Here is a 72089-nt window from a genome sequence, read left to right as displayed (position 1 = left end):
AAGAATTGATTTTTGATTTTATGCCGGACAGTTACACTTTAAAGATCATAATAATGGTCAAGATACAGTGGGAATCCAATGGTGGAAGTGTGTCTTATAAGTTATAGGGTCGAGTATTTCCTACCAGGTGTGAACCGCCTAAGCGTAAAGTTCTAAAAGGTGTCAGTGGGAGGAGATCCAGTTTTTAGAGGAGGTGATGTACTCTAGCGAGTATATTTCTTTTATTTTAAGAATTAAAATATCTCTAGGAGGTGGAAGGTTCTTCTAGGATTTGGCTAGTAAAGATAAAGCTACGTTACAGATCTGGGCTATGAAAGCATTTATATTTTTAGAGAATCTAGGTATAGGTTTGGGAAAGAGGGCAACCCACGGGTCTGCCTGGATCTCATTGCCCAAGACTTCAGAAATGAGTTGGAAACACATGAGCCAATATGAAGAAACAATGGGGTATTCCTCCCACCAGCAGTGTAGTTGATCGGCTCTTTGGCCGCACCCTCTATAGCACAAGTCTGAAGAGGTCCGACCCCATTGGAACAATTTAGATGGAGTGCAATACCAATCGTATAATATCTTATACGAGTGCTCCCTAAGGATGACATTGATAGAGGACTTGGCCATAACGCTAAAGATGGAGACCCATATCTTAACGTCAAAGGTGCATTGCAATCTATCTTGCCATTTAATCATTGCTGGGGTGATGTCATCTAAAGTCTGATACCATATCAATGATGGAGGAAGGGAGTATTTGTTAGAGAGATCGCCCCACGATAATATTTGGCCCTCTGTCATTATGTCTTTAATGCATGTAATTCCCCTTTCTATCCACTTCAACCAGGAATGAGGATCTAAGCCTGGGGTAAAGTCTAGGTTGCCAAATATTGAGACCAGTTGGGAGTTATACTTATTTAGACCTAGAGATTTAGACATATTTTTCCAAAGGGTCATAGTGGTTTGGATAATAAGATAATTGTGTAATGGGGGGGATGGCCGGCTTATCTGTCCATATAAGGCTAAAAATAGGGAAAGGCCGGATCAGAGAAGCTTCAAGATCAACCCACCCAGTTCTGCCTGTAGGTGTTGCCCATTGGATAGTCTGTGCCAGTCTAGAGGCTCTGAAGTATTGTATTAATTTCGGGGCCCCAAAACCACCCTGTAATTTACTCCTGGCCAAATATTGGTACTTGATCCTTGGCAGTCTGTTTCCCCATATGAACTTAGTTATGTGGGATTGGAGTTTCCGGATATCCCGAGTGACTAGTGACTACCCCTATCGGGAGGGCCCTAAATAAGTAGAGCAGCTTGGGCAAAAGAGTCATTTTGTGTCTCAGTTGAGTCTGTAGGCGACAGCAAAGCTCTGCAAGAAGGTGAGGTTCAAAAGGTTTAGCAAATCAGCTGGTCGTATGACTATAAAGTTGGACGATCGAATGCTCAAGTTTCTAGAAATTTTGGCTGTAGAACAGACATAAAACGTTGACAAGATCTGGTAAAACTGCTACTCCCAAGCCACCACCTCCAACAACCACCATCAAAAGGTCCTTCTATGGTATGTGTAAGCTGTACATTTTTTCTACATGAAGAAAAAAGGGGATCTCTAGACAAAATGTCCAGAAAAGACATTTGTGGTTATTTCATTATAAATGTTATGTTATATTTGTCTGACTTACAAGTGCCTCTTTGATTTAATTGTAAACAAGATGACTGAAATGATCAAAATAAATTTCAAACTGGCCAAAACATTCAATTTCAGTGGGGGTTGAATAATTTTGAACACAACTGTACATTATCTCTGAAAACAAAAGCCCCAAGCCTTTTTCCATCCGGACAAAAATCTAGCCAAATTAAGCAAAATGTTAAGGCAGAGTTCTAACCACACATTGTGCGTATGCTATGTAAAGGGGAACCTGTCATTACAGCAAGAAGTGGTATTCTAATTATTTAACTTAAATTAAACCTGTAAGAAAAAAAAAGTTAAAAAAAAACAAAACAAAAAAAAACAGATACTTACCTAAGTAGTGGAAAGCCTCTGGATCAGGGGTAGGGAACCTATGGCTCGGGAGCCAGATGTGGCTGTTTTGATGGCTACATCTGGCTCACAGACAAATCAGTATGGGTTGATTCACTAAGTTATACTGCTCAAGCAGCGCAGCTTAGTGTGGCAGCGCAAGTAATATTTTCAAAGTGGGCACGCTACTGCTGTAGCATGCACTACTAACTTACTTGTGCTACCCCAAAACTGCTGCTCCAATTGTCCCACTCTGGCCACGGTCAGGTCTAGTGACTTTGTAGGACGAGATCCCCAGCACTTTGGCCCAATAGGCTGCTTGTCAAGTAACAGGCAGCCTATTGGGCCAATCAAAGTGCGGGGATCTTGTACTACAAAGTGAATCAACCTCCAAGTCAGCTAGCTAATTGTACAAGCTGTTAGTCTGTATTTCTCCTGTCTGGCTCTCTGGGAAATTGCTGATGTTGCTGAAACCCAAGAGAAGCTGAAGACTTGTCTGACACTTCTGCTGCCTGGCGGATCAACTGTATACACATCACCATGGCAACAGGGACGTGAGCCCTACTGTCCCAGTTTGAAACATATTGTATGGCTCTCACGGAATTACATTTTCAAATATGTGGCATTTATGGCTCTCTCAGACAAAAAGGTTCCTGACCCCTGCTCTGGATGGTCCAGAGAATTCCCAGATAATCCTCGACTCCACCGCAGCTGCTCGGGACCTTCTTCCTCCTCATGGTCCCGCCTTCATACCAGTGGTCAAGCATATGTACATTTGAAAGAGCCGCACGGCGCACGCTAATTTAGGCACGGCGTAAACCAAAATAAAAACTCGGTTTAAGAGCTCTGGAAGTAGCCTCCGTAGAATACTGGTAAATTTACCGATATTCTTCTACTTAATTGATACAGTGAGTAATTGGTAATATTTGCTGATATTTCACTATGAACTAAGCCCCTACTCACACAGAACCCTTCCATGGTGGTGTCTAACCCTAAGACCTCCCTGGTGGTGCCTAACCCCCTCCGGTGGTGCCTAACCTTAACCCCCCAGTGGCCTAATCATAACCTCTCCCCTGGTGGTGCCTAACCTCAATCTCTCCCCTGTGGTGGTGCCTATCCTTAACCTCTCCCCTGGTGGTGCCTATCCTTAACCTCTCCCCTGGTGGTGCCTAACCTTAATCTCTCCCCTGTTGGTGCCTAACCTTAACCTCCACCTGGTGGTGCCTAACCTTAACCTCTCCACTGGTGGTGCCCAACCTTAACCTCCTCCCAACCCGGTGGTGCCTAACCTTAAACCCTCCCACTGAGGGCTACTAGCCTGAACCCCCGTGGGAACCTAACCTTAACTTTCCCAGTGGGCAACTAACCTTAACCCCTCTAACCTTAACCTCCTCCCCCGACCCTAAACCCCACAACTAGTTTGGGCCACCACTTAGAGGGTGCCCATATTTATGCGCTTCATTTACAGGGGGATGCAAAAGTTTGGGCAACCTTGTTAATCGTCATGATTTTTCTGTATAAATCGTTGGTTGTTACAATAAAAAATGTCAGTTAAAAATATATCATATAGGAGACACACACAGTGATATTTGAGAAGTGAAATTAAGTTTATTGGATTTACAGAAAGTGTCCAATAATTGTTTAAATAAAATTAGGCAGGTGCATAAACTTGGGCACCACAAAAAAAAAATGAAATCAATATTTAATAGATCCTCCTTTTGCAGAATTTACAGCCTCTAAACGCTTCCTGTAGGTTCCAATGAGAGTCTGGATTTGGGTTGAGGGTATTTTGAATTTGTACAAAGAAAACACTGAACCCATCTGCAAGCCAAAGCACTCAATGAGTCATGTATATAGAAAAATGAAAAAACATTTATTGATTACATTAAAACTCCCTCAGATGGGATGAATAGATCAGCATAAATACATTACTCAGCATAACATAAAATGTTTAGGAAAAAGTACAACGGTCTGAAAGCCCACCCAGCATTCCATATGAGGGCCACCTGGATGTAATAGAGTCCCCTCTGTACAATAGAAGGCACCTGGTGGCCTGTGTAGGCGTTACGGGCGTTGTGTCATATAAAAGATATGATCTCTCATAGGTGGTGATAGGATATATCCATTTACTCATAGATTTGGTGGTAGATTGCGTGTTGCATAATATAAGATGCCAGATGTATTGCCTCTAGTGCAGATCAGCATAGATTTCGCTGGTTAATTATCAGCTGTAAAGCTTGTAGATGTCCAATCGCAACATCCATATAAGTTTTCATCAAGCAGTAAAAGTTCCAACTCTATGACCAGTTATCAACTGTAAAACTGGTAGATGTCCAATCGCAACATCCATGTAAATAATCATGAGGCAAAGAAAGTTCCAACTTAATGCAATAACTGTGTTAATAGCTACCACTCCTGGAGAGATCTCATGTGTCACACGTCCAACCCGGTGGTGCCTAACCTTAAACCCTCCCACTGAGGGCTACTAGCCTGAACCCCCGTGGGAACCTAACCTTAACTTTCCCAGTGGGCAACTAACCTTAAAGGGAAGGTTCAGGGAGGGTGGGTAAAAAATAAAAATCAATTTCCACTTACCTGGGGCTTCCTCCAGCCCGTGGCAGGCAGGAGGTGCCCTCGCCGCCGCTCCGCAGGCTCCCGGTGGCCGACCCGACCTGGCCAGGCCGGCTGCCAGGTCGGGCTCTTCTGCGCTCCAAGGCCCGGAACTTCTGCGTCCCACGGCGGCGCGCTGACATCATCGGACGTCCTCCGGGCTCTACTACTTATTCCAAAATGAAGCTGGCCTATCCAAATTTGCTTTAGCGTACCTCAATCAGCTCGATTGGTGCTGTGGGCGTAGAAAAGGCTTCCTCTGCATCACTCTCGCATACAGCATCTCCTTGTGTAAAGTGCGCCGAAGCAAGATGATGTTGTAGGTCTTTGGTGCTGGTTTGTGGGTTGACTCTGACTGACTGTTCTCACCATTCGTCACTTCTGTTTATCTGAGATTTTTCTTAGTCTGCCACTTCGAGCTTTAACTTGAACTGAGCCTGTGGTCTTCCATTTCCTCAATGTTTCTAACTGTGGAAACAGATAGCTGAAATCTCTGAGACAGCTTTCTGTATCCTTCCCCTAAACCATGATGGTGAGCAATCTTTGTCTTCGGGTCATTTGAGAGTTGTTTTGAGACCCCCATTTTGCTACTCTTCAGAGAAAATTAAAAGAGGAGGGGAACTTACAATTTATCCCCTTAAATACTCTTTCTCATAATTGGATTCACCTATATATAGGTGTATTTAGGTCAGGAGTCACTGAGCTTACCAAGCCAATTTGAGTTCCAATAATTCGTTCTAAAGGTTTTGGAATTAATAAAATGATAACAGGGCCCAAATTTATGCACCTGCCTAATTTAATTTAAAGAATTATTGCACACTTTCTGTAAATCCACTAAACTTCATTTCACTTCTCAAATATCACTATGTGTGTCTCCTATCTATATATATAAAATCGGATGTATGTATGTATGTATGTATGTGTGTATGTGCCGCGATCACGCGAAAAACGGCTTGACCGATTTGAACGAAACTTGGTATACAGATCCCTTACTACCTGGGATGATAGGTTCTGGGGGTCTCGGGTCCCCCCTGCACACGTGGGCGGAGCTACAAACAGCGAATCAGATTTCACTCATTCAAGTCAATGGAAAAAATGTAAAAGGCTGCCATTCTGCCAGTAATCAAGCCAGAGTCCCCACACTTGGCACAGTTGGTCACTTGGTGACCGAGGTTACAAATATAGGAAAAGTGGGCGGAGCATAAAACAGCCAATCAAATTTCAGCCGTTCATTTTCAATGGGAAAATGTAAACTTCAACCATTCTTAACCCGTTAATCGCAGGGTTCTCAAACTTGCCACACTTGGTCACTGGGTGAATGCGATTAAGATTCAAGAAAGTGGGTGGAGCCTAAAAAAGCCAATTAAAATTCACCTATTGATTTTCAAGGGGAATATTTAAACTGCTGTCATTCTTACACTGTTAATGGCAGAGGCTTCATACTTCCTACAGTGTGTCTTTGGGTAACTGGGGTCCAAATTCACTAAAGGGGCGGGGCCACAAACAGCCAATCAGATTTCCTTGGTGGATAAACTGCTTCCATTCACACATTTTTGATGCCAGGAACCTGAAAGCTCACAAACTTGGTCATTAAGTGACTGTGTGTCCAGGTGACTGTGACTGTGTGTCCATTGAGTGACTGTGCATCCACAAAAAGTGGGCGGAGCCAAAAACAAATTTGACTAGGAAAATATAAACTGTAGGCATTCTTACACCGTTAATGGCAGGGTTCTCAAACTTTGCACAGTTGGTCACTGGGTGAATGAGATTAAGAATTTGGAAGGTAGGTGGAGCCTACAACAGCCATTAGAAATTCACCTTTCGATTTTCAAAGGGAATATTTAAGCTGCTACCATTCTTATACTGTTAATAGCAGATGCCTCAAACCTGGTACAGTCACTGGGTGATTAGGGTTCAAATTCAGAAAGGGGGCGGAGCCACAAACAGCCAATCAGATTTGTTTATTTTTCAATGGGAATATACAAAGTATTGATACCAAGGACCCCAAAGCTGATAAACTTGATAGAGTGACTGTTTGTCAAGGTTAGAAAAATTGTGCGGCGCCAACAACTTAATTTTTTACATGGCAGGGTTCCCAAACTTGACACAATTGGCCCCTGGGTGACTGGGATTAATATTCAGAAATGTGGGTGGAGCCTAAACACAGCCAATCAAAATGTACCTATTGATTTTCAAGGGGGAACATTTACATTACATTTTACTCCGTCTAATCTGGGTTGCGTGTGTGTTCCAATACACCAAGCGTCACATGCTAATCATGTGACGCTTGGTGTAATGGAGCGCACACGCAGCCCAGATTAGACAGAGAGGACAGCGTGCTTCTGAGCCGAAAGCTATGCGCCGGCCAGAAGTGAAGAGGGAAGAAATATGTTCAGGTCAAGGGTCAAGCAAGTCGCTAGGACACCGGCATGAATAGTGCACGAACAGCGGCAGACGGAGGGGGCAGGAGGAGGTCACAGTATGTACTTTTGACCCCCCACACACTGGAGTTATCTGTTTATTCAGCTGTAGTATCCTTTAATGCCAGAGGTCTCAAACCTGATACAGTCAGTTATTGGGTGACTGGGGTCCAAATTCACTAAAGTGGGTGGAGTCACAAACAGCCAATCAAATTTTTTAAATTGATTTCAGCCATTCTGTTATTGGCAGGGTTCTCAAACTTGACACCGTTTGCCACTGGGTGACTGGGACTAATATTCAGGAAAGTGGGTGTAGCCTACAACAGCCAATCAAAATTCACCTTTTGATTTTCAAGGGGAATAATTACATTGCTGCTATTCATACACTCTTAATGGCAGAGGCCTCAAATCTGGTACAATCAGTCACTGGGAGACCTTCTGAAAAGGGAGTGGGCCAAAAACAGCCAATCAGATTTGTTTAATTTCAATGGTAACATGCAACTTGTTGATGCCAAAGACCACACAGCTCATAAACTTGGTCAGTGAGTGACTGTATGTCAAGGTTAGTGGGCAGAGCCAAAAAAAACTTTTTACATGGGAAAATATAAATTGCAGCTATTCTTACACTGTTAATGGCAGGGATATCAAACTTGACACAGTTGGTCACTGGGGGACTAGGATTAATATACGGAAAAGTAGGTGGAGCCTACAAGAGCCAATCAAAATGCACCTATTGATTTTCAAGGGGAATATTGAAACTGCTGTCATTCTTACACTGTTAATGGCAGAGGCCTCAAACCTGCTACAGTCGATCATCAAGTGACTGTGGTTCAATTCACTAAAGGGGTGGAGCCACAAAAATCCAATCAGATTTGCTTTTTTTGGATAAACTGCTTCCATTCACACAATTTTGATGCCTGGAACCCAAAAGCTCACAAACTTGGTCGACTGTGTGTCAAGGTTACAAAAAGTAGGTGGAGTCAAAAACAGATTTTCTGGGAAATTGTAAACTGCAGCCTTTCTTCGCTGTTAATGGCAGGGTTCTCAACCTTTGCACAATTGGTTACTGGGTGACTGGGATTAAGATTCATAAAAGTGGGTGGAGCCTAAAAAAGCCAATCAAAATCACCTGTTGATTTTCAAGGGCAATATTAAAATTTCTGCCATTCTTGCACTGTTAATGGCACAAGCCTCAAACCTGGTACAGTTAGTCATTGGGGTTCAAATTCAGAAAAGGGGACAGAGCCACAAACAGTTTCATTTCTTGGAAATTATTGATGCCAAGGACCCCAAAGCTCATAAACTTGGTCATTGAGTGACTGTATATCCAGATGACAAAAAGAAGGCAGAGCCAAAACCAAATTTCACTGGGAAAATGTAGACTGCAGGCCTTCTTACACTGTTAATGGCAGGGTTCCCAAGCTTTGCCCAGATGGTCACTGGGTGACTGAGATTAATATTCAGGGAAGTGGGTGGAGCATATAATAGCCAATCAAAATTCACCTGTCGATTTTCAAGGGGAATATTTAAATTGCTGCCATTTTTACACTGGTAATAGCAGATGCCTCAAACTTGCTACAGTTGGTCATTGGGTGACTGGGGTTCAAATGCTGGAGAGGGGCAGAGCCACAAGCAGCCAATCTGATTTGTTTAATTTCTATGGGAATATACAAATTATTGATGCTAAAGACCCCAAACTCACAAACTTGGTCATTGAGTGTTTGTGCGTTAGGGTTAGAAGAAGTGTGCGGAACCAACACCAATCGAATACATACCCGGGCAATGCCGGGTCATCAGTGGGTGGAGACAAATACAAATTTCACTGGGAAAATGTAAACTGCAGCCATTCTTACACTGTTAATTGGAGGGTTCTTAAACTTTGCACTGTTGCTCACTCAGTGAATGGGATTAATATTCAGAAAAGTGGGCGGAGCCTACAATAGTGTATAAACCTTCACCTATTGCTTTTCAAGTGGAATATTTAATTGCTACCATTCTTGCACTGTTAATGGCACAGGCCTCAAACCTGGTACAGTTGGTCATTGGATGACTGGGGTTCAAATTCAGAAAAGGGGGTGGAGCCACAAACAACCCATCAGATTTTTTCATTTCAATACAAATTATTGATGCCAAAGACCACAAAGCTCACAAACTTGGTCATTGATTAATTGTTAGGGTTAGAAAAAGTGGGTGGAGCCGACACCAGCCAAATATATTCCCAGGCAACGCCGGGCAATCAGCTAGTATTATATATTTAACTGACATTGTTTATCGTAACAACAAACGATTTTTACAGGAAAATCATGACGATTAACAAGGTTGCCCAAACTTTCGAATCTCAAAGTAGCTGTTCCGTAATGCTCAAGTACAATGTATTATCCAGGCTTGCTTTCTTTTTTAAAGAGTAGCTAATTTTTGATTGAAATGTTAATAAAACCTTTATAAATACTACTACACACCATTTTGCAATATTTTTTTTTAAATATATAATATTAATCATAAAAGTATGTTTGTCTTAAAAGTCTGTTAAAAATGAGCATTACATTTTAAGCTGGTCATACGCTATTCAATAATCACTTGAGTTTGCTTTTCATCAATATTACAATCGATGCATCAATTTTACTACCGACTAAGACCAACATTGTGGATAGATCTTTTAATCAATTTTATTATTATTTTCGATATTGATTGTAAAACGTTTGCAAATGTTTAAAACTACTTCCGTTTATGATCGAGTAGATGTTTTGTTTAATCCAGGGGTGTCAATCTTAAATACAAAGTGGGCCGAAACTGTACACTGAGACCAAGTTGTGTGCCAAACTCAATGTCTACTGGCCACTTTCCTCAATTATAAAGTCTAGAGTGGGCCAAACCTAATGCAAAGTAGGGAGACCACTTTAGGACCAATTTTAATGGGTCTGAAGGCCAAATTTGGAGTTTGACATGTATGGTTTAATCAAATGTGTAATTATACGGTGAATGTCTTCCTTCTATCTTTAGTCTGTCACAGTTACGACTTTCCAAACGTGACTGATGATTCAAAATATGACTTCCTGCAGGCAGCACAGTTTTATACTTTTTGGTAAATAACACGCTCAAACTCTGTTTGCTCACCACCTGAACGGTTCATCTGCAGGCAGACCCAGTTACCACCTTTTATTCAGGTGCTCAATCAGGTCATCAGTCAGCCAGACAAGTAGCACATCCATTTCTGCTTCAGACAAGGTAAGGGAGGGCTGTTATGTTTGCTTAAAGCATATGAATTTACTGTATGTTGTTCATTTTTTCATAAAAGTTTAGATTTCTTTTAGGTGGCAATTCTGGTTTTTGGTATAAAATTTTAAATTATAGGTCGATTTTGTGTGTTCAAAAGTCATTAGAAACAACACCTGATCTACCATTGGGAACTAGGAGGAGAAGGCTGCATAACTAAACAGCCTAGGCTAAACATTACTGGAAAGTATAAATATATACTGCAGATATAGGAAGTGTTTCTGAAGCTGAAGATAGGATATTTAAGGCGGTGGGTATACCTAAAGGATACCCATGGCGACATGTGACATGATGAGACATGGGTATGTACAGTACCAAGCACACAAATAGCTATGCTGTGTTCCTTTTTTTCTTTCTCTACCTGAAAGAGTTAAATATCAGGTATGTAAGTGGCTGTCTCAGTCCTGGCTCAGATAGAAAGTGACTACAGTGTGACCCTCACTGATAGGAAATTCCAAGTATAAAACACTTTCCTAGCAGAAAATGGCTTCTGAGAGCAGGAAAGAGATAAAAAGGGACAATAATTTATAGATTTTAGCTCTGGCATACTTCAATGAATGTGTCATTGAGCAAAAACAATTAAATAGTTAAAACTTAAAAAATAGATTTAGACATAAAATAAAACTGTGGAATATCTTTTGTCCTTTAACAAAAACAAAATTCCTCTTTAAATACAAAATGTTTTTCTTTTTTTCTCAATCTAATGAATAGTTTCTCTGTTAGTTGTGAGTCACAGTAATATAGCTGTACTGCCTTATTTCACTGCCACGATGGGGTTGGTTGTCACATGTTTATTTTTTCATGAAACCTTTTATTAAGATTTTCCAACTAGCATTACATGTATATAAACAGTGCAGTATAACAGTATAATGTCATATCTATACATTAATAAACTACGCATTATTCATTTATAACAACGTTTTGTTTTTTTTGTATACATTCAGTTCCGTACAATTTCCTTCCTGTAACATCCATTTTCTTATATAGCCATCCCTTACTGTTGTGTCCTAGGATATCATTACGATATCCTGCCAACTTGGGGGTGGCATTCGACTTATTGAATCAGTGGGCTAGGTAGCCCCTCAATAAGCTTATTTGTATGAAATCTATCTATAGATGTTATTATTGTAACATTTTTATTTTTCTATACTTATATGTCCTAATTCAATGCTACGGTTTTGCCTTTAATTAAACTGTTCTGTTTGGGTAGCATCTATATCCCTGTGAGGATATAAAGGATAAAGAGAAGGCTGGAACTAGTCCTTACCATAACGGAGAAAACTAAGAAAAAGAAAGTAAAAGACAACCAGAGCTCACTATGTTAGTATCCAGGAGTTTTTTCTGATAAACGATAGGGGGAAGAGATGGGAGGTGTGGGTCTCTATCTCTTATACCCAATTAATCCCAACTGCTAGGTAGTCTGCAGTTGACTATTTTTTGTGATGTTCTGCTTCTGATCTTCTGCTCTATCGCTAGATTTCTCTTCACTGTTGCTTTTAATTGTGATATAGATATTTGATCTGCGGACTTCCAGTTTAAAGAGATTAATGACACTGCTGTAATCAGTATATGGCATATTTGCAGTCGATGCTGTTGTGGTAGTTCTTCCACTCCTATTAATAAGAGGGCCATTTGTGGTAAGATCTTAAAATTATATATAAAAGACCTCCTGATCAGGGCTTCTACCTGCCTCCAGAAAACCATCAATTTTGGACACTCCCAAAACATATGAAGTAGAGTACCTGGAGCCGATAGGCAATGCCAGCACATAGGGGACACCTCCGCCGAGAAGGAAGCCAATCTTCTAGGTGTGTAGTACCATTTGTATAGTACTTTACGGGATTGCTCCCAATGTGAATTGCACTTAGAGAGCTTCAGGATTTGGTCTGTGGCTTTAATTACTTGGTTTGTTGTTATTTGCATTTTTAAGTCATTTGACCAGCTCAGAGCGTATTTTTGGATAGGAGAATGTGAGTTTTCATTCATGACTTCGTACCAGGCCGAAATGCCCCCAATACCCGGGCTGTTATGATTTAATATAGCTAGAATTTTAGACGATACTTGAGGCATCTTAATAGGGTGGTTCTTTATCAGATGGAATATTCTGTGATATGTATATAATTGGGAGTTTGGTATCTGAAATTGTTCTTGGAGGCTGGCAAAGGTCCTGATCTTTGACCCCTCGAATAGCACATTTAAGGTATTAATTCGAGCATCCTGCCACAGGCGAAGATTAAGCTGTGGAGTGAATTGTTGCAGCACTTCCAATGGGAAGATTGGGTATTTTTTATTAGTGTCATCTGGAGGAAACTTGAGGAAATGTTCCCACGCAAGGAAAGCTGCTTGAATTGTTTGATATTGGGAAGGGGGAGTTTTAGCTTTTAACATTTTACTCATAAGAATTGTTCTTAGGTTGGCACCTATCAGGTTTGTTTCTAAATGTACCCATGGTTTTGGGGAGTGGGGGTCCCACCATTGTTTAATCATGTCTAGATTGGCCGCATAGTAATAAGATTCTAGGTTGTCACATGTTTATTAACCTACTGTTTATTTGTTTGGGTTATGGATAATCTGCTGGACGGATTGAGTAGTATTTCCCGCAATCCCATGGTAAAGCTCCTTTGGAAAACTCAATAACAGCACAGCCAGCCCTTTGTTATTTAAACAGCTCTAAGATTTCATTCCTGACCTTTCTTTGTAGCTTGTTAAAGCCTCTATGCCATGTGCTGTACCCCGGCCCAGGTTTCCATCGAGCACTAACGCCCGCAACAACGGCACCTGCAGCTAAGCTCAGGACTTCTCTGCAGCCCTCCATATCTCAGCCTTTAAATGTGTAACTCTACGTTTTCTGAGAAATAAGAAGTCCTCTCAGCCCAACAACATGCATGGCTTGGATTTATGGCTTACATTACTTCAACCTGTTTAAAGGAAGCCTTGAGTGACACGAAGGCATTCAGTTTAACTTACATGGGGCTTCTTCTGGCCTTCTGTAGTCCTTTAGACTGTGGCATAGCGAGGGAGCTGTGGGCCACAATTCAAGTTTTACATTGTCCCCCTCCCCCCCCCCCAAGCACGCTATGCATCATACCTCCCAACTTTTTGAGATGAGAAAGAGGGACACTTGAGCCCCACCCCTGCCACACCCCTGATCACACCCCCCAGTCACGCGTATCATAAAGATTTCATAAGAAAAATATGTTGTTTTATAATTCAAACCACACTGGTCCTTTCTATCCTGGTTCATTTTCCTTCATATTAATATTTTAAAATTAGTAATATATCAATTTAAAGGATGGGAATAAAGTTTAGAGTCAATCAAATACACATTTTTAGTAGAGAAATATATATATTTACATAGAAAGAGGGACAAAGTCCTGAAAGAGGGACAAACAAGGAGGAAAGAGGGTCAGGGCTCCCAAAGAGGGACTGTCCCTCCAAAAGAGGGACAGTTGGGAGCTATGTATGCATAACAAATTTATATGGCATCACAAAACCTGACAAGGACAACCACAGTGTCAGAGGAGCAAGAGGGGGTCCGGGAACTGTCTGTTAAAGCGGGATTGTCCCCATAAAAATCACATTTCAACAGGAACTGGTCCAAATTTATTAAGTGAGTAAGATGCTAATCCTGCATTCAAAAGTTTCAAAACTTTTTCTGCTGTTATGGTTTGGAGTTATCACACACCTTAGGAGCACTGGCCCTGACTATCAAAACAGTTGCATGCTGGGTGGTCTTTTTATCTATGATATATTCCTCCTCTTCCCTTTATTTTTCCCCTCCTGCTAATGGCATAAGACAGTGCAGTTCCTAGTATTGTCCTCAGTGGTAGAGATGGCCCGAACGGTTCGCACGCAAACTTATTTGAGCGAACTTCGATGGTTCGCGTTTGCGATCTAACGCAAACTTTATGGCAGTTTGACCCGCCCCCTATACGACATCACTAGGTTCAACTTTGACCCTCTGCACCACAGTCAGCAGGCACAGGGTAGCCAATCAGGCTACACTCCCTCCTGGAGCCCCCCCCCCCCCCCCCGCCATAAAGCGCAGGCAGCGTCAGCCATTTCACTTACTCGTGTGGCTGCAGTAATTAGAGAAGGGAGAGAACCTTGCTGCTGACATAGGGAAAGCTTAGTTAGGCTACAGTTAGGGGCTACAGTTAGGCTTGTTAGGTTGCTCCTTCTTGCTGATCTTATTGCTAAAAAGCACTCCTCATCTTCAACAACTCTTTTGAGAGCTAATGTTGTTCTTGTGATCTTTTTTCTTTGTGTGTGTGTGCCCCACAGACACTTGTGTTGCATATACAGCCTTCAGTGGTGTAGCTAAGGAGCTGTGGGCCCCGATGCAAGTTTTACAATGGGGCCCCCAAGCACTATATACATAACAATTGATACGGCGCACCAAAACCTGCCAATGGCAACTACAGTGTCAGAGGTGCAAGAAGGGGATGGGGAACAGTTTATTAATGATTACCACTATCTATAGAAGTGATTATTATGAGCACAGGACCAATAGAGAGCTAAAACTGTAGTTGAGGGAGGGCCCTTCGGGGCCCCTCTGGCCCAAGGGCCCCGATGCGGTCACGACCTCTGCAACCCCTATTGCTACGCCCCTGACAGCCTTGTCAGTCAGTCGCAGCTGCTGCTGGGACCTTGGCCCCTTGGTAATACCTACTGTGCCACTGCCAGGCCCAGCACATTCAGTGACTACCTGTGTGTGTGACAGCTGCACAATTGTAATACAATCACTGCATACTCACCTGTTCAGTGCACCTACCTACCTATGTGAGCGCACGCAGTGTCACGGGAACCTGTTCACGCTACCTGTGTATGTGACAGGCAGCTGACCATTTGTAATACCAATCACTGTATACTCACCTGTTCAGTGCACCTACCTACGTGAGCGCACGCAGTGTCACTGCATCTGTTCATGGTACCTGTGTGTGTGTGTGATAGCTGCACATTTGTAATACCAGTCACTGCATACCTGTTCACTGCACCTGTGTAACCGTACATTGTATTAGTCAAGTCAGTGCATACCTTTTACTTCATCCCCCCCCATTATGGACAAAATAAGAGGCAGAGCCAGAGGCAGGCCACCTGGCAGGTCTGTTCGAGGTCGCGCTGTCGTGATTTAGTGCGGCCCTCGACCAACGTACAGTGTTCAGAAGAAGGCATGTGCCATCAACCCCCAATATTGTCAGGACGTAGTTGACTATTTAACACAGAACACCTCATCTTTCTCAGCTTCCACACGGAAGCGTGACATATCTTCCTCCTCCTGCTCTGATTCTGGCACCCCACTTAACACTCCGTCGACAGCCATCACCAAAGTGCCATCATCACAGGGCTCAGTGGTGTGGAAATTTTTGTGTGTGTCTGCCTTAGATGAGAGCAATGCCATCTGTACTCTCTGCCACCGAAAATTGAGCTGTGGAAAGACCAAGACCTGCGTAGGGACAGCTACCTTTCGAAGGCACATGATTACAAAGCACAAACTGCAATGGGATGACCACCTGAGGAAAAGCAGCACACAAAAGCAAAGCCACACACCGCAGTGGAAGATACCAGGCTGCAATTATTTCTCAAAAAAGGTGATACCTAAACTGTACCGTGATGTTGAAAGGCAAGTGTTGACATCTCTGGCACACAGCGTTGGGTCAAGGGTCCATCTGACCACGGATGCCTTGTCTGCAAAGCACGCTCAGTCCTGCCCGAAGACTAAGTCAGTCCCCACACACAGCATCTCTGCCTGCATACCGTGTGACTGCCTGCCCCAAGACTAAGTCGCTCCCCACACAGCATCTCTGCCTGCAGGCCACTTGACTGCCTTCTCCGCCACCACCAACAGGATCCAGGACTCCAGGCGGATTCCTGAATTTTTAAGGCTGCTGCTAGCAGCAGCCGCTATAATAATTTTTCTGGTGCATGTACATGCCTGCCTAATTTTTCTTGCTGCAACAACAAAACAAAAGGCATGTACATGTGTCAATTCCCCTTCGTGATTGTTACCTTGCCGCAGTGAAGAGGCTTGCATATCACAATATAGCAATGACCGCTGGCTATAGGAGTGTCTCGGGGGGGGGGGGGGGGGGGGTTACACCCAAGATAATAAGGTCGTTGCCTCATTGTGGACAGACCGAATTCGATCCGCTGGATAGTCGCTGTTGTTCTGTCATTGAGCTACCTCAGCCCAGCGAACATATGGGCTTGAAAACCGCCACGGCCTGCACTCTCGCCACTCTTGCCAATTCAGCACAGCCGTCACTACACAAACAGCTGTGTGCAGTGCGTTACACAGTGAGTTTGGTCTGTCAGTGTGAAGCAGTACGCTAATTACACTCCCTGATTGATGTATATGTTATGGCCAGAACTTTTGGCGAAGGTTCGTGTTCGAGGTTCACGAACTGAAAAATCGGAGGTCAGTGGGCGTGTATGAAGACTCTGGGGGGAGGACGGGTCACGAATACACAATTTGCAAGAGGAGAAAAAAGAGTGAGGGAGGAAATTATGTTAGGATTAGCTTCATTCAAAGGTAATAGAAACTGTCTAGAATAGGATTCTCTGCTTCTCCTTTATAAAATTCACAGGAATCATAATGTGGACAGTACAATATATCTGCTATGTAAGTAGAACTAGTATTTATCTACTTACATATGTTTTTTTTATTTTTTTATTCTAGGTTAGTATGGGTGTCACTTGTTCTTTAATGATTACTACTATTCAAAGCATCTATAGAAGAGATTATTACCAGCACAGGACTATTGGTATTTGCTGGCTTTTTTTATGTCAAGATTTGCCACAATAAAAAAACCCATTTGCATTTATTGTATGCCTAATTAAGTCAGACTACAGGATATGCAGAAAATTGTCAGTCTTGCTGTGATGTGTGACAGCTTGTCAGCTGACTCTCAATAAAGGGCCAACTTAAAGGGGCACTATAGCGAAAAATTGTAAAATGTAAAATATGTGCAAACATAGACAAATAAGAAGTATGTTTTTTTCCAGAGTAAAATGAGCCATAAATTAATTTTCTCCTATGTTGCTGTCACTTTTGGACTAGTCCATCTCTTCATAGGGGATTCTCAGTAAGGCTTTTATTCTTTATAAAGCTTTCCCTAAAAAGGATTTAAACAATGATGCTGGCCAACTGCCCTGCTCGCTACACTGTTCTTTGGCAGTTTGACAGAGCAACTGCCATTCACTAAGTGCTTTTGAAAATAAATAAATCCCTGAGAATCCCCCCATGAAGAGATGGACTTGTCCAAAACCTGTTGCTTTCTACTACCTACTGTAAGTGACAGCAACATAGGATAAAAGTAATTTATGGCTCCTTTTACTCTGAAGAAACATACTTCTTATTTGGTTATGTTTGCACATATTTTAAATTTTACAATGTTTCGCCATAGTGCCCCTTTAATACCAACCTGATATAGGTGTTAAATGATAACTCACAGTCAAGCCATCTTTTGCGTACAGTAAGCATTTCAGCTCAATTCACTGTAAAATAAATAAATAAATAAATCAGTGATTACATGAAGTCAAACAAATAATCATGCGGGTTCTCCAAAAGTAACATTTGCTTACAACTCCAGGCATTGGGGCTGGTAATAAGTATGGATAGGTCCTGTGAGTGTGGTATTGCTGAAAGTTTTCTTTATGTGGTAGCTTGCTTGACAAATCTTGTCATTTTGATTGAGGCTAGGGTCTTCCAGAGTCTTGTCAACTTGCTTGTAGTCTTTTTACATGTGGACTGCAGAGATCATCAGCATCAAGTGGAAGGTAACACAACAGGGTTACGCCAACGGCTGCAGGAAATTAAAATAAAGGTGACAGCTTCAATAATAAAGGACAAGACTCCTTCAGCAAGCAGAAGTTGGATTTTTAGTAACACTGGAGAGGCTCTGTGCTCAAGATTAAAAAGAGGCTGCAATCAAGATGGGGTGCTGAAGGAAACCCCAAAAAATCTATCAATATAAAAAACATATGGGCTTAATTCCAAAATTGTCACTGTACTCATTAGCCTGGGTATTAGGTGCTTATCTGATGGCTCTGCTGTCAGGATGACCAGTTAGCATCACAAACTCTTTGCTCTGTCATTAAATTGACTCCTGGGCCCACCAGCAGTATGCTCAATTTTTTTGTGATAAGAGAAATCATTTTTGACTTTACAGCTGACAGGTATGGGGTGCTGATACTTAGAGTTGAGGGGGGCCTACCCACACACTGGGTCTCTCTCTGCTTGTTAGAAGCTTCTATACCTGGGAGTTGGGGCCCATTATCAGGGCCGGATTTCTACACTTGGCCGTCCACGGTCACTATCACCAGCTGCCCCCCTTCAGTATAGGTAGCGAGATGACCCCTCCCCCCTTCCCTTCAGTATAGGTAGCCAGCTTGCCCCATACTGCAGCAGCCATCAATGTCAAGGACATCTCCGCTCTTCTCCAGCGCAGAAGCCTTATCTTTATCAGCCACCATGGTCAGGCACATGCACGATCTCCCTGCTTGCAGATTCTGCACCAGTTTAGCCTGCTGCCCACCCGCCCCTTGCTCATGTGGTGCCCTAGGCCATGGCCTAGGTGGCCTTGGCCTAAATCCAGCCCTGCCCATTCTATTATTAATAAAATGTTCAGCACTATGGAAAGCTCTTAGTTTACGGTAAGTGAACCATAAAAGCCCTACTATGAATGATGCCACTGCAGTAGCAGAAGGTCAACACTTAGAGGAATGGTGCCAAGATGAACTGCTTCAGTGTCTTGTTCTCCTAAGCCATGGCTTTTGTAGCCTTTGCAGTAATCCAGCCCAGAGTTATTGTGCAAGGGAGAATAATCAGAAAGTCAATTAGAAAAGGAGTCTGAATTGCTGGGAATCAGCAAGTTAATTGTTTCGTATCCACGCTAATAAAGCCCATTCTCAGCAATGTCGTGTTAAGGTCTCTCTGCTCTACCTAAACAGATTGTGGAGTAATGACGGTGCGACGTTCGCTCTGAGCTTTCCCGCGGCTCCAGTAACTGAAGTGTCAGACTGTCTCGCCAATGCTCCAAAAATAATATACAGATTCATTCTATTCCACTTTCTCCCTCATCAGACGCCGCTGTCTGCCTCTGCGCTGCCTTCATATCCAATTTATAGCAGGGGAGACAGCGCTGGCTGCTAGCTGACCCCATAACAGCTGCCGGAACCCAGATTTAACTATATCATTAGGGACATTATATTTTAGTCTACATGTTTGGTGACGCTGAGAGCTGGAAGAAAACTGAACTGAACTTTTTTTTTTATTGCAACATACTTCACAAACTCTCACTTTAATTTTATGTTTAAAGAGGAACTGTCGCGAAAATCTTAAAATTTAAAACACATACAAATAAGAAGTACATTTCTCCCAGAGTAAATTGAGCCATAAATTACTTTTCTCCTATGTTGCTGTCACTTACAGTAGGTAGTAGAAATCTGACATTACCGACAGATTTTAGACTAGCGCATCTTCTCATGGGGGTCCTCCGGGTTTTCTTTATTTTTTAAAAGCACTTAGTGAATGGCAGTTGCTCCGTCCAACTGCCAAAATAGTGTGCAGCGGGCAGGGAGGCTGGCCAGCATGTATTAATCATTTTCAGAGAATGTCTTTATAAAGAATAAAGGCCATGCTAAGAATCCCCCATGAAGAGATGGACTAGACCAAAACCTGTCAGTAATGTCAGATTTCTACTATGTACTGTAAGTGACAGTGCATGTACTGTAGAAAAGAGAGAAATCGAGAGCCCAATATGGTGTAGTATGTCAGAGATACGAAGGGAAATGAATAAATGAGATGGTTATACTCACAAACATGGGTTACCGCTCAGGCAACCACTGTATAGGCAGGTGAGGAGATTAGACCTGTCCTCACTCAGGATTAAGAAGTCGCTCTCTGTAGATCAGAAAAAATGGGGTAGGATCACCCCTCCACCTGGGGTGGACTCAAGTATACTGGTAGGTGATCAGAGGCGCCAGCAGAATAAAATTAATATAAAATTGTTAAAAATTGCCGAGAGGGAAAGTGGTGGACTTCCCCTCAATAATTAGACACCAAGGTCTGTTCAATATTATTTTGGGGTACTATTGAATAAATGTATTCGTTTGATTTGATGACAGACCTTGGTGTCTAATTATTGAGGGGAAGTCCACCACTTTCCCTCTCGGCAATTTTTAACAATTTTATATAAATTTTATTCTGCTGGCGCCTCTGATCACCTACCTCTTTAAGGATTAATCTTCTTTAAAGTGTGACTCTGCCTCCTTAGAAATAAAAAAAAATCCTTATCTGCTGCTGGTCACACACAGATTGACTGCAACACAATCATCTTAAACTGTCAATTTTTAAAGTGATCAGAAAAGAATAAACAATGATTATCGTTTTAATTTAAAGTGTTATGAAACTCAGCATTTCCTCTTTGCTCTAACATATTCTTTACAGCATAAAATCTATTACCACAAAAAAAAAAAAAAAAAAAAAAAAAAAAAAATTGTAGCTGAAAAGTTTACAACATTTTGTTTTGAAGTGGAAAGCAGCTTGCTTCAGCGAGTGGCTTCTGACCACATCCAAAGAGGTGAGAACATTATCTTTTGTTTACATTCCTTTGTCAGATACATTTAGTAAACATTGAAACTGAGCTGTACTGATTTGAGAAGTAGAAAGAGCTGAGAAGTGATCACATGATTTTAATATACAAATACAGCAGCTGTGCAATAAAATGCAATGCCAGCTTTCAGATCAGAGAAACTACATTTAAGAAATTTGCAATTTTTAGACAGACAAAAGCAAATATGTTAACTGTATGGGTCAAAGTTGTATCCCACTTTGAGAGGGATAAAAACTTTGTAGCTATACCAATAATCACAGTTGATTTAAAAAAAAAAATAAAATCAAAATAAAATGTTTTTAAAGTACACCTGTTGGAAAACAAATGCCCTAATTACCTCAATAGAGGGAAGCTTCTGGATAATGTTTTTTTTTTTTTTTTTTTTTAAATCCCCAGTTAAGTTTTAACCCTCCGCCTAGGCAATTAGAGTGAATGTGAACTGATAATGAAATAAAAAAAAGTCAGATACTCACCTAAGGAGAGGGAGGCTCTGGGTCCCATAGAACATTCGCTCTCCTCTCCTAGTCCCCGTTGTTGCGCTGGCTCCCCCGTAGCGGTATCGACCGTTTCGGTCAAATACGGCTGTTTCCCCGCCGGAGGGAAGCTTCGGAAATGCTTCGGGAGCCCAAGTGCTCCCGAAGACAGGCTGCTCTACACTGCGCATGCATGGGTGCCCTCTATGACGCACTCGCGCATGCGCAATATGGAGCCGCCTGTCTTCGGGAGGACTCGGCTACCCAAGACTTCCGAAGTCCCCCCGGCGGGGGATTTGAACGGGGGAGCCAGCTCAGCACCGGGGGCACCGGGAGAGGAGAGGGAATGCTCATTAGGACCGAGCCTTCCCTCTCCTTAGGTGAGTATCTGACTTTTTTTATTTAGTTAACATTCCCATTGGCTTTAACCCATTGTTAACCCCTGCAATACCTACACCTGTTTATAAACAGGTAGCGATCGCTAGGGAAAAAGTTTGGGGCCCAAATGCTCTACAGATGTATCACTCTGCCATTGGCTAGCGATGCATATGTACTGCACTAAGGCCCCACAACTGTCGCCCTCGCAAACGCATCCCGCCACAAACACGCAGGCAAGGGACAATGGTCTGCCACATGCTCAGCTAGTAATACAATATGTCATATATAATTTTAGTCAGTCAGGGGCCAAAAAATTCATTTTTATGTGTTTGATAACTGTGCGACATGTAATTGAGAAAGAAGGATATTTTTGCATTATGCCTAATTTTTCCTCATGAAATGACGATAAAATAAAATAGTTTTGGGGAAAAATAATTTCCAAAAGGAAGTCTAGATTGTACTGAAAAAAAAAAACTCTCTCTCTATATACAGCATATAGAATATGTACACTTAGGTGGTATAAGTAATTAAAAATGCTGTATTAAAGCGACGCAGCTGAAATGTCAAAAATGTCAGGAACGGTTAATAATGGTTATGTACAAAATTAATTATGAATTTGCCAGCCATTTCGCCTTACGATTTTGCCATACTTGTAAATTCTGATGTGCAATTAAGATTATGCGAAAATTGAGCTCAACACAAGTGTTTGGCCAAAAACATTTTTTAAAAACAATTTCTCCTGACTTATGGCGAGTTAACCCTTTCATCACTGTGCTTGTGGCCAGAGGTCCAGCGTTGAGTTACCGGCATAAACAACCTCTTTTCATCTCAGCGTGAGCTGGCGTAACACATTGCGTTCACTCGTACATCAAAGCGCTCTATAAAATACATGAATCCTTTGAACCCCTGGACGCCTGCCAAGCATTCGACATTAAAATTCAATTACGATAAATATGAGAATATATTAGGCTAAACACAGAAGAAAGGATATTTAGAGTGTTAATTATCCAGCTGAACATCCAAGCAGTGGCGGGACAGACGCTCCCAGGTAGATGACACCGCGTGGCGAAGACCGAGTGACTCAAAGTATGATAAATGGGCCTCAAGAACTGCAATCACATGATTAGAACTAATACTTCAATATAATCACCTCTAATTACGTAAACAAAACAAATCAAAACAACATTAAAAAAGCTACACAGCTGGTAAAGCGACAATAAGCATGCTGACTGTAGGCATTTCTAATAAAACGGTTTAAATGATGCCAAAACCCAAAACGATAATGGCGATAATCCAACTAGTAGCTGTCAGTGTGCCCTGTGGATCTATAATGTTCTATAATGTTTCTACATGTGGTGCCCAATAGCCATCTTGGCAGAGCAACTCACTGTTACCCTCTCCCTCTTCCACCCCCCCCCCCCAAAAAAAATAATAATCAGCCAATCTTGGTTTTATATACAGTATTATGGTATATTGATATTCTAGTGTCATCAATGATCTCCAAGTGCATGAGGTTGAGAAAATTGTTTTATTTTATCCTTTATTTCTTTTACAGATTGTGCCAGAAGTGACTAAGGGCCCATTGCCACTGGAGCGGAAACTGCTCCTAATCCACAAAGTTTCCCTGCAGGCAAATCGCGATTTGGCCAGCACTGGCCACAGATTTCGCACGGGAGGCTGCGAATCCCATAGCCGTGCATGGCACAGCTTCTGGGATTTGCCTGCGATCCCGCACACCCGGAAGTGCCACCACGCGTCTCGCTGACACGTGCGGCAACAAGTGGAAATGGGCCCTTAAGTGTGAGACGAAAAAATGTTTGATGCTTGCAGTGTAATAAAGTTCCTGCATTTAAAAGGTAATAGTGCCTGGCAAAATAACTGAGATGATGGCAGTTCATGGAACCGATTGCCCATTTTATGACACTATTGTGAGGTGGAAGAGGAATTTCCAAAGTGGTCACTTGTCCCTCAAAGATGAGACAAGACCTGGCAGATCATCACTGATGGACGATGAGACCACAGTGAAGAAAGTGGAGTGTTTAATCCTGGAAGATAGAAGAACAACCATCCAAATGATCATGAGTGAAACTCGCCTCAGTTATGGCAGTGCATAGAAAATGATTCATGACAAACTGCACGTGTCTATGGTGTGTGCACGCTGGGTTCCACATTTGCTAACCCCTTTCCAAAAACACAAGCATTGCTTGACCTTTCAAGACAAATGTTGATGCAACTGGAACAGGATGAATAGGATTTTTTTGGTCGGGCACTATTACACTTGAAATGCACAAACTTTATAATGTTGCGAGCATTAATCTGTTTCATCTCACATTCATGTCTGGTACAATCTGTAAAAGAAATAAAGGATACAATAAGCTGATTTTCTCGTTATGCCCTTAAAGGGTATGAGATGAGCAAAAAAAAAAAAAAGTTGTATACATATCTGTGGATTCCTCCAGCCCTTTTCAGGCTAATCGGTCCATTGCTGTCCTCCTCGGCCGTCTGGATCCTATGGTAGGCGGCCCGATAACTTCGCCAGCTGGCACCAATTGACACTCTCCAACCGCACGCTCTTCCCCATCGCTCTGCCATAGCCTAGAGCATTTTGTGCCTGCGCAGTAGTACTCAGCAGGCGCAGAACTCTCCCGGCGACAAGAGCGCGATGGGGCGTGCGTGCGCGGCTGAGCTGTGCATGTGCAGTATGCCCCAACTTACAAAGTTACCAAGACGCCTTCTGGAGATTCCAGGTGGCGGAGGGGGATGGTGAGGGACTGATTAGCCTGAAGAGGGCTGAAGGAAGCCCCAGGTATGTAAAAAAAAATTCTAAAGACAAAAGAAATACCGAGAGCCCAATATAGTGTAGTATGCAAAACAAAGGGTTGGAAATGAAAAGTATATAATGTATATACTCACAAACGTGGGTTACCTCCTAGGTAACCACTGTATAGGCAGGTGAGGAGATTAGACCTGTCCTCACTCAGGATTAAAAGTCGCTCTCTGTAGATAAGGAAATAAGGGGCAACACCCCTCCACCAGAGGTGGATATTGATAATGTAAGAGTGAACAGAGGCGCCAGCAGGATAAAAGGTTCTAAAAGGCTTAAAATCCCTCAGGAGGTGGTGGTGGACTCGCCTTCCCGAAGCAGACAAGATACCGTCAGTTTTTTGACAACAGGTTTATAAATATACTCCAAAACAAACAGTGCAACGCGTTTCACGGGTATGTTCCCGCTTCCTCAGGCAATAAACAGATAGGAGTACACAGTATAGTCTCAAGGTCACGAATAGCGCCTCTGTAAAGACAGAGGCGCTATTCGTGACCTTGAGACTATACTGTGTACTCCTATCTGTTTATTGCCTGAGGAAGCGGGAACATACCCGTGAAACGCGTTGCACTGTTTGTTTTGGAGTATATTAATAAACCTGTTGTCAAAAAACTGACGGTATCTTGTCTGCTTCGGGAAGGCGAGTCCACCACCACCTCCTGAGGGATTTTAAGCCTTTTAGAACCTTTTATCCTGCTGGCGCCTCTGTTCACTCTTACATTAAAAAAAAAAAAAATTCTATTCACCCTTATTTAGGGGCCAATGATGACACTAACAAAATGTCATCAATATACCACAAAAACTTCTAGATGATAAAACTTTACAATACCCCTTGTATCAGCGAGTCACTGTTAGGAGTCACCGAAGTTGTGCTTAGAGGTTGTGTAACAACATGTCCAACCAAAAAGCCCTCAAACCAAACAGAGGCATAATTAAGCACCTCTACTATCCAGAGAGGCAAAGTCAGCTCAATAACTAGCATCAATCAGAGAGCAGAGCTAATTCAATATATATATATATATATAATGCTAGTACACTTCTTCATTTCCTAGTGTGCGGCTTTCATTTCACATCAAATATCTAAACAATTAAATAAACTTTTGAAGTTCTGTGTTTCGTATGGGAGCTTATGCCTGCATTGCAAGAGGCAACATGTCTTTATTAATAATGCAAGTCTCTTCAATAATTCATTCTCTAATTCATTTATTTTAAAATTAGTTTTGCAAAGAATTAATTTTTTTGCTACTTCATTCTTCATCTTGCCTTAATTGCAGCCATCAAGCTGGTCACTGCGGGAGGTGAAGGAAGAACATTCATTTGGTCTCCAATAGCTTGCTAAGCACTCTACCACCCAGAAATCCCATCACCATTTTAATTGCAGTGAGACAAGTGATAATGATATTTATCTTCCCAACGCTATGTATAGCAGTGGAGGAAAACAGTCGTAAAGTTCATAGATGCATTGTGAGTTCAGAGGGAATTTAAAGGCCCTCCAACCAAGATGATTTCTCCCGGCTATTGGGCACGTGGGTCAGAGGTACTGAAGCACGTAGTTGAGGCGTGACGAGATTGGGTGCCAATATAGATCGTTGGCCAAGAGAGAAAAAATTGCGCACTGTAATCTTAAGACCCGAAGATTTCAGTTAAAGGATTGCTCAAAAGATGGTGAAGGCAAAATTTGCTGTTAAATAGAGAACTCATGGAAACTCACGTGATTTGTTCGATCATCTGATAAATTTACAAAGTTCTGATTTGCTGTGATCACATCCGGCTTTAGCACATGATCATGACTAGCAAATCACAGACTTGCATATCTATCACCTGATCAAACTGATCACATGCTTCTCCACGAGTTGTCTTAGACATGACCATAACAACCGTTAAAATTTGTTGCTGCTTAGGGTTAGGTGTAGATTAGGAGGGTTAGGTTTAGGATATAAGGTTAAAGGAAGTTTGCTTTTGTTTTTAGGGTCAGAAGGTTCTTGTTCGGACGGGGTAAACAGTAATTGGGCAGGTTAAGGTTAGGTGCTACAAATTGGCTTTTCTTTAAGTGGATTGATTTGGGTTAGGCATATGAGAGGACAAAGTGCAAAAAACGCCGTCCAATCTAACACTATTCTTACCTTGGCCTTTGAGGTGTGAAACTAGACATCCAGGTATCTCCAGGTACTTCAAACCCCTATGGCAAAATCTGAATCTTCCTGAACTATGTGGGACAATATTATTAGGCAAATAGATGAATAGATTTCATGGGTCAGGTTCTCAGAAATGGACGACCTCTATCATATGAAGTTCTTTCCTCTAAATTTAACATTCTCTACATGCAATACTTTAGATGCCTACAGTTAAAACAAGTTCTCTCAGCTCAATTAAATCAAATTGTAATCCCTATCTCAAATTCCCCCATTGCAGAATTAAACAATGAACATCATTTAAGCACCTTAATGGTAACATGTATGAGACCCTGGTGTCACAAAAAGCTCTAGATATGACTCAAGCCTCGAAAGAGGTGGCGTAGTGTGGGTCTTCTTGACATAGATGAAGACTGCCAGAAGGACCTGCAGGCGGTTAAAACGTCCTCACCATCTCATAGAGAGCCCATTTCCCATAAACGTTGAGTGAGGGGGCATGCTGGGCAGGGGAAAGGTCAGAGGGATGTTGGCCGGGGATTAGGAGCTAGAAGAGGTGAACGTTTTTGCAGCCTGTTTTGGCAGGTGTACAGCAAATTCGGGTTGAGCTTTCAGAGACTGGCGGGTTTGCAAACCCATAAATTCAAACACAGGTTTCTGAAACCCTTTTGCTGTAGCAAACTGCCATTACTACTTACTTATTCCTAGTCTGTGGGTGAAAAAAATTAAGGCAGTTTAGAGAGAAACCGTGACCAAGAATTGAACTTCATCCCAATCAGTAGCTGATAACCCCTTTTACATGAGAAATCTATTCCTTTTCACAAAAGGATCATCAGGGGGCGCTGTATGACTGATATTGTGGTGAAACCCCTCCCACAAGAAACTCCGAGGACCGTGGTACTCCTGGCAGTTTCCTGTCCGTGAACCTTGTTGAATTGTGGTAAATAGCTGTTTACAGCTGTTTCCAACTGCTAAAACAGCAAGCAGCAGCTACATCACCTGCCAGCAGTAAAAATGTCACCATGTGATAAATGTCAGAATGTAAATCAGGGATTTAAAATATTTTACAATGGGCAAACACTGACTAAATCATGTATACATAATTATTGTAAAAATGAAGCACTTTATTACATTATTTTCACTGGAGTTCCTCTTTAAGTCACAACGTAATGTGTCAGAACATCATTGATAGGAGATTCTAGATACATTTGCAAATGTCTTTTATCAATGCACTTAAACTTTAATGCTGCTTTAGTGCTACTAAGATCTTATGAAAAGCTACAAGGTTTTTAAAGGGAACCTGAACCATTTGAAATAATGAACACACGATGTAACTGCAAATAAATATTACATACTTACCTCGCTGTCAGTTCCTCTCAGAAGCTCATTTTCTTCTTACAATTATTCCTTCCAGTTCTGACAAGATTTTGCCAGAACTGAAATATACCAGTTGCGGTCAGTTATAAATCAGTTGCTGTCAGTTATAAGTGAAAGAACAACTGATGAGCAAGAAAATGTCCACGTTTCCCTATGGAAAGAATACAAAAGAATGGGTCTGCACCTGGATTTTGCAATTTTAGCTAAAATTGCAAATGGGTCTCCACCTGGATTTTGCAATTTTAGTTAAAATTGCATAATCCATGTGGAGACCCAGTCTTTTGCATTCACTGCATTGGACTTCACACCGTGTAGGGATCTGGGTATCAGCTGGTTGACTCCCTGGTGTTATGAATGGTTTGAACAACTTGGTAATTATTTTGCTGGCATGTTTCCCTATGGCTCAAGTGGACGCAATTACAGTTTAAAAGAGTGCTGACCACCAGGAAGCTGTTATGGGGTACTAGCCATTTTCAAAATGGAGGACAGAGAATTCCATTGATCACAGTGGGACGAAGGTGACGAGAAAGAGAATGAATAGACTACACGGGAGGTAAGTATGATGTATGTGTGTTTATTTTGACTACATTTGGAAAACCCCTCCCCCCTCTGGAGCACATCCACAACTCTAGGATGTGCTCTAGGGCAACAAAGATTGCTAATGACCCATCTCAGCCGGGTCATCGCTTCCTCCAACGGCTCCCATCCGGACGGAGGCTACGTGCCATCTCTACCAAGACGTCAAGGCACAGAGACACCTTTTTCCCCACAGCGGTGAGACTCTTGAACTCCCTATAAATGCCCTGCGCTCCCCTGACACTTGCAGGAAGCACCTACTTAGCTGCCCACTACCCATAGTACATGAGTGTTTTCTTTTTCTGCGTTCAGACTGTGTTATCTTGTTTTTGCTGCTTGATATGTTACTGTCTCAAGGTTTTTCTTACTCTGTCACGTCTCTGATGTAACTTATTGCCTGCGCACTGTGTTACGTTTGTCTCGTTGTAACTTCTTATTTATTTTGTGAGCTGCCCTGTGATGCTAAAACCAATTCCGGGCATGACCCAGTCATGCTTGGTGAAATAAACTGATTCTGATTCTGATTCTGATTCTGATTTTCAGCTCAGATTTGCTTTAAGGAAAAACTAGTATAACAAAAAAAAAAAATTTCAGGAGTTTTGTAAGTATTGGTATTCAATAATGATTCTGGGAGCAGTTATTGAACTTGGAATTAGCTTAGCAAATCCCCCTGTGGTAAGCAGGTGCGTTATTTATCGGGTAACTGAAAGATCAATCTGCTGGAACATAGTGAAACCTGCTAACCACAACGTACTTCTACAGAGAGGAAGTCTGCATAGAGACCAGAAATGTCAAGGTGCGAGCGGTTGGCAGACCGCTGAAACACTTAACAGTTCATGAGGTAAATGTTTTCCAGAAGCATCAATAAAAGTGTGTAGCTATTCTCTGTATTTATGGAGAGGTTTTTACATCGCTGAACCTCGCGTGAAGTCACCGAAAACTGCAGAAAGCAGTTTATTTAACCCAAAGCAACGCACTCTCAGCTTTCCTCCATCCAATCAGACAGTGTAGCAAAATAACTGTTCTCTGCTAGTTCAAGGCCAGCCAGGCAGGCATTCCTGCAGAAGAGTCGCCAGATAATCTGAGATGTAACGCTGCTTTCTGATTAAATGTTTATAGTGTTACATTACATATACTCTTATGGCGGAATCAGCTCATACATTCCCTGTCTGCACCTACATATGGCCTTCATGTTACATTACGAGGGGGTACTGAAAATATTCTAAGCCTGATCAAAAAGGGAATGACCGGGAGGCATGAAAACTACTGTATAATGTTTTAGTCTGTGAACCTTTTAAAATGTTCTTTATTTGTAAAGCAAACTTGAACTGAAAATAAACTTATGAGAAAATGAACTGTATGTGTAGTGCTAATGGTACGTAGAATATGAGTTAGGGCTTGTCCATATTGCGTTGCGCTCGCGCTATCGCCTGCACTGAGGTTTTTTTTTTGTTTTTATTTTCTAATTGCTCTGTTCTGTGTGTTATAAGCACGTTTGTAAGCGCTGTAGCAGAGCAACTATTTAAAGGGGAACTGAAGAGAGAGGTATATGGAAGCTGTCATGATTATTTCCTTTTAATCAATACCAGTTGCCTGGCAGCCCTGCTGGTCTATTTCTCTGCAGTAGTATCTGAATAAAACCAGAAACAAGCATGCAGCTAGTCTTGTCAGATCAGACTTATAAGTCTGAACCACTGAAACACCTGATCTGCTGCATGCTTGTTCAGGGGCTATGGCTAATAGTATTAGAGGCAGAGGATCAGCAGGGCTGCCAGGCAACTGGTATTGTCTAAAAGGAAATAAACATGACAGCCTCCATATACCTCTCTCTTCAGTTCCCCTTTAAATGACTTCCTGACGGAAATTAATAAATACAATGTATTTATTCATTAAAGAGCTGGGGAAATCGCCATGCAAAGTGCTTCTTCAAGTGCTTTGCGATTTCCCTATACCTTTGATTCAGGCTAAGTCGCCCATTCAGCGCTTTTGTCAGCGGCAAGCAAACGGAACACCCCAATGAGAACTATCTCATTGGAAAGCACAGTGTAAGTGCTTTTAGGGTGATTTGTACAAATCTAGTAATATTCCGATAGTGTTAGCGCTCAGACGGTGTCCTGGGGTCATATAGCCACACTCTCTGACCAGATCACTCGGTTCTTATTTGCTCCAATCGATCACGAGCTCTCTTTGTGCGATCAACCCTCAAGCGAGGTAAGCATAGTAAAAAGAAAAGAAAAAATACATAGTGTAATTATTATTATTATTTATTTATAAAGCGCCAACATATTCCGTGTCGCTGTACAAAGTAAGAAACAAACATGGGGTACATAATAATACAGACAATGGTGTACACCAATATACAAGATACATAATTAGAGACAAAATACAAAGAATGATACAAAATACAAAACATAGAATTGGTAATGACAGTGATAAAAGTTACATGATGAATAAAATGTATAATGGTTACCAAGACACAAAAGGGGGTACTGTTTGTAACCTCCACCTTCCCGTGCAGCACACCTCCACCCATTTTTAGATTTGTACAAATCGCCTGCGCTTAAAAATTCCAAAAAACACATCTAGGGCTCAATTCACAAAAGGGTGCTAACTTAGTTAGCATGCCTAAAAGCTTTTGGCGTGCTAACTAGAGTGCTAAGTAGTTAGCACGCCTAAAGCTTTTATTGATCGCGCCCAAAATTTAGCGCGCGAAACGTCGCACCGGGTGCAACCATAACGTCGCACCGGGTGCTTTAAAACATTGCACCGGGTTCGCCCTAAACGTCGCACAGTTTTAAGGTCACCTGGGCGTTTCGCACGCACCCCGCATCCCTAAACTTTGCGTATTAGCGTGTGCAAACGTGACACACCATTCCACAACCAACGAGTCGTTTCGGGGCCCCGCAGGGTCCCCTTTGTCAAGGCTACAGTACAGAATGGTAACAATGTGTGAATACCTGAAGGTGATATTAAACCAGTTTTCCCACATGTGGGAAAACTGGTTTATGTGGGAAAACTGGTTTAATATCACCTTCAGGTATTCACACATTGTTACCATTCTGTACTGTAGCCTTGACAAAGGGGACCCTGCGGGGCCCCGAAACGACTCGTTGGTTGTGGAATGGTGTGTCACGTTTTCTGAATAAACAGAATATGGTAAATTAGAGTGTGCGGACCTTCTGGAGTTTTTCGTGGATTATAAATATTGGTCCAGCACCTCACCGGTGGTGACTTCTCTCTCTGTGCACTTAGCGTGTGCAAAGTCTCTTTAGGCGTGCTAACACTCAGCACCCTTTTGCGAATCAAGCCCCTAGTGTGAATGAGCCCTAAGGGCTGGTTAACATTGCAAGAGCTTTTTCTACGCGTTTGTGATCTTAAAAGATTGTGCTAATGTAAAGCTATGAGTTTGTTCTCACTTGAAATCCCCCATAGCATTGCATTGACAAGAGCTTTTTTAAATCACTAGCACTAAAAAAGCTCTTGCAGTGTCTACCAGACCTGACACAGAAAAAGGACCAAAAAGCCCTCTTATTAAAAACACTATGCAAAACAGAAGTCTGCCTTCTTAAAACAGAAGGTCGGGGACACTTTGTCGCAGTTGGTGAGCTTAAGCGCGTTAAAGCGTAACTAAGAGCCCCTGTCACTGTTTTCCTGTTGTGTGCTGCAGCCCCTCTGTATTTTTATATTTCTTGTGGAGATTGGGGTCTCCATTGCTGCGTGCATGCTTTGCAAAAAAATTGCATTAAAGTTGGTTTGTGCTGCTCATCCCCTGGTATTACTATTTGCTTAACCACCCTGGTGGTAACCCCAAGTTACACTTGGGGTAGCCGCCGCAGAGGATTTCTCTGCCCCGGGAAGGACTTTTCGAATGAAAGTTGTAGCTTTTGTAGCTAGCACTCCGCTAGCTACCATTGTCCCCCAAGTCCCTCCGCTCTTTTTTGATCGCCCCCGATCGCCACCGTTATACGTACCCCCACCGAAACCCACGAAGGCTCAGCCTCTCCAATCAGCTCCAGGCTTCGCTATGGGGAGGATCGGGATTGCGCATGACGTTGATGATGTCATACACCATGCCCAATCGTTGCCATAGTGATGAATGAAGCTCATTGGGGAGGCTGCGGCTCTCGCGGGATTGCGGCTGGGTAACGTATAGCGGCGGCAATCAGGGGGATCAGAAGGGTGCGGGGGGATTTGGGGGACAATGGTAGCTAGCCTAGTCTACAAAGGCTACAACAACTTTAATTCAAAAAAATCCCTCCTGTGGACGCAGCTTCAGAAACTGCGTACCGCCAGGAGGGTTAAAACAGAAGGTATTGGTGATCATTAAGATTGGACAGAGCATATGATGTGTCCCACGCTGCTTCACTTCTGAATATGCAAATCATCCCTTTGTTGTACCTGTAAGCTAGTAGCCACACCTCCAGAACCACTGGAATGCAAAGATGTGTCAGCTTGCAATACAGAGCATTACAAACGTGTACTGCTTTCTGCATTGTGAGTAAACATTTTACAGGGAATGCTTTCAAATGATTTTTATTTCTTTGTTTATGTACCTAAGAGTATGTACTTCAACTTTAGCTTATGGTGTTTAATCACACTTTTAGCTATATCCTTGTGTTTGTTTAACCCATTAATTCCTAGAACATGCCATCACACACAAGCTGTGATTTACGTTTCTTGGACTTTTGTTGGAAGTCCATGCTTAGATTTAAGTATCAGCATTTGCATCTTCGGTCAGAATGCCTAATGACACATTTATCACGCTTCCGTTGTGTAAATCTCTGCAGTTACGCCTGTGAAAATACTCTTGCATTTTATGCAAACCAAACTTCATCAATATGCAATGACTGTTCTGCACCTACATGAGAATTTGTTGTATCTCACCAGCATCTCTATTTCTTATCAGCAAAGACTTAGTTGAGAAATATATAAATTGCATTGCTGTGTAACGAGGGACAGCTAGCATATATCTGTTGATAGCTTAAAGAAAATCAGTAAGAAAAAAAAATATCCTCTGGGGGATACTTGCCTCGGGAGAGGGAAGTCTCTGGATCCGAATGAGGCTTCCCCCCGTCCTCCTGCATCTTGGCGATCCAGCGCTGACAGCCCACGAACACTGCGGAGATAAGTATTTACCAACTGTAATCCACCGCATGTGCAGTAGTGGCTTTCTGATCAGGTTCAGGTGGAAATAGCTGAGCCCGAACAGGTCCTCTTTGCTGCGCAGCCGGCTCACACCTGTGCAGTAGAGTGGACCCGACTGGGCTGAACCCGATTGGAAAGCCACCAATGCGTCTGTCCTCGAGCCAGCAAAGGTGAATATTATAGGCAGGCACTACTGCGCCACAGCCAACATTCTTGTCGGCTTTGGTTTCTAAGGGCTTCCAGTGCTGCTTAGCCAGGACCGAGTAGGATGGGGGAAGCCTCATTAGTATTCAAAGACTTCCCCCTCCAGAGGTAAGTATCCCCCAGAGGTTTTTTTTTTCTTACAGAGTCACTGTCTGAAGAGTTTTGGACCATTCATAAGTATTTATACATATTTGCTGCCCCTCCCCATTCTTGCGCTGGCTTCCTGTTCAGAAAGTAAGGTACTGAAGTTCTACTTCCTGTGAACTAAAAGTCTACAAGAGGCTGTGCTAGCATAGTGACTGACATTAGGTCCTGGCCATCTCTGGTGGATAAAACTGAATATGGAAGAGGTGGGCAGAGAACTGTGCAGCTAAAGAAACAAATGTACTTCTTCTATTCTCCACCCTTATTATTGCCTCTGCCTCTTGCTACCACCTAAAGTCTTGTTTTCTAATATAATACTGGGAAATGCACATTTGAATAAAGCTATGCCACACAGCCTATCAAAGTATTGGATCGCTACCAGAAAGAGCGAAAACGAAGACACAGAACTTAGTGCAAATTAAGTATTTTGAATGGACTGATCAATTTCCATTGTGCTGTACGAATAATTAACACCGATTATTGTCCATACCAATGTGCCAGGATGGATCAGTCTACATGGCCAATGATCGCTGTCTTTTACTATCGTTTAGGCTTTTTTTCTTTAAGATGATTCTAGCGTGTGACAGAGCGTTAAGAGATCCCGAGGCAGCATTTTTAAATCTTAAAGGGGAACTGAAGTGAGAGGTATACAGAGAGGCTGCCATATTTATTTCCTTTTAATTAATACCAGTTGCCTGGTAGTCCTGCTGGTCTATTTCACTGCAGTAGAGTCTGAATAACACCAGAAACAAGCATGCAGCTAGTCTTGTCAGATCTGACAATAATGTCAGAAACAGCTAATCTGCTGCATGCTTGTTCAGGGGCTATGGCTAAAAGTATTAGAGGCAGAGGATCAGCAGGAGAGCCAGGTAACTGGTATTGCTTAGATGGAAATAAATATGGCAGCCTCCATATGCTTCTCACATCAGTTGTCCTTTAATAGGACACAGAGCCTTGTTCTGTGCACAATCATATGCCTCTGTGTCCTTGTGCTGCTGCTGCCATCAGCACCCCCCCCCCCAGCTCTGCTGCCCCCCCCCCCCCCCAGCAAAATACCACCAGGCTAGCGACAATCTGCTTCCTGGATTGCAGCTTAGCTTCTGAGGTGGGGAGCAGTGAGGGGGGCCAGTAATGGAGTGACAAGCCGCAGGTAGACACAGGGCTAGAGACAAGCACATTGTCGCTAGCCTGGCGGTATTTTGCTGGGGGGACAGCAGAGCTGAGGGGGGAGGGGGGGCTGACGGCGGCAGCACAAGGACACAGAGGCACGTAATTGTGCACAAAACATGTCTCTGTGTCCTACTAAGGTTTAAAAATGTCACCTCGGGTCCTCATTTGGAAGATTTGCCTGGATTGTGTCTTTTTAATATAGATATAGTTAATCTATTTAATATAGATCAAGGTGATTGAATTTGTCATATAATGATGGCAGTGTCATGACTAAGGAGCTGCCCTTGGAACGAGAGTGGCAAATCAAAGTCGAGAACAAAAGGTATCATTCCAACTTTGCTGTGAACTCCACCATAGTACAGCCCCTAAAACAACGACAGCCATGAGCCCTCACCTTGATGACCAAGCAAGTCTTAGGAAAACTTTGCCTTGCGATCCTCTGAGAGTTTACGGCACAGGAATTCACGGCAGGGATGCCAAACAAAACCTCTGGTATCCAAGGCTCAAATATGCATAATCTTTCCTAAGGGGGAGACAAGCTGGACCCCTGAACAATGGGAGGGTCTTGGGTGGTCTGATGACTCGTCCTCCACACTATTCCCGACATCCAGAGACGTCTGAAAATAATAAAAGATACTGGATGCAAGCCCAAAATACTTAATGCTAAACATGGTGAGGGGTGCAGGTTGGGTTTATCAAATTTCTTGTGTGAGTCACTTATGTTGAGGATACACGGTACGTTTCTGTACCGTGTATCGATCCAGCTAAACCAGCCAGCTGATAATATGCAGCTGGCTCGATCAAGCCACTCCACCCGCGCCCGCTCGATCCCCGCCGGCGGACAATGGCAGGGAATCGAGCAGCTGATAAGGAGCGCCGGCGGGGACGATCGGTAGTCGATTTGCGCGCACGAGCGGTGAAGCGGCTGGAGTCGATCTGGCGGCTAATCGGCCGCCAGATCGACCCGTCTATGCCCAGCATAAGTCTATCACTCTGTGTCATCATAGTTATATACTTATTTGGGTTGAAAAAAGACATACATCCATCGTGTTCACAAACAAGCACGAAGATATCCTGCGCTCCAAGTTAATGCTGCACACTCAAAAGATGGCTCTCCTTAGCACATTCAGCACTCCGCAGCGCTCCAACAGAGGATGATTGGCAGAAGTACTAAAAGAAGATGAAGCGCGCCATAGTGCATTAAATGTGGAGGAGATTTTATTAACAATTAAAAGTTATACTCACAAACATGAGTGATAAAATCGCTTCTCAGCGGACTGCCAGCCGCTTGCCTCTGCAGTGGGGGATGACGCGCTGTGGCCAGCAGCGCGATTTCCGATGGCTTGGAATCCGTCTCACTGGGAGGTGGGCGTCGCTGGAGTGTCAATCGGCGTGTGACGTCATTACGCGTTTCGGCGCACAGCGCCTTCGTCAGATCTGACGAAGGCGCTGTGCGCCGAAACGCGTAATGACGTCACACGCCGATTGACACTCCAGCGACGCCCACCTCCCAGTGAGACGGATTCCAAGCCATCGGAAATCGCGCTGCTGGCCACAGCGCGTCATCCCCCACTGCAGAGGCAAGCGGCTGGCAGTCCGCTGAGAAGCGATTTTATCACTCATGTTTGTGAATCCATCGTGTTCAACCAGAGAACAAAGTACAACACCAGCCTGCTCCCTCACATATCCCTGTTGATCCAGAGGAAGGCGAAAAAACCTTACAAGGCATGGTCCAATTATCGTCAGAAGTTTGCCTTAGGCAGCAAAAAAGTCTAGGACCGGCCCTGCTTAAAGGGAACCAGAGACAAAGCACCTTCATGTATTTTACCATATATATCAGTGGGAACATTAGAGACAACACCTACCCTGCTCTCTGTTTCATTCTTCACTGTTCAGCTTGCTTCGTATCATCCCTGATAAAATCCCCGACTGAGCATTCAGTCTGGCTTTGCTCAGGAATCATTACAGCGGAGTCTGTCTTCTGTGATGTCTTTTCAAGCCCAAGCCTGCCCCCTTGTGGCTCTGCTATAATGACTCAGCTATAAAGATTCCTGAGCAAAGCCAGACTGAATGCTCAGTCGGGGATTTTATCAGGGTTGATAACAGATAGGCTGAGCAGTGAAGAATGAAACCGAGAGCATTTTCTCTAAGGTTCCAACTGATATATATAGTAAAATACATGAGGGTGCTTCGTCTCTGGTTCACTTTAAGGGGGTGTTTGTTAGAAGAATACTCATTGTTGAATATATGATTAGCAGTTCACTGTTTATCTGTTGCCCCAAGCGTCTCTTTAGTAACTTTTAAAGAGCAGCGATGGGGTTAAAAGGGCAGCTGCAACAAGTGTGCTGATTCATTCTGTGATTCTCCGCAGACATTTGTGGAATGCACGTTTTTATTAGGCAGATTGATTAAGCAAGAAATGCCAGGAATGCATAGATAGATAAAACACGGCATTCATTTTATTTACACTTTTGTGAAGATGAATTTGGTTTATATCGGCTTTTTCAAGAAGGCTCAAACTGAAATTCCACCTTTGGTGAGAAACACACAAGCCTTCTGTTCAGCTTGTGTATTACTTTCAGTGCAAATGTAATGGAGAGTAGAGATGCTGATTCCGATTCCGCGGAATTTAAAGTGTACCAGAGCTGGTGAATAAGCAAGGATCAATACTTACCTGGGGCTTCCTCCAGCCCCATAAGCTCGTCTGAGTCCCACGCCGTCCTCCAGCGGTCTGCCTTTCAGCCTCGATCAGCCCCGGGAACTGGGTCAGTCGCGTCAGTCTGGGTCTTCTGCGAATGTACGGGACCTCCTGAGCATGTGCAGTAAACCCGGACTGGACCCGACTGAGCCTGTTACTGGGGCTAATAGCGGCTGAACCACAGACCGGAGGAGGACGGCGAGGGACTCAGACGTGCGTATGGGGCTGGAGGAAGCCTCGGGTAAGTATCAATAGGGCTGCTCAAATCTGGATCCGGGAGACATCCGGATAGTTGCTATCAGGATATCTCCCAGTAAACCTGTGCAGGGTGGGCGGGGAGTCAAGCTTACCTGTCTGACGTCTTCTTCGTCCGTCCCTAGCACCTCCCACGATGCGGTCCACGCGCATCACGTGACTACAAACACTTCCTCCTTCAACCCAGAAGGAGTGTTTGTAATCACGTGACCGCCACTTGGACCGCATCGTGGGAGGCACCAGGGACGGACGAAGAAAATGTCAGACAGGTAAGCTTGCCCCCCGCCCACCCTGCACAGGTTTGCTGGGAGATATCCGAGCAGCAACTATCCAGGTGTCTCCCGGATCCGGATTTAATCAGCCCTAAGTATCAATTCTTGCTTATTCACCAGCTCTGGTTTAAATTTCTGCATTTCCGATCGGAATTCGGAAGTTAGAAAATGAAAAAGCGGAATTCCGCAGAAATCTGATTTACCGCAACTTGATCATTTCAGCCCACTCACAGAACTCGGAAGCGTTGAACTAATCAGAGAATGCTGAATTTTTCCGCCAAAATCGGATCACCGCGGTAATTTTAGACCAATCACAAGATTTCGTTTTTTTCCGATTTCTGATTTTTTGTAATTTTTGCATTCTTTGATTATTTGAAGACAAATAAAATACTCCTCGGAAATTGGAAAATCAGGAACATTGGAAAAATGGAAAACGGAGATTGGAGTTGTGGTAACGCGGTATTTGCATGTAATTCTGATTTCCACATACCGATTTCCACCGTGGTAAGGCCATCTTTCGAAAACCGGAATCCTGCAGAAATGTGCCGACCATCTCTTGTGCTGACTAAATCGTCGGATTGTAGGCATACATTTGCATAATCCTGCATCTCATTAACCATCCATACTAATTAATAAACAACATTTATGTTTTACACGGCCCTGTCTCATTTAAAGGACAACTGTAGTGAGAAGAATATGGAAGCTGACATATGTATTTCCTTTTAAACAATACCAGTTACCTGGCAGCCCTGCTGATCTATTTGGCTGCAGTAGTGTCTGAATCACACCATAAACAAATAGACAAGACACAGAACATTTATATCACGCTTTTCTCCGAATGGACTCAAAGCACCAGAGCTGCAGTCACTAGGGTGCACTCTATAGGCAGTAGCAGTGTTAGGAAGTCTTGTCCAAGATGTCCTTACTGAATAGGTGCTGGCTTACAGAATAGGAAGATTCAAACCCTGGTCTCCTATGTCAGAGGCAGAGCCCTTAACCAGTACAATTTTCCGCCACTGCACGCAGCTAATAGTCTTCTCAGATCCCAACTTTTTTTCCGCAAAATTACCGCCATCAGTAATTTACGCATTTCACTAAATATTTTTGTACATGGCGGAAAAAAGTGCGGAAGCGTCGGAAACCATGTACAACAGTCAGTAAACATGCGGAAAAAAATGCAGATTTTTTTTTTTTCACAAAAATAAATGTTTTAAAGTCCAGCAAACACAGCACTAAAGCCTCTGGACTCCATTTAATTCAATGGGAAGGGAAGAATATCACCAGGTACTAGCAGGTGATAAAACAAAAATCAGTATTTAAGGAGAACCCGAGGTGGGGTTCTGACAATGCTATCTGCACACAGAGGCTGGGTCTGCCTATACTGCCCAGCCTCTGTTGCTATACAGTTCCCCCCTAAGTTCCCCCTGCACTCTGCAATCCCTCATAAATCACAGCCGCGCTGTTGACACGCAGCGGGCTGTGTTTACATCTGCAGCTGTCACTCTCGCCGCTCCCCCGCCTAGATCCAGTCCCCGCCCGCGTCCCTTCCCTCCAATCAGCGGGGAGGGAAGGGACGCGGGCGGGGACCAGAGCTATGCAGGAGGCGGGGGAGCGGCGAGACTGAGATCCCATTCACCCTAGAGCGTTTTGCCGCGATTTCAGCAAAACGCTCAAATGCTAGCGCTTTTTAAAAGCGCTAGCGTAATGAAACCCTATGGGCTCCGCTCCGCCCATCAAGCAGGAGATGCACGCACCGCCTGCACGCGATCTCCTGCAACACAGAGCCCCAGGACTTTACGGCGATTGGCGTTAGGCGGTCCTGGGGCTGCCGCCGCGGCCACTCCCATCGGTGTGACACGGTCGGCTAGTAGTTAAATAATACCAGTTGCCTGGCAGCCCTGCTGGTCTGTTTGGCTGCAGAAGTGTCTGAATCACACCAGAAACAAGCATGCAACTAATCTTGTCAGTTCCGACATTAATGTCGGAAACACCTGATATGCTGCATGCTTGTTCAGGGTCTATGGCTAAAAGTATTAGAGACAGAGGAGCAGCAGGACAGCCAGGCAACTGGTATTGCACAAAAGGAAGAAAAACATGGCAGCCTCCCTACAGTTGTCCTTTAAGTTCTGCTTGTTGTGTCTGCTGTCACTCAGAAGCAGGATTTTCTGTACAGTAATATATCTTATGTTTGCAGTTATGTCAGGTGTGAGTCAGGATTGGGTAATGAGGACTAAACAGGAAGTCCGTAAACACGCTGTGAACTATGTAACCTGAGTGTGGAGTCACACCGCTCGCATACTCAAGGTCACACGCTAGCACTTCCATGTTGCAGGTGTCAGCGGCTGTGTGGGTGTGTCAGTGTGCACCTGTCTGCCTCTTGATAAGGCCTCCAGCCCAGCCAGCTGATGGTTAGCAGCATTTCACAGGAGCTCTGTAAGTGGCTTAAAACTTTATGTGAACCGCAGGACAAAGCGTTCCCACATTTCAATTAATTTTAGCTTTCCCTGCAGAACAGGCAGCCAGAGCAAGCGACAAGCCCTGAAATTGCATTATTAAGCTAAAACAAGTCAGGACTTGAATACCTGGAATTAAAAACCGACCTCAGACAAGAATTTATTTCTTTTTATTGCATGGGGAAGGGTTGGACCCTATGCTAGGATTTTATAGCTGTCGGTGGTCCTGTCTGGGAGTGTATTATTTATTAGGCTGGGAGCCCACTTGTCTGTGCAGAAAACCATGAGATTCCTGCCATGTCCATTTGGCCCCATTTATACTAGAAATTGGTAAACACAAATGCTGACTGAGTGATTTTTCTGGTGTTTTCCTCTAGAGGTTTTTCAGCGATATTTCACTCACTGTATGGGAAGCGTTTTTTTCTGTGTTTTTAGCGATTTGTGTTTTGCAATTGCTGGGCCTACACAGCCTGTTTTTGTTTTCTTTTGATTTAATGGGCTGATTGGATGCAGATGAATTCTATTGGCCACTCTGCTTGGATTCCAGGCTGCCGCTCTCCTCCACTCGCCTTTCTCCTTGCTTCCACGCTGTGTCTCTCTCTCCCATACAGGAAATGGCCGCTAGACAGGAAACAGAGATGTTTTCTGGGTACTCTGCACTGTCTTGTGGGTAATCTGCAATGTTTACTGGGTAAAAGCGCTGGAAAAACCCTGATGATTGTAAACAGGCCAGTGCTTCTGGGGCGATTTTGAAAAGCTCCTATCTTTAACATTGAAGCGCTAATCGCTCAGAAAATGCTGCAGGCTACATGTTTGTGTTTCAGCTAATCACTGCAAATCGCAAAATGCTTAAATGAGAACAGCCACAGACTAACATTGCACATGCGCTTTTCAAAACGGTAGTGGGTACTTTTCCGTTAGCCGGGCGCATCTGATAGGTGGCGCTAATTACATTAATAGTCACGTAACAAAAATGTAATGTAACCGATTCTATTGTGTTTTTTTTTTACTGGCCGTCTCTCTGCGGCCAAATGTATTATCAAAAGTGAGTTAACTGAATTCAATTAAGCCGGCGGCAATGTAACAGATGAAGCCTCTTCCTCCTCTCCTCCCCAGCCTCCCCGTGTCCCCGAGAGTCGTTCGTCGCAAGAAAACAAGCAAAGCGGGGAGGCTGCAGACATTGCTTCTGCCAGCACCCGCTCTGCAAGAACGGCAGGATTCCCCTGCCGCGACAGACGACTCTGGGAGGACACGCATGTCTTCTGGCTGCCAGTATTCTATAGGAGAGAGGCAAGGGGGAGGAGAGCGAGAGCCGAAGCCGGCGGCTTCATCTCTTACATTGCTGCCGGCTTAAATTAATTCAGTTAACTTACTTTTGATAATACATTTGGCCGCAGCGAGACGGCCAGTAAAAAAACACAATAGAATTGGTTACATTACAGTTTTGTTACATGACTATTACAGCAATTAGCGCCACCTATCGGATGCGCCCGGCTAACGGAAAAGTACCCGGTAGTGATTTCATGCGATGCTGAAATCGCCCGAAAAGCGCTCCAGTGTGAATGGGGCCTTTCTGTGCTTTTCTCTGTGATTTGCGTTTTCGGAATCGCATCTTTGTATGCCTTTGTGGGTGTGTTTTGCATTTTTCATATGTTTGCATTTTTGGTACTTATCCGTTAGCCGGGCGCATCCTCTAGGTGGCGACAAAACTCCACCAGAGTTACATCTTTCCCTACTATCCATGTCGGCCTGGAGGGGGAATAGTAATTAGCGCCACCTGCTGGATGCGCCCGGCTAACGGATAAGTACAGCCTTTTTTTTCTAATCTGCATATTAAAACCATTGAAAACCTACAGTATCATTAATTCCTTTACAAAAAAAGTTGCAAATCGCATGCAGCTTTGTGGCGCTAAAGGAAAGCATTGCGATTTGCCTACAGCATGCGGAAAGAACCAACCTGCTGTGCGATTTGTAAATAGGGAAAACTGGAAATAGCAGAAAGCTGTGATTTGCAATTCGGCCCATTGACATTCATTAAAGGACCACTGTAACAAGAAATATGGAGGCTGCCATATTTATTTCATTTTAAGCAATACCGGTTGCCTGGCAGCCCTGCTGACCCTCTGCCTCTAATACTTTTAGCCATAGCCCCTGAACAAGCATGCAGCAGATCAAGTGTTTCTGACATTATTGGCAGATCTGACAGGACTAACTGCATTCTTGTTTCTGGTGTAATTCAGTCACTACTACAACCATAAAGATCAGCAGGGCAGCCAGGCAACTGGTATTGTCTAAAAGGAAATAAATATGGCAGCCTCCGTATCCCTCTCATTACAGTTGACCTTTAAGTGTGATTTCCACTCTGTGGCAAAACTGTGCGTGATTCAAACAAGTGTGCTCCTAGCCTTACACAGCCCTTTATAGATCTATCAAACTAATCGGCGCTAGTCTAGTTTAGAGGACTCAGCAAGAAACTTCATAAGACACAGTTATCCAATCACAGCACCCTCTGCAGCACGAAGCCTTGCGATTGGCCAAATAGTGTGGGCATAGTTTACTGCAACCTATCTGAAGCCTAGGAGTTCGAGAGGGTGCAGCCCACCCAACCACGTTAGCAGAATTTTCGAATGAGGTTTCCTGCTGGATCCACTAAACTAGACTAGAGCCGACTATTCTTACTAGCTGTAATTTGAGGAGGTATTTTGTTAATTATTTTTTTTTTTTTAAACAGGAAGTGGAATATATGTGGGCTGAGCTAGAATGTTGCACAGGACTAAACGATTTGGAAGGATAATTGATACCTGATGGCTTGATTGATTAATTAATCAAGCTTTTAGGTTCCCATTATTAACCTTCCAAATCTGATTATCGGTGTTCCAGTTCAGCTCAGCTGACTTTTGCTTCCTGTTGATCGAGGACTTTTTTACTTTTAATTTGGAGTTTTGGGGTTTCTCAAATTTTTAACCTGTCCCTAGGTAAGTGGTCTGACGGTTGCAACAGTGGCGTAGCAAGAAGCTGTGGGCCCCGGGGCAAGTTTAGCATTGGGACCCCCCCAAGAATACTATAGATAACAATTGATACGGCGCACCAAAACCAATCGAGGACAACCACAGTGTCAGAGGTGCAAAAAGGGGGAGGGAAACAGTTTAATGATTACTACTATTCAAATCAACTATAGAAAGAGAATATTATCAGCACAGGACCAATAGCTAAGCTAATACTGTGTTTGAGGTGTGGGCACCTCTTGCCCAAGGACCCCGATGCGGTCATTCCCTCTGCACCCCCTATTGCTACGCCACTGGGTAAATTTATGTGACGGTGGTGGTCATACATCTATTGAACATGCTTGATCGAGCATGTGACCCTGAAATTGGCCGCATGTATTGATCGTACATGTTGCAATATGTCGGGCCTTCGCGGTCGATCGAGTGCATGGCGGTAACACTAGCCATATCCTAACGTGCCCTAAAGCCCCCGGTGCAGTGCTTTTCAGCGCTGCTAGTTTTGGGAGCAGCCAGTGCCACCATAGACTATAATGGGAATTACATCTACAGCGGCGCTCAGTGAGTAACGTCGACGCCGTCAGAAGACTGAGGCGAAGTTGCTTAAAAAAACGTATTATTATTATTATTATTATTAGATTTATATAGCGCCAACATATTACGCAGCACAATAATTCGGCCTCCAGTAATCACTGGAAGACTAATTATCATTCCCCACCATCCATGGCGGCCTGGAGGGGGAATAGTAATTAACACGGCCGGGACTTGTGCAGCAGCAGGATAAGCCATATACCGGCTGTGTCCTGCGCCCAAGTCTACCGGCGCCGATTTCAAAAGTATGCCCCAGAGCTGTCCCTCCTAATGTAAAATGTGGCTCTGTGCATGTGTGATGTCACGCGCACACGCAACCACGAGGGGCGCATGTATGCAAATTGCGGACGGAGCCAGCGACGGACATGTAGAGTAAAGTGCACTTGGGGGGGTGTATGGGACCATTTTACATTAGGAGGTAGGTAAGGCAAGGTGGCTTCACAAGGCTGATTCCTGATCTATTTTAACATGAAATAGAGAGATTTTGTCTCTTGGTCGAATCTGCCCATCATCACTAGATATATGGTGTATCAACAGTCCCCATGATTACAAGGAGGATTATGGAAACCTGCCACTCTGTCCACCAACCTTGCAGTGTAATACTTGCCTGCTCCAGTGCTGCAGTCTCCTCTTCATCCCGGAAACCAGTGCTGGGCCGAAATTACGCATGAGCGTAATTAGGCATCGTAATTCAATGTAAATTTACGCGTAAGCGCTACGCGTAACTTACGGTCTTACGCGTAATTATTTACGCGTAAGCAGTTAAGTGGTATCGTAATTACACTGTCTACCGTAATTGCTAGGTATGCGTAATTTTACGAACACTTGTGCGTAATTTTACGCGTAACTACTAACGTAAAAACTCCCCTTTTCTAAGAGTAGCCAATCAGTCAACATCCTAAGCAACCAATAGTATCTTCTCCCGCCCTTCAGTATAAGCGTACGTTTTGCCGCATACGAATGATATGTACGCAATAACTGTCACATTGATGGCTATTGCGTACGCATCGTCCGTATGCGTCAAAAAATACGCATTAATGGGTATTACGGCACTACGCGTAACATCGTAGTGTAAGCGCCTACATTACGGTATCCTTACGCGTAACTGCATAAGTTAACGCGTAATTACAGTGATGAACCGTAGATAATTTCCTACGCCGTAACCGTAATAGCGTAAAATTACGCGTAATGATCCGTAAGCGTAGATTTTTCCATTACGACCAGCACTGCCGGAAACTGTATGTTCTATGCTGCCACCTTACGGCTCCTGATCTGTGTCATGTGATCAGGGGCTGGGTATAAAGCATAGGCCCAGTGCACACCAAAAACCTCTAGCAGATCTGCAAAAAGCTAGAGGTTTTTGAAGCAGATTTCAGAGCGATTCTAGGCATGTTACAGAGGCTTTCTAAACATGCCTAGCGGTTTCGGAGCGTTATTGTGTAGCAGATTTCATATATTGTTACAGTAAAGCTGTTACTGAACAGCTTCTGTAACACAACCACCTGGAAAACCACTCTGATCTAGTGCTTTTCAGAGCTGTTTTCCACTTTCCTATACTTTAACATTGAGGCAGAAACGCCTCAGAAATCTAAAAAATGCTGCAGCCTCCTCGTTTGCGTTTTGTGGAAAACACGACCCGCTCTGGTGTGCACCGTCCCATTCACTTTCATTAGCCAAGCGGTTTTCCCCCTGCAAGAGTTTTAAAAAAACGCTCCAGAACCGCTCCGGTGTGCACCAGCCCGTAGAGTGAGTGGCTGTTGTAAGACGGGGAGACTGGAAGCAGTGAAATATATGCTTCTCCCTGCAATGAGGGGGGGGGGGGGGGGGAGGGGGAGGTTGGATGGAACAGGGGAACCAATGATGATTTTTTTTTTTTTTTTTTTAGGGAGAGTTGGTGGTTAATCCCCTGCCTTTTGTGAAAGGAGCATACAAACTTCCAATTTTAATTGGCCAATTTCTGAGCAATTTTATCACCTCCATATACTAAGAGACTTTGATTAATATGGACAGATTGTGCGTGTAAGCACTCATGGCAGTGTTCAAATTGGCCAATCAAAATTGGTTGTGTGTGCAAGGCTTTAACCTACACAATCTGCTCATAGTATTCAAAATCTGTTGTCCCTCCTACTGCTTCATTGAAGAGCTAAAATTTGTCAATCGCTGAGCCTGGATTTGTAAGCATGTGCGCAGCTGGGACAACGCAAGCGCTGTGGCACGTGACCAAGACGCTTTTATAAGGGCGACAGCTGCATGACAGTGGGGCCTCAAAACTATGGGGGGCTGGAAGAAGCCCCGGGTAAGTAAGAGTTAACTTTTTTTTTTTTTTCCTCCTGGCTCAGCTGCCCTTTAATGGTATTCAGCTTGGAATTGGGCCAATTTGTGGGCTTTCTCTATCCATTTACATTGTCTTCAGTATAAAAACCCACACGTTTTCCCACTTGCAGAAACACCTGGTGTGCGGAAAATCCCTGCGGCTGGGTGCACACATAGCAGAAACGCTAGCGTTGCGGAAAACTCTGTGTTTTTGCTTCGAATTAAAGTCTATTGGCCGCATAAAAAAACGTATAAAAACGCAAATGCTTTTTCTATGCGTTTTTAAAGCTGCGTTTTCAAAAACACTGGTTTTGTTGCATAATATGCAGGAATGCTGCCAAAACGCACATAATGAAAGTCAATGGGAACGCAATGGTATGAGTTTTCATACATTTTATATGCTTTTTTTTTTTTTTTTTTTTTTTTTTTTTTTTTTCTCCCCAAAAAATATATATATTTTTTAGGTTTTTTTTTTTGCTTCCTGTTTTCTTCCAAACGCATATGCGTTTTGTATATGCGAATGCAGTAAAACGCATGAAAAAGGCATCACAAACGCAGTAAAAACACTAAATAAGGCTACTTTCCCACCAGGACGTTGCGTTTTAGGGCTCGTTTCCACTATCGCGAATCCGCATGTGTCCAACACATGCGGATTCGCACATGTAATGCAAGTGGATGGGCCTGTTTCCACTGTAGCGTTGTTGAGGTGCGTTTTTTTCAGCGGTAAAAAAACGCACAAAAGAGTCAACGAATTCGCCTGCGAGTGGAATGCATGCGAATCGCCGCTAATGTATTTATTAGGGAAATCGCATGCGGCTTTGTCATGCGGATTTCTCCACGATTTCGCGTGCGATTTCGCATGCTTTGCTATGGAACTTTACTCTGGCAGTGACATGGTTAAAATCGCCTGGCTCCTTGCCATGCGAAATCGCATGCGAAATCGCGGCTAAATCCGCATGCGGAAACGCAGCCACATGCGATTTCTTCTGCGGTGGAATCCAGGCGATTCCGCACCGCTACAGTGGAAACAAGCCCTGAGGGGACGTTATGGTCGCATAACGTGCCCCTAACGCAACGCCTGGTGGTGTTAGAGGCGGACGTCAGACTGAGCCATATTGTGCAGCTCACTCTGGCGTCCGTGATGCGTACTCTTGGACGCATGCGGCATCACGTGGTCCCGCCAGTCAATCGCCGCACAGAGCGGCCGCTCCAGGAAGTAAACACTGCATGTCACTCAGTGCAGTGAATATTAAATAGCCATGTGGCTGGCTGAGGAGGCGGAGGGGAGACCTCCTCCTCCAACACTACTGAGCATGTGCAAACAGTCTAACGCGGCTTAGCCGCTTTTATAACGTACAGCACGCAGCACTTTCACTTGACGTGCTGCGTTACAATGTAAGGCAACGTGGGCACTGTGAACGGCCCATTGACTTTTCATTACTGTGCGGTGGGCTGCGTTACAGGCTGCTCTAACATGCGCCTGTAACGTCTAACTGTGAAAGCAGCCTAAAACGCCACAAAATTAACATAAACCATGACATAAAATGCAGCCTTTCACACTATGTCATATGTGAATTTAGCCTCTAGAAAAATATTGCACAGAACATTGACAGACAAGTGGATTTGGTAAATCTGTACAACCAAGATTGTATGGTGTGTGTTGAGCTTAAAGGATACCCGAGGTGACATGATGAGAGACATGTGTATGTAAAGTGCCTAGCACGCTAATAACTATGCATGTTCCTTTTTTTTTCTTTCTCTGCCTGAAAGAGTTACAAATCAGGTATGTAAATGAGTTTTTGTCTGGGTCAGACTATAATGTAACCTACACTGATTAAGGAATTACAGCCATAAGCACCTTTTCCTGGCAGGAAATGGCTTCTGAGAGAAGGAAAGAGCAAATAGGGACAATAATTCATAGATTTTAGCTCTGGGATACTTCCATGCATGTGTCTTTTGAGCAGAGACAATGAAACAATAAAAACTTAAAAAGTAGATTGAGGCCTCTTTCACAGTGCGACGTTAAAGTCGCACGTTATAAAATGTTTCAACGCAGACTAACACACAGCAATATTAAGTCTGTGCGACATTCACAGTGCACATGTTGCGTTTGTGTGTATCTTTATTAGAAAGTGCTGCATGCTGTGCGTTATACACGTTATTACCTGCGTTGGATTGTTTGCACATGCTCAGTAATGACTTGTAAGCCTACTTTTCATTGCCTATATGCTCTACTGTATGCGATAACGGGGCATTTAGTTGTGGGGCGACTTTTGTGGGGCGTTGTGTTGTAATTTGCGTTGCGACTTTAACACCGCATCAAACCGCAACATCCTACTGTGAAGGAGGCCTTAAATATAAAATAAAACTTTGGGATAGCTTAAAAAAAGTAATTTTGAGAAGGAGGATATATATAATTGCTTAGCTCATTAATTTATTTTCACCTCGGATGTCCTTTAAAGTGTAACTGTCGGGCATAAAATCAAAATTAAATTCCTTATTTTTATCTGGTAAACAAGTAACACGGATGCTAACTAGGCAATCCAAACAATTTAAATCTCTATTACTTTTCTTGTTTACAAATGATCATTCCCCAGTTTACCTGACTCTTATTTAGTACGTTGCCACACAAAGGAAGTTGCAGGGCATGCTGGGTTTTTTTTTTTTTTTGTGCTTCTTTATTTCCCCTCAGACTTAACTAATGTACAGAAGCAAAAAAAAGACAACCTAGCATGCCATGCAACTTCCTTTGTGCGGCAACGTACCACAAAACAAGAAAAGTTTTTAACTTTTGGATTACGTGATTAGCATCCGTATTACTTGTTTACCAGATAAAAATAAAGAATTGAATTTTGATTTTATGCTCGACAGTTGCAATTTAAGGACAGAGACACTGCAGAGCGCTTTTCACAAGAACTCTGCCATCAAGAGACCTCAGAGCGCTGAGGTCCCGGGAAACGTCGGTCGTGGCTATTTTTCCGTACTGTATGTGTCCTACATCACACACATGACCCTCACTATGACTTTTCCCCTGATTTTCCAGGATGTGCAATGACCCAGCGGTGTACAAGGGGCCAAAAATCCTTCTAGAGCAAGAAAAACCTGACCGGTTGGAATTCTGATTACATCTCTATTCCTTATTGTGTAATCGCTTGCTAGGACTAATCAGAAGCTAGTTCATCTAAGGACCTGGTTGTGGGTAGTAGGAGAAAGAACTAAGGCACCACGAGTAAGGCTGCTCAAATCCGACCCGGGAGACATCCGGATATCTCCCAGTAAACCTGGGCTGTCAATCTTACCTGTCTGACGTCTTCTTCGTCTGTCCCTCGGCGCCTCCCACGATGCGCTCCACGCGCGTCACGTGATTACAAACACTTCCTCCTTCAACCCGAAAGAAGGAAGTATTTGTAATCACGTGACCGCCGCTTGGACCGCATCGTGGAAGGTGCAGAGGGTCAGACAGGTAAGATTGACCCCCCCCCAATCCCCGCCCACCCCGCACAGGTTTACTGGGAGACATCCGGCTAGCAACTATCCGGATGTCTCCCGGATCGGATTTGAGCAGCACTGACCACGAGAAAACCCACACAACCATGAGAATACACAGGGCCTGCTTTGCTAGGCCAGCGTACATGCCATTCAATTTTGATTGCCCAGTGATGGCCAATTTTACTACAGAAGAATCTGGTTTTGGTAGACCCAGATGTAATAAATTCCATCCCCAGGTCCTGACCGTGCACCTGTATGACTGTACAATGTATGACCAATTCTAATACAGTAAACTACTTGGCCAGGTCCCTTGATGTACCGTATTTACTATTACAGTAAACTCTTGCTCAGGACAGAAGGAAAACCTAGATAAATGCACCCTGTATGTATTTAGAGAGTCTAGCCTGTCTATTTCCCCCTCATCTGTGACTAATCACAAGTGTAATTTCATATCTGCCTTGGCAGAGAAGTTAATTAGTAAAAACAGGATGTTAGCAATATGTCTGCTTCCATGAAAGCAGGAAGTAGACACACTGCAGATTTATTGCAGGATTTGTATTAGCTGTAACAAAGAGATATTTTTCTTTAAAGGTTATGCTGTTGCCTATCTTTTAGAGCAGAGGGGAAGTTCTGAGTTCAGGTCCACTTTTTATTGACTGTAGTGCGTGCAGCGGCGTGGCAATAGGGGTTGCAGAGGTAGCGACTGCATCGGGGCCCAGCCGCACAAAGTAGTGGTATGTACCCATAATAGAGAATGATGTATGTCAGCACTCCTCTTCTTCAAACTCTTTGATCTATAAAAAACAAACACACTGCACATAGTGCATTACTGCCAGTCAATTGGTCCCAGACCATGTGAAGCCCTTGTAAAAACACCCAAGGTGACAAGTGGTGCCTCCGTGCCGAACCCAGTGAATAATGCCAAACTGCTCACCAGATGGTTGCCACCTCAGATAACAGGTGGATCTAGCGTTTTGGTGTATAAACCAGGCAAACAGCTCTCCAGTAAAACTCAGAAGCTTTAATCCAGATTATGCTTGTAAAACACAAATATAAAAACTCTCATAGCGTAACAAATAAAATCAATACACTTCAGCCTGCGCCTATAGAGCGCACTTACGTAGCAAAGTGATTTTCAGGCGTATCGGGCTCAAGGTCCCAGTGGTGACACTCCTCTCCGGGTGGAATCGGCGTCCCGTAGTTCCCCCTCGGCGTGTCCGCTCACGATTTCCGTATAGTCAATGCGGCCGGCTAGCACTTCCGCATCCCGTGACGTCAGACGCACCTGGCTCCGTACCCATAATATCAGTGCGCTCACACTATGCACATTGCTGTATGGCTGCATGTAAAACGCACTTGTCCACATGACTGTATGGGTATGTTCACATTTCTGTGTCATCCACCATATTATCCAAATGTACTTTCTGCCGTAGCAAAAAGAAATGTTCCCGGTGTAACATGCAGAGTGTTCATTGCCTTCTACCTACATTGGTTACGCCACACACCTGGTGTTAACCTGAAAGTCTACAGGCTGCATGCTGCCAGTTTTTCTAGCGAGAAGGAAACATTGTGGCGAATGGAGCTGACAATTTTAGGTGAATCTCAGTACCGGCGATCCAGCCTCGATGCCCAGTACATAAAACATGACTGTCTTTCATGCTGTGATGACTTTTCAAGCCCAATTCTGCCACCTTGTGGCTCTACATTCCTGCTAGGAGGATAAATGGCAGGAAAACAGAGCCACAAGGGGGCAGACTTGGGCTTGAAAAGACATAACTGAAACTGACTCCGCTATAATCATTACTGGGCAAAGCCAGACTGAATGCTCAGTCGAGGATTCTTATCAGAGCTGATAACAGGCAGAATGAGCAGTGAAGAATGAAATAAATAGCAGAGTAGGTGTTCCCTGTCATGTTCCCACTGATATATACGATAAAATACATGAGGGTGCTTCGTCTCTGGTTCTCTTTAAAGGAAAATTAAAGTAAATGCAAAAATAACATACCTGGGGCTACCTTCTACCAGCCCCCTGTACCAGTCATCCTGTGCCTGCGTTGTCACGCCGCGATCTTCCTGTCACCCACTGCATTCTCCCTTTCTCCTGGATGCACGGCCCTGGTTTGCGCACCTCCTGATCGTGCTCCTGTGGTAGCACTCTGTATGACACAATCTGTACTGTGCAGGATGAGATGGGAGCGCTATTGAGGACGAACGCAGCCTGGACAGCGCAAGCGCAGTGGCCATCGACTTGCTGAGTAGCCCGAACCAAAAGAGGGGTGCTATGGGGGCATCACTCAGTGATGGTGCGAGCACAGGGTTGCTGCAGGGGGCTGGTAGAAGCCCCAGGAAAGTTAAACTAGCTTGTTTTTTCAATTACTTTAAGTTCCCTTTAAGGGCTCTTTCACACTGGACAATGCATTCACTAACGTGATTTTGTGCTTGTGTTGTGACGCATGGAAGCGCGTTATATCACGTATATCGGTGGTTAAGGTTTGCGACTGACCCCCAATGGGAGAATGTGTGTGTTGTGCGCTAGGATGTTCCCGGCCGCCTTACGACGCAACACGCGGGAACGCACACTGTAGTCTATGGACTGAAATGTGGAAAAATGCACATTCCACTCGGAAAAATTGCATTGCAGAACTGATTTTTGCAGTGTAAACCAAGTGTTAGGGCCTGTTCAGACTATGTGCGTTCCTAGCCGTTTTTACAGAACGCGTACAGGCAGACTTTCCGCATAGAAACGGCTACTAATGTTTTCTAATAGCCTCATTTACATGTATGCGTAAGACGCATACGTTTCTCATCCGCATTGCTGCACACAGTTCTGTGCGTCACGCATAGAAACGGACGCAATGAAAGTCTATGGACGCGTATCAAAAAACGCGTACTATTGCGTTTTTTAGCGTACGTTTCCCTCTGCGGTTCCCATAATTCTTTTTTTTTTTTTCTTTTTTTTTTTTCTGGGTCACGTGTGTGCAAAACGCAATAGAAAACGCATTCGAACGCAAGAAAAACGCATGTGTTTTTCAACTTGCGTTTCTTTGAATTTATACGTGTTCTACAAACGCAGTTTGAACAGGCCCTAAAGCTATGTTGACAGGTGCATTGTTGTATAACGGGGCGCGACCTATTAATTGCATGCAGGGCGCTATCCCAAAAAACCCACAAGTTACAGTGAAGCATACTTTTCATTGACTATATGCTTCACTGTATACACTGCAACGCACCATTAACTTGCGGTGCTGCTTCCACAATGCGTTGCGCTCCCTTTGACGGCAGGAACACAACTCCCACTGTGAACATAGCCTCAACGTTTGCTTTTTTTTTTTCCTCTCTTTTTGTTCTTTATAAAGTGATTCCGCGACAGCAGCCTCTTTGTATCTCTCAGCAGGAGGTCCCTTTAAATTTGCACGAACGTCGCCTCCTGCACACCCACCGTGTAAATATTTCCAAACTTTGGAGACTACAGGAAATGCAACCTGCCAAGCTCCATAGTCTGCTCCTGGCTTCCACTGATGTAGTGGCAGGACTGTTGTCTTTAGGTTGGCTGGCTGGGCAGGGTGCAGGCGGTGTGGGTGCAGGCAGAGGCAGGAGAGAGTTAAGCTGTCACTCCTCTGATCTTAGCTGCCCAGGATGGGAGGGGAGAGAGCTGTGAGTATCAGGCTGCTGCTGTAGGAAAGCGTGTCTCATACAATAAGGTGATCTGCTGCTGTTTCAGTTGCTGAGCAGGATCTGCTTCTGATCAGTCCTCTGCACAGAGTCCCTGGCTAGGCAGCCACACAACCATGCTCTGTCCATGGTGCCTCCCTGGATCTGGCCTCAGCTAGTGCCTACTGCCAGTCACAGGACGGAGGGGACCAGAGTGTGCCTTGGTAAGTTTTATGTGTTTTTGTGATATTTCCACCCCCCCCCCCCCCCCCCTTGTCTCTGTATACTCCTTTCTTCCTAAACTCGGCACAAGCTGGTCTTCTAGACGATTTAAGAGATCTGTGGTCGCTGAAAGGATTCGCCATGGTCCACACCATGTGTCGAGCTTCCATGAGTCCAGGACCCCTCTGAGAACCATAGTTCATCGGCTGACAGTTTCCTTTAGGATGAAGAATGGCTTCTGAGGAACCCCCATGTTTGAGACCGACCCTAGAGCTTCTTATCCCCCCTGTGCACGCTGCCAGCGAAACTTGAATCTTTTTTGGTGGTTGCTACAATTCAATATCGTCTCTTATTCTCGAGGTCAAGTTTGAGGCTTGCGTAACCGAGACTTAAAGGAAACTTCAAGGTCTGGAAGGTGCTCCTAGTGGATTAGCTGAAAAGGTGACTGTTGTACTGAGCCCCCTCCTGCTTTCAGAATGCAGATCTCGAATCAGAACGCAGATCAAGTATGGTGACCCTACAGGCTGCATGCTGGTTGCATGTGTGACTCAGACTTTACTGAAACCTAACAGTCAGCATGACTGCCGGGCAACCTGCATTGTCATAAAGGGAGATAGAAAGACGAATGTGTTTATCCCCAGATTTAAAGGAGACTTAAAGTGAGTGGAGTATGGTGGCTGCCATCTTTTTCCTTTAAAAAAAAATGCCTGTCATTTGTCACATTTGTCATGCTTATCTCTTGGCATCAGTTATTTCAGTCACACACCTCTCCAACAAGCATTGGATCAGCGGGTTTAATGGGAACCTGAGGTGAGAGGGGTATGGTGGCTGACATGTTTATTCCTTTTGAAATAATGCACATTGCTTGGCTGTCCTGCTGATCCTCTGCCTCGAATACTTTTAGCCATAGCCCCAGAACAAGCATGCAGCAGATCAGGTGTTTCTGATATTATTGTCAGATCTGACAAGATTAGCTGCATGCTTGTTTCTGGTGTGATTCAGACACTACTGCAGCCAAATAGACCAGCAAGGCTGTTAGGCAACTTGTATTGTTTAAAAGGAAATAAATATGGCAGCCTCCATATTCTTACTACAGTTGTCCTTTAAAGCAAACTCAGAAAACACTGTTATATGGATTAGAGAGACTCAAAGAATTTCAGTGACAACCGAAGTTAGAGGGATATGGGGGCTGCCATATTTTTCCTTGTAAACCGTACCAGTTGGCAGTACTGCTCATCTTTGGCATCAGTAGTGTCTGAATCGCACAACTGAAACAAGCATGCAGCTAATTCAGTCAGACTTCAGTCAGAGACATCTTATCTGCATGCTAGTTCAGGGACTATGGCTTAATGTGTTAGAGGCAGATGACCAACAGGACAGCCAGGCAACCAGCATGGTTTAAGAGGAAATATGGCAGCCTCCATATCTCTCTCAGTTCAGGTATCCTTTAAGTATGACAGCCATGCAAGTTGCATTTTCAAAACTAAAAACGGTGGCACTGTCCCTTTAAATGTTTTGCATCAGGTTTAGAAAGCAACGTAATATCCAGAAGCGTTGCTTATTTTTGTATTTCCTTTTTGTGGTTTTTATGTTTTTATAGTCTCTGTTTTTGCTTTCTCCCATGTTTACTGACTTAGCCTCGTAGTCAAGGGCTGTTCTCTGGGTGGTAAAGGGTTAAAGCATTTGCAGTCTAAGCTCGGAAAATGAAAGCAGCCCAACCTCTGTCCCCGGGGTGTACGCTTTCCTCGTACTAGCTCAGGTTTCTCAGCACCTTGCTGCAATCAGCTACTGCTGCAACAGGTGGAAGGAACTGTTCTGATGGGTGCTTGTTGTTGTTTCTTTGCAGAGCGATGGGGAACCAGGTGGAAAAGCTGACTCACCTGAGTTATAAGGAAGTCCCCACTGCAGATCCTACGGGGGTCGACAGAGACGAAGGACCCAGGATAGGGGTCTCTTACATCTTCTCGGCGGACGACGATGACCTGGACGAGGTGGTGCCAGATCCTGCCAAGCAGGGGACCCTACAGGAAGAACTGCAGTACGACCACTGCAACGAGGTGGAGTGCTCTGTCTACTACAGGGAAGAGTGCATCTACGAGAAGGGTTTTGGATCTGCAGACCAGGTGACTACCTACTCCCCGGAGAACCTGCTGAACAAGTGCAAGCCTGGAGACCTGGTGGAATTCGTCGCCAAGAACCAATATCCCCACTGGGTGGTGTACGTGGGGGACTTTCAGGTGGTGCACCTGTACAGGTTGGAGATCACCAACAGCTTCATGACTGATGCCAGCCAGGGCAGGAGGGGCAGAATCGTGAACGAGCAGTACAAATTCAAGCCCCTCAGCCCGGAGATGGTGGTCCAGAACGCCATGGAACAAGTAGGGGCCAAGGACCAGGAGCTTAGCTGGAGGAACTCTGAGTGCTTCGCTGCCTGGTGCCGCTACGGCAAGAGGGAGTTTAAGATCGGCGGGGAGATCAGGATAGGCAAGCAGCCCTACCGGCTGAAAATCCAGCTTTCGGAGAAAAAGAGCCACACGTTGGAGTTTCAGAGCCTGGAGGACCTGATCATGGAGCGGAGGCGGAACGATCAGATCGGCAAGGCGGCCGTCCTCCAGGAACTGTCCAACCACCTGCACGCGGATGACGAGGTCAGGACCGATCACAATGCTAACTGATGGATTAAAACTGAAGGCTGCGAAATTGAGCTGTTGTAAAACCCTTCAGGGCTGTTTTTCGGGCAGGCGGTTTAGTGTGGATCACATGTGAAAGGAAAGCTGCTGGGAATTAACCCTTTCTGCAGCCCAGCCTTCCTCCTCCTACATGGTTTACCGCAGAGAGATGGAGCGAGAGAGGTTTACAGATCTTTGGTCTTTTTGTTTTTTTTGTTTTTTCTCTTTTGAGCCAATCAAGAGCTTTAGGACGGGGGTAATTTATATGATCACTTTGTATTTAATGATGAACCACGTACGTAATTCTCTATCTTTGTTTCATGCAATAGTTAAATCCCTGCATTATGAGCCGGAGGTCTATGCATACTGTGTGTTGCTGTTGGCATCTGAAGACCTATTTCACTGTTCACTCCTGATTTTAGCACTGCTAAGGCTCTGTTTGTAAACAGTGGTAAGGTTTATTTATTTTATTCCCAACAGGCAGAGTTGAATTGCACCAACTCAAAGGGGAGTTGGTGCTAAGAAAAAAAAAAAGAGTGGTCTCCTGCAGCAACCAATCAGATCCTTGTTTTGTTAAAGAGTTGTGGTTGCTCTAGGCAACAGCCTGCCCTCAATGTCATTTTGCCTATAGCAGTGATCTGCAAACTTGGCTCTCCAGCTGTTAAGGAACTACAAATCCCACAATGCATTGCAGGAGTCTGACAGCCACGGTCATGATTCATTAAGGCAAATGCATTGTGGGACTTGTAGTTCCTTAACATCTGGGGAGCCAAGTTTGCAGATCACCGGCCTATAGGATAGAGATGGCCGGTGAGATGCAAGTGATTCCTGCTTGCGTATGATTTGATCCAGCTTGGAAATGGGCCGAACCAGTCCAGCAGAAGGTGCATTTGATTGGCTAGATTCCAAGATGCATACACTTTGCATGCAGTTAAGAATTATTAGCACCTCAATGACCATCTGTACCAGTAAATCAAACACATTTGCCCACTGTAGTAGCCAGTCAGATTCATTTTCTGCTCTCTGTGAAAGTCTTAAAGGACCACTCTTAACTGAAATTTAAAATACATGTAAACCCATACAAATAAAAAGTATGTTTCTTCCAGAGTAAAATGAGCCATAAATTACTTTTCTCCTATGTTGCTGTCACTCACAGTAGGTAGTAGAAATCTGACAGAACCGACAGGTTTTGGGCTAGTCCATCTCTTCTATGGAGGATTCTGTGCATGGCCTTTAATCCAGTATAAAAACACTCCCTGAAAAGAATTTATACAAAAATGCTGGCCAGCCTCTTTGATTGCTGCACATTTTTGGGAGGTTGGACGGAGCAACCACCATTTGCTAAGTGCTTTTGAAAATAAAGAAAACCCTGAGAAACCCCTTATGAAAAGATGGGCTAATCCAAAACCTGTCGGTAATGTCAGATTTCTACTACCTACTGTAAGTGACAGCAACATAGGAGAAAATTAATTTATGGCTCATGTTACTCTGGAAGAGATGTACTTCTTATTTGAATGCGTTTACGTATATTTTACGATGTTCGCAATAGTGGTCCTGTAAGACGAATCTGATCTTGTCCAGTCCTCTACTATGGTATGTAGTTTTGTTTGCCTGGTTTAGATTGTTTTTATTTCTCTGGTCACCACGGGCACCCTCACATGATGTGCAGGACGTAAAATAATAGGACTGATTTGAAAATCTTATTTCCAGTCACTTATGTTGCCCAAGATAGATGGCCAGAGGCTTGAGCATGATCTGCTGCCTTCAGAAAGTACCATCCCTTCACTGTTTTTGCACTGATTAGTTCTCAGAGTGATTACGTTTTGTTTATGTTGGGTGGAGGTATGAATAGACACAAGACCAGGGCTATCTAGAAGAGTTGTGCAAGCTCCCTATTTGCTTCTGTCCTAGCAGCACTGTACTGGAAGTGTCTGACTGCCAGCAGACTGTCACCCGATCCATGTGAACATGACCAGGTCAGGTGACTCTTGTGTCTGAAGGTAATTTAACCACCCTGGCATTCTGATTAAATCGCCAGGGTGGCTGCGGGAGGGTTTTTTTTTTAAATAAAAAAAAAAACTATTTCATGCAGCCAACTGAAAGTTGGCTGCATGAAAGCCCACTAGAGGGCGCTCCGGAGGCGTTCTTCCGATTGCCTCCGGCGGCCAGAAGTAACACGGAAGGCCGCAATAAGCGGCCTTCCGTGTTTCGCTTACCTCGTCGCCATGGCGACGAGCGGAGTGACGTCATGGACGTCAGCCGACGTCCTGACGTCTGCCCCCTCCGATCCAGCCCTTAGCGCTGGCCGGAACTGTTTGTTCCGGCTACGCTGGGCTCAGGCGGCTGGGGGGACCCTCTTTCGCCGCTGCACGCAGCGGATCGCCGCGCTGCAGCGGCGATCAGGCAGCACACGCGGCTGGCAAAGTGCCGGCTGCGTGTGCTGCTTTTTATTTTATTAAAATCGGCCCAGCAGGGCCTGAGCGGCAGCCTCTGGCGGTGTTGGACGAGCTGAGCTCGTCCAGACCGCTCAGCAGGTTAAGCCACGTGGTGTCTGCCCATGCTGTCGCCTCCTCTTGTGGTCCTGGATATCTATTCTGTCAGGTGTTCCTCCTTGTTTGTTTTTTTCTGTTTTCCAATGGTCTTCAGAGGTCTATGGTCACCTTTAGTGGGCTACAGCTCGAGGTTTATCATCCCTCCATGTCAATGTCCTCTATATAAAGTAGCACGTGTGGTTACTCTACATTCTCTTCAACCATCCAATTCTCTGCAGAGAAGGCCTTGTTATATTTTCTGTATACATACAATAGAGTCTTGGTTATCCGGCTCCGACTGGGATCGGCTGATGCCTGACAAGTGTGCTTTTTGGTTGCTTGAGATTAGGGCCCATATGCAATTATCTTTTTCTCCTGACTTTTCTCCCAGGTAATATGTTCACTACTTGTCAATGAAATGCCTTTTAAAAAGCCAGCAAGCAAGAAAATACTCAAAATAATTTTGATAGTACTTTTTAACCTTCTTTTTGGTGTGTTTTGTTTTGTTTTTTATGTCATAGGAGAAAAAAAAAAATGTAATTGCATAAGGGCCTAGATATTTAAAAATAGGCTTAGCTAACATACTGTAGTACTAACCCTACTCCCATATACATACCATGAACTCTGTATTAACTGTTTAAATGCAGTAATTGAATTTGAAAGTATATAAACCTTGGGGGAGCCATGGAGCCCAGTCTTTAAGCACAGCAGAGTCCACTAACCGCCTAAGAAGTTGTCCTTCACCACTGTGAATACTGCCGGCGATTTGTGCTGGTTGGTTGAGTTGAGACTGCTGGTTACTGGTTAGTTGAGTTCCTGATAGCTAACTATATATATATATATATATATATATATATATATATATATATATATATATATATATATATATATATATATATATATATATATATATATATATATATATATATATATATATATATATATATATATATATATATATATATATATATATATATATATATATATATATATATATATATATTTTATTTGAATTCCTCTGCACATGATTGGATGTCTAATGTGTGAACTGAATACAATGTTGCTGCTCATCTCAATATAGAAAAATGCTCTCATTGTGACTCCATAAAAGACACGGCAACAACCTAAAAGTTAATGTTATACCAGTATGTCAATGTAAAGAAAAAAAAAAAAACGAGCCCAACTTTTACAAACTGCAACTTTACCAAAATAAGAACAAAGGGAAGTGGAGCAAAAGTGGACCTGATCTACAGAGCAAGGTTTGTGAAGTCCTCAAGTACCCACAACAGTACGTGTTTTGTGGAAATCAACAGAAGGTATCTAATGACTTACTTGTGAATGTTTGTGGTTTTCTGCAAAACATGTACTTGAGGACCGAGTTAAGAAACCCTGAACCAGGGCACCCAGCTGTTAACCGAAGCCTAAAACCCATTTGGTTTGTCTGATTTGTGCCCCAGTTTCCTCACTGCCTGCCTCGATAAAGCAGCTCTGTTGCCTTCTGTGAGGGTGAGCAGCCCTATCTTTCTATTGGGGGAATTTCTTGGCACTTCCTAGAACCTCCATGAAGATCCATGATTTTAGAAAAAGTCCTAGCGGTCCCTGGACATGAACTGAGAGACGGCAATAAAGCTTCAACGTTCTAACTCTAACACTTGGCTAACTTTCTCACATTCTGTCTCCATTCCCGTTGGAGGGGGTCTGGCAGCTGAAAGAGTGCAGTGGTCACAAAAACCGTGCAATAACTGAAAAGGGCAAAGTATAGGTATTGGGCAACCTTTGAAAAGCATACCAGCAATGTGTGTTTACTCATTGCATAATTGTGTTCCTTTTTTATATAGTTTATAGGGCATTCCTCAAGCCAAATACTTTTTTTTTTTTTTTAATACTCTAATTCCCTATAAACTAAACAAGCCTCGCCCACAGCTTCTCCAGAGTGCCTTGGCACTGAGTTTTAGTAGCACGGGCTTATGCGAGCTCAGTCTGGGCAGGAGGAGGAGGTTACTAGCCAGAGATTTCAGAGGCAGAGGGCAGGAGGAGAGGGGAGTGAAGTTTTCACAGGCTGAGGGCTGGAGATACAGATCAGCTTGCCTGTGTGTAATGTGACAAACAGAACGTGGCCGCTCTCATTGTGTCACAGGAATAAATAATCATATACTGTTGAACCTGTTTGCAGCTAGAGTTGCTGTGTAAACAATCTTAACTTTAGATAAGATAGAGAAGTTACTTGTTATAGTTAGTTTTTCATCTTGGATCTGCTTTAAAGGGAACCTAAACTGAGAGGGATATGGATGTTTCCTTTTAAATAATACCAGTTGCCTGGTAGTTCTGCTGATCTCTTTGGCTGTAGTAGTGGCTGAATCACAGACCTGAAACAAGCATGCAGCTAATCCAGTCTGACTTCAGTCAGAGCATCTGATCTACATGCTTGTTCAGGGGCTGTGGCTGAAAGCAATAGAGACCCAGGATCAGCAGGAGAGTCAGGCAACTGGTATTATTTTAAAAGGAAAAATCCATATCCTTCTCAGTTTAGGTTCCCTTTAAAGAGGAATTTTGTAGAGGTGCCTTAAGACACACCAGAGAAAGGCTATATTTATGAAGTTTAGAGAACAGCAAAAGGCTTGCAGATTTAGTTTGTGCTATTGCAGTCACATGCAGCTCCCTCAGCAAGAATTTTAGTAATAAATCCAAGGCAGCCTGAACATCCATAATAAAAAAAAAAAAAAAAGACTGCAGGTGCGACACTTAATGCAGTCACCCAGTTACTAGTCTAACTTTCAACAACTCCATCATCTTATGATCTGACCATATAAGAGTTGCAAAAAATGCTCGCTGATGTTCACGTCCTCGCCGCCGGTTCACTTCCGGACGTTGTGACTTTAAAGAGAATCTGTGACCTAAAAACCATTATATAAACAAACATACCAGCCTGTAGGTTTTCATCTCCTGTCCCCCTCTGTCACATTTTCGCTGCTCCCCACGAGGATCCTGGCCCCCAAAAAAGCAGTTTTATAAACTGTTTTTGTAAACAAAAAATATGGCTGTCAAACAGGAAGTTCATCATAATATAACCTTTCATGGAAACTGTAATGCAGTATACAGGAACATGCAATATTATTTAACAATAAATTCAGCCTTTAAAGTTTATTTCATAGTTTAGAAGAAGTTTTACCTTGTAAAGAATACTGCAATCTTTAGTAGTAATTACTGATTGCAGGTCTGTGTCTGCATTCTGCAATAGTCTATGAGCTATGCTTCTCACAATGATCAGCTTTTATCAGTAGATGATACCGAGTTACTGAGAGCAGGGAATGTGTGAGCTCTGCTTTTCAGTTTTCAGCGTGTGTGTGAAAGACTCAAAAAGACTCAGAGCAGGGCTATCAGTGTAACCTCCTCCTGTCTGTAAACAATTACAGCCACTTCCTCTTTGGGCCTGACAAAGGAGTAAATTTGATTTATTACAGCAATGGAGCAACTAAAAAAGGCTGCAGTAGAGCAGAGCACTTTAGAATAGATATAGGAACTTGTAGGATAGTAGAAAAAGGCTGAAAATTGTTACAGAGTCTCTTTAAAGTTGCAAAACCGGTGGTGGGCCACAGCAATGCAGGCGGAGGGTTCCGAAGATCTTCGTCAGACATTGTAAACCTGGCAACTTTATTCCTGAGAAGGGGACCGAAGCGTCACCAGAGTTCCGATTATGTTGGATCAGTGTTAACCCTGAGGACAAATTCTCTCCCCCCCCCCCCCCCCCCCCCCCCCGATGCTGCCTGATATGACAGGCTCTGTGTTGTTACATCGGAGGATGTGCTCTTTAACAAGGTTCCCCTATGTTCTTCAGTGAGATTAAAATGAGTTGACCCCAAAAAGTTAAAAATATAACTTTTCCATAGCCAACACTCAAAGTCAATATTTTGCATGGAGTTTTGTTGATTCCCCAGTATCTACCAAGCCTAAGATACATACTATAGCACTAGCAGAGAGCCCGTCTGTCCCCCAGTGTCCAGCGCCGCGTTGAGTGGAAGCCTATGCTAATTTGTTTGTAGCGTGACATCTCTATTGTGGAAGACTGTCTGCCTTTCAGTTTTCTTTCCAAATTAATTCTATTTACCGCCTGATGCATTATTCATGGACCTCATTGCATTAACAAAACGGTAGTTTGCTTTCTCAGGCTGCCCAAATAAATTAGCATTTTTTTCTTTTTTTTTTTTGTGTGTTAATAATGGGAGCCAGTTGGTTCTTCTCCGTCACATCAAGGTGTTCGGCTAAATGCAGCTGTTACGTTTTCATTATTGAAATTGTCTTCTCCTGGCTGCGGATTTGCATAATGGCCACATTTGTGCTCATAAAAATGATTTGTACACTTTAATTTTCAGATGTGGACTGCTGGGCTGAAGAAAGGGGGGTGGGGGTAGCTTTTTGTCATTGGAGATGTAGTAAACACTGGAAAGATGTTGGAACACTAATGAAAGCATTTCAGAATTCCTGGTGGGTTGATGCTTGGAAGAAATCAGTTGGGAGTGTGGTACGTTTAACTGTTTCACACCTGTCTCACTTGACGTGACCGTCATGGAGGACAAGGTATCCCAGTGTGGTTTGATATGGATTTGTAGAGAAGAAGAAAGTTTAAAGTGAGCATAAAGCAAATAAAATGAGGTAAACCGAACATGTTAAGATTACTCAACTTCGGAGGAAAAATACATTTAAAAGTTAAGCTACGTACACACATACAACGATCGTTCGTTTTGAACGACGAACAAACTTTTAATTGACGAAAGAACGACCTAAGTAAAGTTAGCTTTTAAAGGTGTGTAACGATCTGATTGTTAGAACGAATGTTACATCATGTAAAGCAACTATTGCGCCTGCGCAAAAAAATAAAAAGTTCCAAGGAGAAATAGCAAAATGCGCATGTACTACTTTTGCAAACTATCCTCATTGGAAAAAATCCACCAAGCTAGATCGTTCGTTTTTAACGATCTAGCTCGTCCGTCGTTGGCCTTAATGGTCATTGGCTGTTTTTTTTTTTTTTTTTTTTTTTTTCTTTTTAACGATCGTCGTTTGAAATGAGTCGTTTCAAACGACTATAGTCGCATGTGTGTACGGTGCGTACACACATGCGACTATAGTCGTTTGAAACGACTCATTTTAAACGACGATCGTTAAAAAGAAAAAAAAAACAGCCAATGACCATTAAGGCCAACGACGGACGAGCTAGATCGTTAAAAACGAACGATCTAGCTTGGTGGATTTTCTCATTAATTAGGCAAGAGTCTTAAGGTGCTTAAGACTCTTGCCTAATTAATGAGAAGTCTCTTGATGTTTCAGAGACTCCCCAGATCCTTGTCAACCCCACCACAGTTTCCCAGGATCCTTTTGCTCTTTGTGGCCATGTTCTCATCCGTTTGTGAGCGCAAATGGCGCAACCATACATGCCAGGTAATTCAAAGCCACTTGTGCTTTAAGGAAACAGATAGGAGCCACAAAATTTTTTGTCCAATATGCGAATGTGGGTTTCATGGAACCCGAACTTATAGAGGTGAAATGTCCCTATTGTGTTAATTAATATCTCCCCCCCCCCCCAAGTCATCATCGAGTGGGGGGGGGGGGGGCATCACATAACTCGGCTGCAGAATTATGCTGTTTTTAAGTAAATTGGGCTCCATCTTTTGACGGCACCCAAACTACTGTCTGAGTGCTGCTATAGCCCCTCCTCTCATGCAAGTTTCCTTTTCTCTCTCCTTCAGTTTCGGTAGAACCTGTACTTGCCGCTTAGTTTCATTTTTTTGGTTACTCATGTTGGTCAGTGAAGTTGAGCTGTGTGCTCAGCAAGCAGTTACCAGGCAGCAGTGAGCAGTTATCATGCAGCAACAAGCAGTTACCAGGCAGCAACGAGCAGTTACCAGGCAGCAACGAGCAGTTACCAGGCAGCAACGAGCAGTTACCAGGCAGCAACGAGCAGTTACCAGGCAGCAACGAGCAGTTACCAGGCAGCAACGAGCAGTTACCAGGCAGCAACGAGCAGTTACCAGGCAGCAACGAGCAGTTACCAGGCAGCAACGAGCAGTTACCAGGCAGCAACGAGCAGTTACCAGGCAGCAACGAGCAGTTACCAGGCAGCAACGAGCAGTTACCAGGCAGCAACGAGCAGTTACCAGGCAGCAACGAGCAGTTACCAGGCAGCAACGAGCAGTTACCAGGCAGCAACGAGCAGTTACCAGGCAGCAACGAGCAGTTACCAGGCAGCAACGAGCAGTTACCAGGCAGCAACGAGCAGTTACCAGGCAGCAACGAGCAGTTACCAGGCAGCAACGAGCAGTTACCAGGCAGCAACGAGCAGTTACCAGGCAGCAACGAGCAGTTACCAGGCAGCAGTGAGCAGTTACCAGGCAGCAGTGAGCAGTTACCAGGCAGCAGTGAGCAGTTACCAGGCAGCAGTAAGCAGTTACCAGGCAGCAGTAAGCAGTTACCAGGCAGCAGTAAGCAGTTACCAGGCAGCAGTAAGCAGTTACCAGGCAGCAGTAAGCAGTTACCAGGCAGCAGTAAGCAGTTACCAGGCAGCAGTAAGCAGTTACCAGGCAGCAGTAAGCAGTTACCAGGCAGCAGTAAGCAGTTACCAGGCAGCAGTAAGCAGTTACCAGGCAGCAGTAAGCAGTTGTAAGAGTTTGAGAGGCATTTTACTGCCTATCAACTGTCCATGGAAAAGAGGCCTTACCTTAGCAAGTCTGGCTTTGCAAATCTGGCCTAATTGGCTATTCATGAAGCAATGCTCATGCAAATTTGCTTTTGCATGCCAAACTAGGCAGAGTCAAAAAACCAATACCACAAAGCGGTCGCCCTGCTACATGCCAGTGATGAGCGAAAATGCAAAAGTTTATTTCGACAAATTTTTACCGAATTTTCACCTAATTTCGTTTTGACAGGCGAATTTTCCATCCAATTTTTTTGCGTTAATTTTCGCCTAATGCCAGTCATTTTCGCATTACTTGCGTATTATTGTGGACATTCTCCGCATAAGGGCATTAGCGTCCGCATTCAGAGAAGTTTCTTGAGCATTATTGCAGACATTTTTCCGATAAACGTCCGCATAAACTGAATTTCCATGCGGATTATTGTGGACATTTTTCCGCATAAGGGCATAAGCATCCACATACAATGAATTTTCGATGCATTTCGTCGAAAATGCAAATATTTCTGAAGATTTTCGTGAAAATTCACCAAAAACGAAAACGGGATTTTTGATGCGAAAATGACTTAGGCGAAAATTTGCAAGCAAGACTGCTACATGCTACATTAGCACTATCGAGGAGCGCCACGGGGAGGATTCCCAATGCCCCCTTTTTATACAACCGGGGGGACCACGGGGTCCCAGGCTCTCTCGCTGCCTGGGAACCACAGTGGCACCCCGGAGGGGGAGGCTAGGTGGGCGCAGGCGAACCCCCCCCCCCCCCCCAAGCGTTGCCAGCGCCGGGGAGAGCCGTCCGCACCCACCTCCCAATATTAAAAACAGGCACTTACCTTCATGTCCATTGCGTTCTGCTACATGCGCATTAACTTGGGGGCACCACATGAGAAAGGAGTGAAGCATGGGTTACCGTGAGCTTTAGAGCTCAGGGCTGGCTCACATACAACACTCCGGGGGGGGGGGGGGGGGGGGGTTTGAAGGACAAGTGCAGACAACTAACTCCAATTTTCGCATTGCGCACAATCGCAAATTTTCGCATGAAACGATAACGTTTTCGAGCGCAAACGCTAATTTTCGCGTGAAATCGATATCGTTTTCGCGTAAAAATTCACACGTTTGCATGCTAAAACGTTATCGTTTCGTGCAAAAATTCGCGCGTGCAATGCAAAAATTCGCGCGAAAAACGGCCGTGCTAACAGTTAGCACTCTTTTGTGAATCAAGCCCTATGAATGCATTTTGCAGGAACTGATCTTTTGCAGATACTGATCTGTTGCATGTGTACAGCATCTTTGTGTGCAGCATCTTGCAAAAATTTTTATCTGATGGGGAGTTCAGCTCAATAGAATAGACTGTGTAGGTATGGCTCTCATACTACATGAAAGGGGGTAACATTGGTCTGTGATCTTTCATTTTCCAAAGACTTTTATCTGATGTGTGTACCCACCTTTATTCTTCTTGCTTCAAGGTTGAGGCACGTACTCTATTAGATAGATAGAAGATGCGGCGTATGCTACGACGCGGGTCGGCTAGTAGTATCTAATTGACCATCCCTGCTCATCACATCAGAAGACCAACAAGAAGTCTTGGAAGGGCAAGACAGCCAGGTTCCTACTGATGCTTAGCAACGGTGCTAATTTGCATATTATGCCCCTGGGTATAGCTTTGGAACAAAAAAAAAAATGTTCTGCCATGCAGTTTTCACTGAAGGTGACCTCTGCTGATGTAATTTATCACTGTATGCTCTGTTTTTATCTCTCAAGTTCACGTCAGGGTCACATGCAAGCTTACAACTCTTGAAGCCTATAGCAAAATGGCGTGACTCAGAATGGAAGCCTAATCAAGCTCCGCCCACCTCAATCATGTACACCAATGGACGGGCCAGAATATTGGCACATGGACAGGAGGAGGGTGTGTTCTGTGCCCAATGCAGATTTGCATAAGATGGTGCATCGGAGTAAACTTCAAAACATGGAGCTATTCTGAGCTATGCAGAAAGTTGTCCTTATGACAATAATCCGAATAGCAATCCAAACATTTTATATAGCGCTTTTCTCCTGTCGGACTCAAAGCGCTCAAGAGCTGCAGCCACTGCGACACACTCAGGAGGCCACCCTGCAGTGTTAGGCCTGGAACCCACTGAAACCGCAAACGCAAAACGCAACCGCTAGCGTTTTGTCTGAGCGGTTTGCAAGCGGATTCATGCGCGTTTTTGGTCGTGTTTTGCAACATTGTATTTTTTTCCCCAGCGGGTGCCTAGCGTTTTGCGTTTTGCGTTTTTATCCTGATTGGTCCTGTGAATTATTTTTCATTTTGTTACAGTGTGCTGAACCGCAAAACGCTAGCAAAACCGCTCAGTTTAGGTTTTGCTGAGCGTTTCTGCTAGCGTTTCAATACTTTGAAGCACTAACGCTCCCAAAATGCTGCAGGTCCTGCGTTTGCGTTTCTGGGAAACGCAAACGCTCCTGTGGAAGTTGCCCCATCCATTAACATTAGCCCAGCGTTTTGGCAAACTGCTAGCGTATCGCAGTGCTGCCAAAACGCTGCCAAAAGCGCTCCTGTGGGTTCCAGCCCTTAGGGAGTCTTGCCTTGAATTCCTTACTGAATAGGTACTGGCCCTAGCCAGGACTCGAACCCTGGTCTCCCATGTCAAGGGCGGTGCCCTTAACCAGTACACTATCCAGCCACTACAATGGGTCTTTATGCAATTAACTTTTTCTCCTAGGTGATATTATCACACCTTGCCATAAAATGCTTTTTCAAGCCACCTGCAAGCAAATACTAAAAAAAAAATTCAAATTTTGATAGTACCTATTCACCATCTTTTGGGTACTTTTTTCTAATGTAAAATGCTGAAAAGTTATTTTAAAAAGATGAAAATGATCTGTTTGAGATAACTCAGGAGAAATAGTCAATTGCTTTGGTACAGGCTCTGTTTAAAGAGAACCAGAGATGAAGCAACCTCATGTATTTTACCTTATAAATCAGTGGGAACATGACAGTAAACACCTAATCTGCTCTGTTACATTGTTCTCTGTTTAATTTGCCTGTTATCACCTCTAAGATAAGAATCCCGACTAAGCAGTCGGTCTGGCTTTGCTACAGAATAATTATAGCTGAGACTGTGTTCTTTGCTGTCTTCAAGTCCAAGCCTGCCCCCTGCTGGCTTTGCTCAGGAATCATTATAGCTGAGTCATTATAGCAAAGCCAGAATCAATGCTCAGTCCGGGATTCTTATCTCAGCTAGATAACAGACACTTTTAGCAGTGAGGATGGAACAGAGAGCATGGTAAATGTTTTCTCTAATGTTCCCACTGATTTCTATGGTAAAATACACAAGGGTGCTTCGTCTCTGGTTCACTTTAAAGGCTAATGTAGCATCCAGGGTCATAATAGCCACTGCAAGGGATGCAGCTGGAGGAGGGCCCGTAGAGGGAGAAGCTTAAGAGGGGTCCCTGGCTCTGGGGCCCTCCAGGGGTATTTTTAGTGTCAGGAGGGGGAGCAGCAGGCACAAAAAGCAGGGAGGGCCGAATCCCCCCCCCCCCCCATCACCTCGCGCTACCATCTGCGCTCCCCCCCCCTTCAGCAATGACAGCTGAGGGGGGCCCCATTCAAAGTGTCGCGGGGGGGGCAGTGATTTCTAGTTCCTCCCCTGGTAGCATCTTTTTCAGGCCCGGATTTACGTCACAGGAGCCTATAGGCACAGATGTCTTGGCACCCTTGACTTCGCCCTCCTGGGATCTACAAACCCCCGCTTAACTGCACCGCAAGTGTGCTGGTTGGACCAGCTGTCACTCCTACCTTACTTCCCTTGCCTGTCATAGGTTTCCCATAGCATTAGGTAGCCAGAACTATTCTCAGTATTAAGTAGCTAGAGGTGCCCCCAACTGAAGGTAGATCTGGCCAGTGGAATGACCCGAGTGGGCAACCTCTCATGCACGCTCTCATGCTCTGCATAGGGAAGGAGGGAGGTAGGCGCTGGGAGAGGGGAGTTAGCCGCCTTTCCATCATCAGGCGCCTGTAGGCACGTGCCTACAGTGCCTTATGGTAAATCCGGCCCTGATCTTTTTGATACAGTAAGGCATACCTCCCAACTTTCTGAGATAAGAGGTGCACTTAAGCCACACCCCTAATCACACCTCACACACCCCTCCTAATCACTCATACCATAAAGACTTCATAAGAAAATCTGTTTTATAATTCAAACCAAACTAGTCCTTGCTATCCTAATATATTACTTTTTAACGGGAGGGAATAAAATTTAGTCAATTAAACACATTTTTCAGTAGATTAAATGCATTTCGTTACATAGATCTGTACATGAGTCCTGAAAGAGGGACAGGGTTCCCAAAGAGGGACTATCCCTCCAAAAGAGCCATGAGTAAGGCAGGGCAGGCATCTTGTCCCCTTCTTTCTGGTACAGAGCCTTAGAAACAATACCGTCTTTCCCCGAAAATAAGACAGTGTCTTTTATATATATATATATATATATATATTTTGCTCTAAAAGATGTGCTAGGGCTTATTTTCAGGGGATGTCTTATATTTGTATTAGGAAGTGTCTCTCAGCAGAACATTTCCTGTTCCTTTGTACTGTGATTTTCATGGATTTGAAAGTATGCTACTGTACTGATCAGGCACCTGCCCTGTGTTCCCTGTGGCCTGTGCACAGCTGATAACCTTGCTGTGTGCTGGGATGACAGGATCAGTGCCCAATTGGCACTGCACCACTGTGTCCCCACTTATTGGCTGCCTCTTCCTACTCATTAGCTTCCGCTAGGGCTTATTTTCGGGGTAGGGCTTATATTTCAAGCATGCTCAAAATTCCAGCTAGGGCTTATTGTCAGGGTAGGTCTTATTTTCAGTGAAAGAGGTAGTGCTGCTGACTGAGTAAAGCAGCAGTTGGCCATAGCCACATCCCCATAACCGCAAAGCAAACTGTAAATCTTTTTCCATTGAGTATAGAAGCTGTTCTAAATGTTTCCACAGACACAAAAGAAAACCGTGTATTATAATGGGTTTTCCTGTTTCAATGGTTTGTACTTCACTGAACTGCCTTACCTTATGGGCTTATCCTAGAGGTGGTATTCACCCTTTAATTGTATACATTATCCCTGTTACAGGGTTTTCTGGTTACCCATTCTGAACAGGGATCTCTGTATACCAAGGCTTGGGAGGCTGGATCCAAACAAAACTGAAGTATTTATTCAAGGTGGCGGCAGGTGTAAAGACTTGCTGCTCACTGGATTCTTGTACAAATCTCTCAGGGACTTCTGTATATAGCTGTAGATAGAGAATTTAGCTCAGCTGTTTGTGATTTCAGTCCGGGGCCCACTAAAACTTTTTTTTATTTTTTTTTATTTTTAATAAAGCTTTAATACAGGCGATGGCCTGTCCCAAGGTCTGGCTTCTGCCTGTAGCCCCGCCCCTAGAACAGATCTCAGGTGCATCTCTGATTGGAACTAGAAAAGCACCCATGACCTCTTCTGCTAGGGGGTGGGACTACGGGCGGAAGCCAGACATCAGGACAACCCGGTAAGCAGATTTAAACTTTATTTACACAGAAAAAACTAAAATGCAAATTGGAAGAGCTGTACAGCTTCAAAAAGCCAGGAATCACGGACCAATTGCCCTGGGAATCGATGCTCAAATCGCTTGCGTGATTTCAAAGGGCTGAAACGATTCCTAGTGGCCCTTATTCAGATGGGGCAGGCAAACTGTTCAGTTGTAGTAGTGATGAACGTAATCTGCGAATTACGATTACGTGAAATTGCGTGTAAATTTCCGCAATTAAGCATGTACGTAATTACATATTCGTTATTCAATTGACTTTGTATAATCATTTGTAATTGCGCATGAATTTATGCATAATTTAAGTGTAATTTTGTGCCGATCTGGCAGTGAATAGCAAAACCCCCATACATGC

General features: G+C 43.9%; 1 protein-coding gene across 2 annotated transcripts; it reads left to right on the top strand.

Annotated features, from left to right (window-relative positions):
* Positions 1–40972: 40972 nt before the first annotated feature.
* On the top strand, positions 40973–58023 carry LRATD2 (LRAT domain containing 2). 2 transcript variants are annotated; one of them, XM_068234946.1, is made up of 2 exons: positions 40973–40999; positions 56134–58023. In XM_068234946.1, exon 2 carries the CDS (start codon positions 56138–56140, stop codon positions 56960–56962), a length of 825 nt encoding a protein of 274 aa, XP_068091047.1. In that variant the 5' UTR covers positions 40973–40999; positions 56134–56137; the 3' UTR covers positions 56963–58023. The 2 variants fall into 2 exon arrangements, with proteins under 2 accessions (XP_068091047.1, XP_068091046.1); XM_068234945.1 differs by lacking the exon at positions 40973–40999 and adding an exon at positions 54152–54289.
* Positions 58024–72089: the final 14066 nt, after the last annotated feature.

Source organism: Hyperolius riggenbachi, chromosome 5, assembly GCF_040937935.1.
Source record: "Hyperolius riggenbachi isolate aHypRig1 chromosome 5, aHypRig1.pri, whole genome shotgun sequence".
Classification (NCBI taxonomy): domain Eukaryota; kingdom Metazoa; phylum Chordata; class Amphibia; order Anura; family Hyperoliidae; genus Hyperolius; species Hyperolius riggenbachi.
The sequence above is the reverse complement of the archived record's forward strand: the minus strand, read 5'-3'. Positions and strand labels throughout refer to the sequence as shown.

Bases quoted from the DNA above. Each gene is read 5' to 3' on its own strand.
- LRATD2 (XM_068234946.1), top strand. From the start codon at position 56,138: ATGGGGAACCAGGTGGAAAAGCTGACTCACCTGAGTTATAAGGAAGTC.